This window comes from Leptodactylus fuscus, chromosome 3 (genome assembly GCF_031893055.1).
Source record: "Leptodactylus fuscus isolate aLepFus1 chromosome 3, aLepFus1.hap2, whole genome shotgun sequence".
In the NCBI taxonomy this organism is placed as follows: Eukaryota; Metazoa; Chordata; class Amphibia; order Anura; family Leptodactylidae; genus Leptodactylus; species Leptodactylus fuscus.
The window spans coordinates 240,815,920-240,888,008 of NC_134267.1; positions in this window are offsets into that span (position 1 = coordinate 240,815,920).

A 72,089-nucleotide genomic window follows, 5' to 3' on the forward strand; every position below is an offset into this window, starting at 1 on the left:
GCGGAGGCATCCTCCTGCTCATCTCCGCCGCCTACACTGGGCCTGGTTGCCGCCGCGAAGGTTCCTATAGCAGCCGCTAGCTCTCCCACGCCTCCCACACAGCTCAGTGTGTCCAGGCTGCTGGCTATGCTATGTAGCCTGCAATAGCACTGGCACGATTATGCAATACATAGCAATACATTACGATTGCAATGCATTGCATTGTTCAGGACACCCCCTGCTGGGGTGCAAGCTGCTGGATGTAGCCTGCAAACCTCATTAGCATTAAAATAAAAATAAAAAATAATACTGTGAAACAAACACATTACCTATCCCCGCCTCCGAAATCCCCCACTCTACTAACTGAACTAAACATTACGCCTGCATACACTCACACTATTAGGCAATGCATTGCATTATTCAGCGCACCCCCCTGCTCTCCTTCACACCCACTAAACGCCCATGTATTTGCTGAAAATACACGTCTACAAATACACGTGTACGGGTCCTTTCACACAGCGTAATGCGGCGCTCATTTGGTGCTTATTTTTACGCCGAGCACCGCGTTACGGGAGTGTTTGCACTGCAATATTTATGGTTTACGCCGCGTAAACCTGATCCTAAAATTTCACCCTCGACTCAATTTACACACTTCTATAATCACCGCAGACGAAGTCGCGGGTAGCAGCTAGTATATATATATATATATATATATATATATATATATATATATATACAGTTAGGGCCAGAAATATTTGGACAGTGACACAATTTTCGCGAGTTGGGCTCTGCATGCCACCACATTGGTTTTGAAATGAAACCTCTACAACAGAATTCAAGTGCAGATTGTAACGTTTAATTTGAAGGGTTGAACAAAAATATCTGATAGAAAATGTAGGAATTGTACACATTTCTTTACAAACACTCCACATTTTAGGAGCTCAAAAGTAATTGGACAAATAAACATGATCCAAACAAAATATTTTTATTTTCAATATTTTGTTGCGAATCCTTTGGAGGCAATCACTGCCTTAAGTCTGGAACCCATGGACATCACCAAACGCTGGGTTTCCTCCTTCTTAATGCTTTGCCAGGCCTTTACAGCCGCAGCCTTCAGGTCTTGCTTGTTTGTGGGTCTTTCCGCCTTAAGTCTGGATTTGAGCAAGTGAAATGCATGCTCAATTGGGTTAAGATCTGGTGATTGACTTGGCCATTGCAGAATGTTCCACTTTTTTGCACTCATGAACTCCTGGGTAGCTTTGGCTGTTTGCTTGGGGTCATTGTCCATCTGTACTATGAAGCGCCGTCCAATCAACTTGGCAGCATTTGGCTGAATCTGGGCTGAAAGTATATCCCGGTACACTTCAGAATTCATCCGGCTACTCTTGTCTGCTGTTATGTCATCAATAAACACAAGTGAGCCAGTGCCATTGAAAGCCATGCATGCCCATGCCATCACGTTGCCTCCACCATGTTTTACAGAGGATGTGGTGTGCCTTGGATCATGTGCCGTTCCCTTTCTTCTCCAAACTTTTTTCTCCCCATCATTCTGGTACAGGTTGATCTTTGTCTCATCTGTCCATAGAATTCTTTTCCAGAACTGAGCTGGCTTCTTGAGGTGTTTTTCAGCAAATTTAACTCTGGCCTGTCTATTTTCGGAATTGATGAATGGTTTGCATCTAGATGTGAACCCTTTGTATTTACTTTCATGGAGTCTTCTCTTTACTGTTGACTTAGAGACAGATACACCTACTTCACTGAGAGTGTTCTGGACTTCAGTTGATGTTGTGAACGGGTTCTTCTTGACCAAAGAAAGTATGCGGCGATCATCCACCACTGTTGTCATCCGTGGACGCCCAGGCCTTTTTGAGTTCCCAAGCTCACCAGTCAATTCCTTTTTTCTTAGAATGTACCCGACTGTTGATTTTGCTACTCCAAGCATGTCTGCTATCTCTCTGATGGATTTTTTCTTTTTTTTCAGCCTCAGGATGTTCTGCTTCACCTCAATTGAGAGTTCCTTTGACCGTATGTTGTCTGGTCACAGCAACAGCTTCCAAATGCAAAACCACACACCTGGAATCAACCCCAGACCTTTTAACTACTTCATTGATTACAGGTTTACGAGGGAGACGCCTTCAGAGTTAATTGCAGCCCTTAGAGTCCATTGTCCAATTACTTTTGGTCCCTTGAAAAAGAGGAGGCTATGCATTACAGAGCTATGATTCCTAAACCCTTTCTCCGATTTGGATGTGGAAACTCTCATATTGCAGCTGGGAGTGTGCACTTTCAGCCCATATTATATATATAATTGTATTTCTGAACATGTTTTAGTAAACAGCTAAAATAACAAAACTTGTGTCACTGTCCAAATATTTCTGGCCCTAACTGTATATATATATATATATATATATATATATATATATATAATATATATATACACACACATTTTCCAGTTGAGAGTTGGTTCTTCTATAATTAGGACAGTGCTATCTATGTTAGGCGCCATTATTACACAGAATGTTGGATGGTGAGTTACGACTTATGGATTGGTTTTCTCTTCTGTTTTTCGTTGTAGACGATATTTGTACATATATAACATGTATCTTCAGCTTGTGGTAATAAAGGCGTCAATAGGGTTAACTTTTCTAGGTGGAGACTCATTCAGATGTGTTTTTAAAATCTTGGGTGTTTTGTTTGTTCTTATGCCATGAGGAAGGGATGAGCAAGTCCCGAAACTCGTAGCTCCGCCATGACCTAGTCAAACCCACCAGTTACACTAACTTTTTTACCAGTATGGAAATAAAGGCTATATTTTATATTTATTCGTGACTGCCTATGGATTCTTCCTGTTGGCTGCTGGTTTTTATTTTTCTCTTCTCTTTGCTATACTTGCATCTATTTATTTATCTCATGCTAGGTTCCCACCTGTGTTTGAGTTTCCGTTTGGGGATCCACTGAATGGAGACCTAATTTGTTTATAAAAGTGGTTACCCGTGGAACCCCACAGACCCCATAGACTATAATGGGGTCAGCCAGGTTTCCGACCCAAAAAGGCTGAAAAATGCAGAGAAAAAAGCTTCTTATGGGACTTTTCTCTCTGTATTTTTAATGCGGAGTAGGGAACAGAATCCCCGGGTGAAGAGCGGGCGCAGGTGTGAACCGAACCTTACTTATCCATTTCATGCATCCTACGATTTTCTTGACCTTGGCAGCATCTCCCTGGCACCAGTCTCTACCGTCCACCATTATAATTGTAACCGTTCTATTACGGCAGGCGCCGTGTGATTAAAATAGCCGCCGGGTGTCTACTGGCTCTGAGAGTGGAAACATAAGAAAGTTATGGGGGAAGGGGAGGGAGACAAAAACCAAAAAAGGAAAATCAAAAAATAATATAATGTTATATATATCCAAAGAAAACCAATCAAATCCAAGTCTCAAGTGCTAAAAAGAATTTATTGAAATCTTAGCATTCGTCATAATGAGATTAATATTGAGAATTTTTTTTTTTTCATTTTCTTCTTTATTTCTACTTGACTCTTCCGTGCAGAGCTGCGTTACATCGATGCGATCGCCGGATTCAGTTATAGCAGATGTTGTCATTTTTGATAGTGGTGCATTTGATACAGTTGTTGCCATTGCAGCGAAACAAAGGGAACACCTGGTTAAGATCTTCCCAAGCTTTTATGACCATTTGCTTCCTTTGTTGTCCTTGATCGTACTTAAACACGGTTCTGAAGACGAAGGCTCTGTCTTGGAGGTTATTGGGAAGATTGGTAGTGGCTTTAATCTTGTCAATGATATTATAGGGCGACGTGGGGGACACACAGGTATTGAGACATGGGGAGTTAAGAGAAAAAAATATGACGCACTTAGCCTGGGGTTTAGCGCCCACCAGCCGGCTTATGGGGGAGTTGTTATTAGGGTGCAACAAGCGAAATTCTGAATGTTCGGTCAAGACGTTTTGGGAGGTACTTATGTTTTTGGGTCCAGCCGCCACCATTCTCGTTCCTTCATAGATCTCTTTCGCTTGCATTTTCCTAAGCAGTTCCGCCACATTTATGTCTCTCATGATGTCCTGTAGGTCCTTCTCTTCTAGAACTCTATTACATTCGTCATCACTCGTGAACTTAACAAGATAAGAGTATTGGTTATTATAATTCCTGAAAGACAAGAAGAGGAAAAATTAAGCTTAGAAGGTAATATTACCAATCCTTTACACCAAAACTGCTCAATCTTTTGCTACTTGGGACTCTATAACCAGAACTTGGTGTCACCCCGACCTCCTCCGTGTGTAGTACAAGAGTATGACACACCGACCGAAGGTGACTATGGAAAGAGTCTTAAATTCATACAAATGTGGGAAAGACTCAAAGACATCCCGGTGCATGTATGAAAGCGGAGGCAGGGGCGGCAATGATATTAACATGGGTCTAAGACACAGGACTACACCCAGGGTCATATTTACAGCTCAGGCTATACTAGTACTATGTCTGACTACACTCATTATAAGTCCACTTACACTCACCAATTATCATCATGATTTACTCATTTCCAACCTGAGTTAAATTTTGTATTATACTCCAGAGCTGCACTCACTATTCTGCTGGTGCAGTCACTGTGTACATACATTACATTACTTATCCTGTATTATACTCCAGAGCTGCGCTCACTATTCTGCTGGTGCAGTCACTGTGTACATACATTACATTACTTATCCTGTATTATACTCCAGAGCTGCGCTCACTATTCTGCTGGTGCAGTCACTGTGTACATACATTACATTACTTATCCTGTATTATACTCCAGAGCTGCGCTCACTATTCTGCTGGTGCAGTCACTGTGTACATACATTACATTACTTATCCTGTATTATACTCCAGAGCTGCGCTCACTATTCTGCTGGTGCAGTCACTGTGTACATACATTACATTACTTATCCTGTATTATACTCCAGAGCTGCGCTCACTATTCTGCTGGTGCAGTCACTGTGTACATACATTACATTACTTATCCTGTATTATACTCCAGAGCTGCGCTCACTATTCTGCTGGTGCAGTCACTGTGTACATACATTACATTACTTATCCTGTATTATACTCCAGAGCTGCGCTCACTATTCTGCTGGTGCAGTCACTGTGTACATACATTACATTACTTATCCTGTATTATACTCCAGAGCTGCGCTCACTATTCTGCTGGTGCAGTCACTGTGTACATACATTACATTACTTATCCTGTATTATACTCCAGAGCTGCGCTCACTATTCTGCTGGTGCAGTCACTGTGTACATACATTACATTACTTATCCTGTATTATACTCCAGAGCTGCGCTCACTATTCTGCTGGTGCAGTCACTGTGTACATACATTACATTACTTATCCTGTATTATACTCCAGAGCTGCGCTCACTATTCTGCTGGTGCAGTCACTGTGTACATACATTACATTACTTATCCTGTATTATACTCCAGAGCTGCGCTCACTATTCTGCTGGTGCAGTCACTGTGTACATACATTACATTACTTATCCTGTATTATACTCCAGAGCTGCGCTCACTATTCTGCTGGTGCAGTCACTGTGTACATACATTACATTACTTATCCTGTATTATACTCCAGAGCTGCGCTCACTATTCTGCTGGTACAGTCACTGTGTATATACATTACTTATCTGTGTATTATACTCCAGAGCTGCGCTCACTATTCTGCTGGTACAGTCACTGTGTATATACATTACATTACTTATCCTGTATTATACTCCAGAGCTGCGCTCACTATTCTGCTGGTACAGTCACTGTGTATATACATTACATTACTTATCCTGTATTATACTCCAGAGCTGCGCTCACTATTCTGCTGGTGCAGTCACTGTGTACATACATTACATTACTTATCCTGTATTATACTCCAGAGCTGCGCTCACTATTCTGCTGGTGCAGTCACTGTGTACATACATTACATTACTTATCCTGTATTATACTCCAGAGCTGCGCTCACTATTCTGCTGGTGCAGTCACTGTGTACATACATTACATTACTTATCCTGTATTATACTCCAGAGCTGCGCTCACTATTCTGCTGGTGCAGTCACTGTGTACATACATTACATTACTTATCCTGTATTATACTCCAGAGCTGCGCTCACTATTCTGCTGGTGCAGTCACTGTGTACATACATTACATTACTTATCCTGTATTATACTCCAGAGCTGCGCTCACTATTCTGCTGGTGCAGTCACTGTGTACATACATTACATTACTTATCCTGTATTATACTCCAGAGCTGCGCTCACTATTCTGCTGGTGCAGTCACTGTGTACATACATTACATTACTTATCCTGTATTATACTCCAGAGCTGCGCTCACTATTCTGCTGGTGCAGTCACTGTGTACATACATTACATTACTTATCCTGTATTATACTCCAGAGCTGCGCTCACTATTCTGCTGGTGCAGTCACTGTGTACATACATTACATTACTTATCCTGTATTATACTCCAGAGCTGCGCTCACTATTCTGCTGGTGCAGTCACTGTGTACATACATTACATTACTTATCCTGTATTATACTCCAGAGCTGCGCTCACTATTCTGCTGGTGCAGTCACTGTGTACATACATTACATTACTTATCCTGTATTATACTCCAGAGCTGCGCTCACTATTCTGCTGGTGCAGTCACTGTGTACATACATTACATTACTTATCCTGTATTATACTCCAGAGCTGCGCTCACTATTCTGCTGGTGCAGTCACTGTGTACATACATTACATTACTTATCCTGTATTATACTCCAGAGCTGCGCTCACTATTCTGCTGGTGCAGTCACTGTGTACATACATTACATTACTTATCCTGTATTATACTCCAGAGCTGCGCTCACTATTCTGCTGGTGCAGTCACTGTGTACATACATTACATTACTTATCCTGTATTATACTCCAGAGCTGCGCTCACTATTCTGCTGGTGCAGTCACTGTGTACATACATTACATTACTTATCCTGTATTATACTCCAGAGCTGCGCTCACTATTCTGCTGGTGCAGTCACTGTGTACATACATTACATTACTTATCCTGTATTATACTCCAGAGCTGCGCTCACTATTCTGCTGGTGCAGTCACTGTGTACATACATTACATTACTTATCCTGTATTATACTCCAGAGCTGCGCTCACTATTCTGCTGGTGCAGTCACTGTGTACATACATTACATTACTTATCCTGTATTATACTCCAGAGCTGCGCTCACTATTCTGCTGGTGCAGTCACTGTGTACATACATTACATTACTTATCCTGTATTATACTCCAGAGCTGCGCTCACTATTCTGCTGGTGCAGTCACTGTGTACATACATTACATTACTTATCCTGTATTATACTCCAGAGCTGCGCTCACTATTCTGCTGGTACAGTCACTGTGTATATACATTACTTATCTGTGTATTATACTCCAGAGCTGCGCTCACTATTCTGCTGGTACAGTCACTGTGTATATACATTACATTACTTATCCTGTATTATACTCCAGAGCTGCGCTCACTATTCTGCTGGTACAGTCACTGTGTATATACATTACATTACTTATCCTGTATTATACTCCAGAGCTGCGCTCACTATTCTGCTGGTACAGTCACTGTGTGCATACATTACTTATCCTGTATTATACTCCAGAGCTGCGCTCACTATTCTGCTGGTACAGTCACTGTGTACATACATTACATTACTTATCCTGTATTATACTCCAGAGCTGTGCTCACTATTGTGCTGGTGCAGTCACTGTGTATATACATTACATTACTTATCCTGTATTATACTCCAGAGCTGCGCTCACTATTCTGCTGGTACAGTCACTGTGTACATACATTACATTACTTATCCTGTATTATACTCCAGAGCTGTGCTCACTATTCTGCTGGTACAGTCACTGTGTATATACATTACTTATCTGTGTATTATACTCCAGAGCTGCGCTCACTATTGTGCTGGTGCAGTCACTGTGTATATACATTACATTACTTATCCTGTATTATACTCCAGAGCTGCGCTCACTATTCTGCTGGTGCAGTCACTGTGTACATACATTACATATCCTGTATTATACTCCAGAGCTGCGCTCACTATTCTGCTGGTGCAGTCACTGTGTACATACATTACATTACTTATCCTGTATTATACTCCAGAGCTGCGCTCACTATTCTTCTGGTGCAGTCACTGTGTACATACATTATATTTGTAGTAATTGATCAGTTCTTACTTGAAGATGTTTCTCTCAAAGTAGTCTGTGACTCTCCCGACTTGGTCTAGGTTTAGAGACGTCACTGTCAGTACACAGCTCCACAGACAGAGGGCGCTCAGTATTGCAGGTCTCATCCTTATCTGTAAGTATAAGACAAGGTTATTACTACAGTGCACACGACAAGGGTCTCAGTGTCCACTACAGGGAAAGATCCGGACTGTTATTAGGTGTATTTTTCCTCTGGAGTCTTCTCCTCATTCCTGTGACCATGTGTAGGATGGAGAATCTCACCACGTAATATCCTGTAAATAAATCATTTTATTCTTAAAGTGCCTTACTGTATAACATTGACTAAGCGAAAGTCATAAATTCATGAGGGAGCCCTAAAGGATTTTCCAGGGTTTGAAGATTATTGACTGGCTCGGATTCTCTTTACAGAAACAACTAGAACAGGAAAAATGGTGGAAGAGAACGTGAGAAAGAGAAGATGTCATAAAGGGATTGTAATATTCAGTATGGGCGGGTTCACACCTGCGCCTGGTCTCCGCTTTGCAGATTTCCGTCTTCTGCCCAAGAAACTGTACAGGAATCCGGCATTTAATTTTAAAACCCATTAATTTGAATATGTTTGCAAAATGTCCGCCCGTGATCGTCTTCTTCCTCTCCGCAGCAAAACCGTTTTTTTTTTTTTTTAACTGGACACAAACATGGACATGCAGGACTTTGTTTCCGGTTAAAAAAAAACCCGGTTTCACCGCAGAGACCAGAAGACGCTCACGGGCGGACACTGACTGCCAGGTGTCATCTCCTGTCCAGTTTCTCGAGCAGAAGACGGAAACTTACAAAGTGGAGACTGGGCGTTAAATATGCAAATCTATTCTCCAGGATGTAATTAGGAGAGCAGTGCCTCTGTATGATGCCCTCTAGGGGCAGCCCCCTTAACATCATGCATGACTCATTTAATGAGCCTAATAACATAATGCGGGGATTATTACCAAACTAGTATTTCTATTCCAAAAGGAACAGATTCCCAGCTGTGGACAGCGCTGTTTCGGTCTTTTGGACCTCCTCAGCATAGCGCAGGGATACCAGTTTGGCAGAGTGAGAGACTATAGACCAGGATCAGGGGATAATCATACACATTAGGGAGAGTGTGTGCCTACACAAGTTTTGGAATTGAAATACTAGTTTGCCAATAATCCCCGCATTATGTTATTAGGCTCATTAAATGAGTCACGCCTATTTACGCACACGCTCTCCCTAATGTCTAGCGGAGCAGGAATGACTTGTAAGTCTCCATACGACTATGTAGGCACATACTCTCCCTAATGTGTATGATTATTCCCTGACCCTCGTCTATAGTCTCTCACTATGCCAAACTAGTATCCCTGCGCTATGCTGAGGAGGTCCAATAGACCGAAACAGCACTGTCCATAGCTGGGAATCTGTTCCTTTTGGAATAGAAATACTAGTTTGGCAATAAATCCTGCACCATGTCAGTAGGCTTATTAACTGAGTCATGCATGACAGAAGATGGCTTGTAAGTCGCCTGTCTATCTCAAGACACTTTGCAGGTCACACGACTCAGATCACTCATTTCTATAGAAGTCTATGGATAGCGGAGGGAGAGGAAGGAACAGAAAGACAAGAGATACTGGAAATGAAACTGAATGGATGCCAACATGTAAACCCAAGCCTAATATAATAGATCTTCTAGAATAAGACTTAAAGAGCCATACTGCACCTGAGATGTCTGTCTGATGTAGAAGGTGAAGTTCTCCGCTCGGGTCTGACCTGAAGTCTTCTGCTCAGTGACTGCCCGATGCAGGATTTATACAGTATTTTGGGAAAGTCGTTCTTATCTAGTTGATCAGTTTCCTGTGTCACAATGTTAAAAACAACAATGTAACGTGTTGTGACAAAACCTCTAGATACAGATCTATACATGACCTGGGATATCTGCAGGTAGAATATATAAAGACTCATCAGATGGTGTGGCCGGAGACCTCCAGTGCAAAGTGATGGTCGCCAGGCTGGGGGAAGGGACACAACCTTTGGTTACAGAATTCTATAAGCATAGACATTTCTGCCACCCTGACTCATTGCCCCTGATGCACAGCACCTAGGAGAGTGGAAGAAGCAAAGGAATAGGAGACAACAGATCGATAGAGGTACTATCACGTTTGGTGGAGGAAGCCTGATGCTATGGGGTTGTGTCACAGCCAAAAGTTTTGGATACTTGACCAGGATCGTTGGTGGATGTCAATGCTGAGCCATATGTGAATGTCCTAGAAGATGAGTTACTTCATACACTTGAGTACTATGGGTATGAAGAAGACGACATAGTGTTCCCACAGGACAACAACCCAAAGCATATGTCAAGATTAGGGAAGAAGTGGTTCAATGACAATGAAGCAGAGGGTCTGGATTGGCCCCCACACTGAGACCCCACAAATGGAAACCTGAACGTAGGTGTGATCCTAGTGTAATTATGCATATGCTCAATAGTTGCAAGTTATACTTATGTATGGTGGTGTGTTTAGTGGAACCGTCCCAAGCCACCGAGGACCTACTGCAGACGTCTCCCAGACCTGTTACCCCCAAGAATGGTAAGACTGTACTGACTACTGTAGGGGTATGGAAGGTTGTGGTGGGGGAATGCTCAGAGGGGGAGCAGAGACTCCCAAAGTAATGTATCACAGAAATCCCCAACACTCCCCCAGGTCGTTTCACAGGTTTAGGAATTAATAGGATAATATTCTGTAAATAGACGACGATTCCAAAATACCAATGCGTCACGATGGGAATTATTTGTATAAAGTGATTTCAGGTTCAGATGAAAGGAGAATTTTAGGGATTGGTGACCATAAATCTGTATTATACATCGGGGTCTATTCACACTGCGATGTATTAGAATAAGAGGCTCAGGAAAGTGAAGAGACCCCGGAGTATAACAATAGCACTTCCCGAATATGGGGGTGACGCTGGTGACAATTCCTGCAGTGGATCTTGTGAGGTTCTCCAATCACTAATAAGAACTATAATGATACATTGTATATCTGCAGACTGTGAATGATGAGGTCACATGATCTATACTCCACCTGTGATGTCACGTATCAGGGTTGTCGTTGGCTCCTCGGTGCTGAGGCTCGGAGGTTCTGCTCGGCTCCGGGGCTGCGGGCTTATATCTCCATGACTGAGGAACGCCCCTTTCCTTATTGACTTACGTGCCATTTCCTTATTGGTTCCTCAATTAAAACAATCAGATAATTCAGTTCTGTAGAAAAGACAATTCTGAAGAAACCCTCCGGTATTCCAACTATGTCATTGTTTTTGTTTTTTCTCTCCATTGAGTCATTAGAGACTCCAAGGATCCTTCTGAATGCGCCATTTTTAGGACTGATCACTTCTTCTCTGCTGCTGATGTAGCTCTGTCATAGCGGGCCCCGGGGCATTAAACATACTGGGGGCAATATACTATGTAGATGGTGGGGGCCATTGTACTGTGCGGAGGCTGGGGACCATTATACTGTGTGGAGGAAGAGGCTCCATTATACTGTGTGAAGGAAGATGCTCCATTATACTGTGTGGAGGAAGATGCTCCATTATACTGTGTGGAGGACGAGGCGCCATTATACTGTGTGGAGGACGAGGCGCCATTATACTGTGTGGAGGCTGGGGACCATTATACTGTGTGGAGGAAGAGGCGTCATTATACTGTGTGGAGGAAGAGGCGCCATTATACTGTGTGGAGGAAGAGGCTCCATTATACTGTGTGGAGGAAGAGGCGCCATTATACTGTGTGGAGGAAGAGGCGCCATTATACTGTGTGGGGGAAGAGGCGCCATTATACTGTGTGGAGGAAGAGGCTCCATTATACTGTGTGGAGGACGAGGCGCCATTATACTGTGTGGAGGACGAGGCGCCATTATACTGTGTGGAGGAAGAGGCGCCATTATACTGTGTGGAGGAAGAGGCGCCATTATACTGTGTGGAGGCTGGGGGCCATTATACTGTGTGGAGGAAGAGGCGCCATTATACTGTGTGGAGGAAGAGGCGCCATTATACTGTGTGGAGGAAGAGGCGCCATTATACTGTGTGGAGGAAGAGGCGCCATTATACTGTGTGGGGGAAGAGGCGCCATTATACTGTGTGGAGGAAGAGGCGCCATTATACTGTGTGAAGGACGAGGCGCCATTATACTGTGTGGAGGACGAGGCGCCATTATACTGTGTGGAGGAAGAGGCGCCATTATACTGTGTGGAGGAAGAGGCGCCATTATACTGTGTGGAGGAAGAGGCGCCATTATACTGTGTGGAGGAAGAGGCGCCATTATACTGTGTGGAGGAAGGGAGGCCATTATACTGTGTGGAGGCTGGGGGCCATTATACTGTGTGGAGGAAAAGGCGCCATTATACTGTGTGGAGGAAGAGGCGCCATTATACTGTGTGGAGGAAGAGGCGCCATTATACTGTGTGGAGGAAGAGGCGCCATTATACTGTGTGGAGGAAGGGGTGCAACTATACTGTGTGGAGGAAGGGGCACCATTATACTGTGTGGAGGCTGGGGGCCATTATACTGTGTGGAGGCTGGGGGCCATTATACTGTGTGGAGGAAGAGGAGCCATTATACTGTGTGGAGGAAGAGGCGCCATTATACTGTGTGGAGGAAGGGAGGCCATTATACTGTGTGGAGGAAGAGGCGCCACTATACTGTGTGGAGGAAGGGGCGCCATTATACTGTGTGGAGGAAGAGGCGCCATTATACTGTGTGGAGGCTGGGGGCCATTATACTGTGTGGAGGAAGAGGCGCCATTATACTGTGTGGAGGAAAAGGCGCCATTATACTGTGTGGAGGCTGGGGGCCATTATACTGTGTGGAGGAAGAGGCGCCATTATACTGTGTGGAGGAAGAGGCGCCATTATACTGTGTGGAGGAAGAGGCGCCACTATACTGTGTGGAGGAAGAGGCGCCATGGTGTGGAGGAAGAGGTGCCATTATTCTGTGTGGGGGAAGAGGCGCCATTATACTGTGCGGAGGCTGGGGACCATTATACTGTGTGGAGGAAGATGCTCCACTATACTGTGTGGAGGAAGATGCTCCACTATACTGTGTGGAGGAAGAGGCGCCATTATACTGTGTGGAGGAAGAGGCGCCATTATACTGTGTGGAGGAAGAGGTGCCATTATACTGTGTGGAGGAAGAGGCGCCATTATACTGTGTGGAGGAAGAGGCGCCATTATACTGTGTGGAGGAAGAGGCGCCATTATACTGTGTGGAGGCTGAGGACCATTGTACTGCATAAAGTCTGGGGGGCTAATAAATTGTTGGAGGGCTGGAGGAAAAATAATCTGTGGAGCCTGTGGCCAATATACTGTGTAGGTGTTGGGATGAACCATTATATTATGTGGGGGCCACAAGGGGGCGTTATACTGTGCATGAGGGATTTAAAAGGGACATAGTACCATGTTGGGGGTATTATAGTGTGTAGCGACACTAAGAGACTATACTGTGCATGTTTGCTCGTTTGACAGACAAATATATGTGAATATAATATATATATATATATATATATATATATATATATATATATATATATATATATATATATATATATATATATATGAAGAGCTCAACAGAAAAATGGCCTAAGTCCAAAAATCAATATTGTGAGAAAAACGAAATTTAAAGTTTTAGCCTAATGCAAACGGGCATTATTGTGGAATATATCTATCCAATGTAATCAGCTAATGAACACCGTTAATCCTAATCATAAATTGTATTAATTATTAAAAAAATTGCAGCTTCATGTATAAATATATATATATATATATATATTATTTATTTAATATAATTAATTACTACTATTATTTATTATTATTAATAATTATTACTATTATTTATTATTATTATTAATTATTAGTTTAAATTATTGATAGTTTCTAAAATGAAATTTTATTATTTATAGCACTAATGCTGTGGCTCTGAAGGAATACAACTACTTCTATTCTAGATCAGAGGTGGAGACTTGTTTTTGCTTCTTTTGTTTCTTTTGCACAGGCAATGAAGCAAAGAAGCACTGCGCATTACCCAACGCATAAAACGAGGTACAAAGAAGCTTTCTAGGTAATAATTTGAAATATGACAAAATGTGGACTTAGGCCATTTTTCCGTTGAGCTCTTCATATATATATATATATATATATATATATATATATATATATATATATATATATATATATTCACATGATGCTATAGAATTAACCCTTCAGTAATAACCCACCTCCTCAAAAATAGAATTATGGTGATCAAAAGGTATTTACTGGAAAAAGCAAAAAAGTAAATCCATTTAAATTCACACAACATGTTTCTTACATGGTTTTTAACGTACAGACGGGGCCTGAGACAGCATCATATCATGTGGGGTAATGTGGGAGCGGGGGTAGAGGAGGATTCTAATTACGGTACGGAAGGGTTTACATTAGTAATTGTGATCGGCCTGTCTGAACAGATGCGTCTTTAGTTTGCGTTTGAAACTGTAGAAGTTGGGAGTTAATCTGATTGTCTGGGGTAGAGCATTCCAGAGAAGTGGTGCAGCTCGGGAGAAGTCTTGTATACGAGGGGGGGAGGTTCTGATAATAGAGGATGTAAGTGTTAGGTCATTGAGTGAGTGGAGAGCACGGGTTGGGCGGTAGACAGAGATGAGGGAGGAAATGTATGGAGGTGCGGCATTATGGAGAGCCTTGTGGGGGAGGGGGAGAAGGTTATATTGTATTCTGTAATGAATAGGCAGCCAGTGTAGTGACCGGCACAGACCAGAGGCATCGCTGTAGTGACCGGCACAGACCAGAGGCATCGCTGTAGCGTCTAGCCTGATAGATGAGCCTGGCCGCTGCATTCAGAATAGATTGTAGAGGGGAGAGTTTAGTGAGGGGAAGACCGATTAGTAAGGAGTTACAGTAGTCAAGGCGAGAATGAATCAGAGAGACAGTAAGTGTCTTTAGTGTATCTCTGGTAAGGAAAGGGTGTATTCTGGAGATGTTTTTGAGGTGGAGGTGACATGAACGTGCAAGTGATTCGATATGAGGGGTGAAGGAAAGGTCTGCGTCACACATGAGCCCGAGGCAGCGGGCCTGCTACCTAGGAGTTATAGTAAGGCCTGAGACTGCAATGGATATATCAGGGACAGATCTATTAGATGGTGGAAACAGTAGTAGTTCAGTCTTAGAGAGATTTAGTTTCAGATAGAGCGAGGACATGATATTAGAGACAGCAGAGAGACAGCCACTGGTGTTCTGTATGAGTGCAGGGGTGATGTCACGGGAAGATGTGTATAAGATGTATGAAAATGTAAGACATTGCACAACCTTGAAGTCTTATCTATTCTATGGTATATAAGCTGGACAGAATTACAATAAATTGGGGCACTTATACCCCCTTGTGGCCCCCACATAATATAATTTTTGATCCCAACACCTACACAGTATGTTGTCCTTCAGCCTCCACAGATTATTTTCCATCCAGCCCTCGCACAGTGTATTGCCCCCCCCCATCCCCCAGCCCATATGCAGTATATTGCCCCCAGTATGTTTAATGCCCCGGGGCCCGCTATGATTGAGCAACATCAGCAGCAGAGAAGAAGCGATCAGTCCTAAAAATGGCGCATTCACAAGGATCCTCGGGGCCTCTAGTGACTCAATGGAGAGAAAAAACAAAACAAACAATGGCATAGTTGGAATACCGGGGGGTTTCTTCAGAATTGTCTTTTCTACCGAACTGAATTATCTGATTGTTTTCATTTAAGGAACCAATAAGGAAATGGCGCCTAAGTCACTAAGAAAGATATGCATCAGTCAATAAGGAAAGGGCGTTCCTCAGTCATAGAGGTATAAGCCCGCAGCCCCGGAGCCGAGCAGAACCTCCGAGCCTCAGCACCGACAACCCTGATCCGTGACATCACAGGTGGAGTATAGATCATGTGACCTCATCATTCACAGTCTGCAGATATACAATGTATCATTATAATTATTAGTAGTGATTGGAGAACCTCACAAGATCCACTGCAGGAATTGTCACCAGGGTCACCCCCATATTCGGGAAGTGCTATTGTTATACTCCGGGGTCTCTATAGAAAACCGGGAGACTTCCCTGAGCCTCTTATTCTAATACATTGCAGTGTGAATAGACACCGACGTATAATACAGATTTATGGTGGCCAATCCCTAAAATTCTGCTTTTAGCTGAACCTGAAATTTTTTGAAACCTTGTATCAAACCCGAGTCACCGATCTGTAATAATAATAATTAATACTAATAATATGACTGTATGTGCAGCGCAGTCTGAGCTCTCACCACTAGGGTTGAGCCAATCCTGAGATTTCAAGATCGATTTTAAAATCTGATTTCCGATCATTTTCCAGCCGATCCCGATCGCACAACCCCTACTCACCATAGTCATATATCCAAAGATTATAGATGTTATAGAATTAGTTATAATGCCAATAATTAATAATCACTTTATACAAATAATTCCCATTGAGACACATTTGATATTTTGCAATCGTCGTCTATTTACAGAATATTATCCGAATAATAACTAAACTTGTGAAGGAACCGGGAGAGTGATGGAGAATTCTGTGATACATTACCTGGAAATCTCTACAAGAACCTCACAGTGTACACAAGATAGCGAAATAATCCAACTCAGTCACTGTGTTATCTGTGGTGTTACATAGGACTGCCGGTGACATCTACTACATTACCTGTATATAGAGAGTTATCACTGTGTTATCTGTGGTGTTACATAGGACTGCCGGTGACATCTACTACATTACCTGTATATAGAGAGTAATCACTGTGTTATCTGTGGTGTTACATAGGACTGCCGGTGACATCTACTACATTACCTGTATATAGAGAGTTATCACTGTGTTATCTGTGGTGTTACATAGGACTGCCGGTGACATCTACTACATTACCTGTACTCAGAGAGTTATCACTGTGTTATCTGTGGTGTTACATAGGACTGCCGGTGACATCTACTACATTACCTGTATATAGAGAGTTATCACTGTGTTATCTGTGGTGTTACATAGGACTGCCGGTGACATCTACTACATTACCTGTATATAGAGAGTTATCACTGTGGTATCTGTGGTGTTACATAGGACTGCCGGTGACATCTACTACATTACCTGTATATAGAGAGTTATCACTGTGTTATCTGTGGTGTTACATAGGACTGCCGGTGACATCTACTACATTACCTGTATATAGAGAGTTATCACTGTGTTATCTGTGGTGTTACATAGGACTGCCGGTGACATCTACTACATTACCTGTACTCAGAGAGTTATCACTGTGTTATCTGTACTGTTACTTAGGACTGCCGGTGACATCAACTACATTACCTGTATATAGAGAGTTATCACTGTGTTATCTGTGGTGTTACATAGGACTGCCGGTGACATCTACTACATTACCTGTATATAGAGAGTTATCACTGTGGTATCTGTGGTGTTACATAGGACTGCCGGTGACATCTACTACATTACCTGTATATAGAGAGTTATCACTGTGGTATCTGTGGTGTTACATAGGACTGCCGGTGACATCTACTACATTACCTGTACTCAGAGAGTTATCACTGTGTTATCTGTGGTGTTACATAGGACTGCCGGTGACATCTACTACATTACCTGTACTCAGAGAGTTATCACTGTATTATCTGTGGTGTTACATAGGACTGCCGGTGACATCTACTACATTACCTGTATATAGAGAGTTATTACTGTGTTATCTGTGGTGTTACATAGGACTGCCGGTGACATCTACTACATTACCTGTATATAGAGAGTTATCACTGTGCTATCTGTGGTGTTACATAGGACTGCCGGTGACATCTACTACATTACCTGTATATAGAGAGTTATCACTGTGTTATCTGTGGTGTTACATAGGACTGCCGGTGACATCTACTACATTACCTGTATATAGAGAGTTATCACTGTGTTATCTGTAGTGTTACATAGGACTGCCGGTGACATCTACTACATTACCTGTACTCAGAGAGTTATCACTGTGTTATCTGTGGTGTTACATAGGACTGCCGGTGACATCTACTACATTACCTGTACTCAGAGAGTTATCACTGTATTATCTGTGGTGTTACATAGGACTGCCGGTGACATCTACTACATTACCTGTATATAGAGAGTTATCACTGTGCTATCTGTGGTGTTACATAGGACTGCCGGTGACATCTACTACATTGCCTGTATATAGAGAGTTATCACTGTGTTATCTGTGGTGTTACATAGGACTGCCGGTGACATCTACTACATTACCTGTACTCAGAGAGTTATCACTGTATTATCTGTGGTGTTACATAGGACTGCCGGTGACATCTACTACATTACCTGTATATAGAGAGTTATCACTGTGTTATCTGTGGTGTTACATAGGACTGCCAGTGACATCTACTACATTACCTGTATATAGAGAGTTATTACTGTGTTATCTGTGGTGTTACATAGGACTGCCGGTGACATCTACTACATTACCTGTATATAGAGAGTTATCACTGTGTTATCTGTGGTGTTACATAGGACTGCCGGTGACATCTACTACATTACCTGTATATAGAGAGTTATCACTGTGTTATCTGTGGTGTTACATAGGACTGCCGGTGACATCTACTACATTACCTGTATATAGAGAGTTATCACTGTGTTATCTGTGGTGTTACATAGGACTGCCGGTGACATCTACTACATTACCTGTATATAGAGAGTTATCACTGTGTTATCTGTGGTGTTACATAGGACTGCCGGTGACATCTACTACATTACCTGTATATAGAGAGTTATTACTGTGTTATCTGTGGTGTTACATAGGACTGCCGGTGACATCTACTACATTACCTGTATATAGAGAGTTATCACTGTGTTATCTGTGCTTTTACATAGGACTGCATTGAACGTAAAGAGTTATAAAGAATAACAAACAGTATTGTATACATGCTGAATATCGATTGTTGGATGGCGGCTCAGGTTCCCCCATTGGTAAGCTGTTGATGAAATCGCCACTTGCTGGCTGCGCCATATTTTATTCTATGAACTCCCCATGTATATCCAAAGCGATCAATCCTGATGACACATATAATATATTTGAGCAAATTAACGCAGTTGGTAGAATACCGGATGACAGGGCATTTGCTTTTGGATAAGTGTACTATGTAGATGAAGGAAAAGCAAGTGAAGCTTGGGCTTCTTGGAGATGTTCAGTGGCTACTTCCCTTTGTTTCAGTGCACGGGAAACAACTGTCTTCAATGCTTTCAGAATGGAGTTCAGTAAGACCAGTGTTATAAGGCTGAGGCTTCTTCACCTCGGAGGTCCTCCCATTACATTGATACGAGGTGAGAAGAGAAATTACTTACACAAGAGTTAAAACTTTTTTGGGATCAAACTACACTTGAACATTATGTCAGCAAAAAAATGATTCCTCGTGGTTTAACCGGTTAAGGACCAGGCCCAAAAGTATGTTAAAGACCAGGCCTCTTTTTTTCAAAACTGACATGTGTCACTTTAAATGGCAATAACTTTGAGACGCTTTAACTTACACAAATGAATTTGAGATTGTTTTCTTGTAACACATTATACTTCATGTTAGTGGTAAACACTAATCAATATTTTTGCATTTATTTATAAAAAAACTAGGAAATTTGATGGAGATTTGAAAAAAATTGCAATTTTCAAAATGTGAAATTATCTGCTTTTCAGGCAGATAGTCATACCATCCAAATACATGAATAAATATTATCTCCCATATCTCTGCTTTATATTGGCATCATATTTTGATTGTCTTTTAATTTATTTTGGATGTTACAAGGCTTACAAGTGTAACAGCAATTTTCCAGATTTACAAGAAAATTCTCCAAACCAATTTTTTAGGGACCACTTCAGTTCTGAAAGTAATTATAAAGGCCTGTATAATAGAAACCCCCATAAATCACCCCATTTTCAAAACTGCACCCCTCAAATTATTCATAACAGCATTTGGGATGTTTGTTAACCCTTTAAGCATTTCATAAGAATAAAAATAATATGGCAGTGAAATTTAGACATTTCATTTTTTTTCACTAATACATTCATTTAGACCCAAAATTAACACATTCACAAAGGGTTAAAGGAGAAAATGCATCTGACAGTTTATTGTGCAATTTCTCCCGTGCACAGAAATACCCCACATGTGGGTGTAAACTGATTTTTGGGCACACGGCAGTGCATGGAAGGGAGGGAGCGACACTGGGTGTTTGAACAGCAGATTTTGCTGGAATAATTTTCAGCGCCATGCCTTATTTGCAGAGACCCTAGAGTACCAAAACAATGGAAACCCCCCCAAAAGTGACCCCATTTTAGAATCCACACCCCTCACAGAATTCATCAAGGGGTATAGTCAGCATTTAGACCCTACAGTTGTTTCACAGATTTTACTAACATTGGGATGTGTAAATGAAAAATTACTAAAATGTCACTTTATCTCCAAAGTTTTCATTTTCACAAGGGGTTAAAGGAGTAAAAGCCCCCCCACAGTTTGTTAAACAATTTCTCCTGAACACGGCAATACCCCATATGTGGCCATATTCTGCTGTATGGGAACATGGCGGGGCTCAGAATGGAAGGAGCGCTATTTTGCTTTTGGATGGCAGATTTTGCTGGAATTATTTTTAGGTGCCATGTCTCATTAGCAGAGCCCCTAGAGAACCAATACAGTAGAAACCCCCTAAAAGTGACCCCATTTGGGAAACTACACCCCCCACAGAACATATTAAAGGGTAGAGTGAGCATTTTGACCCTACAGCTGTTTCACAGATTTTATTAACATTGGGCCATGAAAATGAAAAATTACTTTTTTTCCAACAAACTGTCAATTTAGCCCCAAATTTTTAATTTTCACAAGAGGATAAAGGAGAAAAAGCTCCCTAAAGTTCGTTACACAAATTCTCCTGAACACAGAAATGCCCCATATGTGGTCATAATCTGCTGTATGGGAACATGGCGGGGCTCAGAATGGAAAGAGGGCTATTTGGCTTTTGAAGGACAGATTTTGCTGGAATATTTTTCAGGTCCCATGTTGCATTTGCAGAGCCCCTAAAGTACCAATACAGTGGAAACCCCCTATAAGTGACCCCATTTTGGAAACTACACCCCTCATAGAATTTGTCTAGGGGTAGAGTGAGTATTTTGGCCTCACAGGTGTTTCACAGATTTTATTAACATTGGGACGTGAAAATGAAAAATTACTTTTTTTCCCAATAAATCGTCCATTTAGCGCCATAGTTTTAATTTTGCAAATAGTTTAAGAATTAAAAGCCCCCCACAGTTTGTTACACAATTTCTTCTGAACACGGCAATACCCCATATGTGGCCATAATCTGCTGTATGGGTACATGGTGGGGCTCAGAATGGAAAGAGCGCTATTTGGATTTTGGAGGGCAGATGTTGCTGGAATAGTTTTCAGGGGCCATGTCGCATTTGCAGAGCCCCTAAAGTATCAATACAATGGAAACCCCTCAAAAGTGACCCCATTTTAGAAACTACACCTGTCAAGGAATGTATCAAGAGTAGAGATGAGCGAACAGTGTTCTATTGAACACATGTTCGATCGGATATCAGGGTGTTCGCCATGTTCGAATCGAATCGAACACCACGTGGTAAAGTGCGCCAAAATTCTATTCCCCTCCCACCTTCCCTGGCGCCTTTTTTGCACCAATAACAGCGCAGGGGAGGTGGGACAGGAACTACGACACCGGGGGCATTGAAAAAAATTGGAAAAAGTCATTGGCTGCCGAAATCAGGTGACCTCCATTTTAGACGAATAGTGGATTTCAAATCCGGGTCATATGAGAATGTGAACTTTGTGACTATGAGACAGGGATAGCTGTACAGGCAGGGATAGCTAGGGATAACCTTTATTTAGGGGGGAATGTTATTAAAAATAACTTTTTGGGGCTCTATCGGGTGTGTAATTGTGATTTTTGTGAGATAAACTTTTTCCCATAGGGATGCATTGGCCAGCGCTGATTGGCCGAATTCCGTACTCTGGCCAATCAGTGCTGGCCAATGCATTCTATTAGCTTGATGAAGCAGAGTGTGCACAAGGGTTCAAGCGCACTCTCGGCTCTGATGTAGCAGAGCCGAGGCTGCACAAGGGTTCAAGCGCACCCTCGGCTCTGCTACATCAGAGCCGAGGGTGCGCTTGAACCCTTGTGCACACTCTGCTTCATCAAGCTAATAGAATGCATTGGCCAGCGCTGATTGCCCAATGCATTCTATTAGCCCGATGAAGTAGAGCTGAATGTGTGTGCTAAGCACACACATTCAGCACTGCTTCATCACGCCAATACAATGCATTAGCCAGTGCTGATTGGCCAGAGTACGGAATTCGGCCAATCAGCGTTGGCTCTGCTGGAGGAGGCGGAGTCTAAGGTCGGACCTGAATGGAGACTGGTGTGGAGCGATCTTAGACTCCGCCTCCTCCAGCAGAGCCAGCGCTGATTGGCCGAATTCCGTACTCTGGCCAATCAGCACTGGCTAATGCATTGTATTGGCGTGATGAAGCAGTGCTGAATGTGTGTGCTTAGCTCACACATTCAGCTCTACTTCATCGGGCTAATAGAATGCATTGGCCAATCAGCGCTGGCCAATGCATTCTATTAGCGTGAACTGAGTTTGCACAGGGGTTCTAGTGCACCCTCGGCTCTGCTACATCAGATTGCTACATCTGATGTAGCAGTGCCGAGTGTGCATCAGATGTGTAGTTGAGCAAAACTGACTCAGCACTGCTAAGTCTCTGCATTCGCATAGGAATGCATTGGCCAGCCTTCGGCCAATCAGCGCTGGCTCTGCCGGAGGAGGCGGAGTCTAAGGTCGGACCTGAATGGAGACTGGTGTGGAGCGATCTTAGACTCCGCCTCCTCCAGCAGAGCCAGCACTGATTGGTCGAGTTCCGTACTCTGGCCAATCAGCACTGGCCAATGCATTTCTATGGGGAAAAGTTAGCTTGCGAAAATCGCAAACTGACAGGGATTTCCATGAAATAAAGTGACTTTTATGCCCCCAGACATGCTTCCCCTGCTGTCCCAGTGTCATTCCAGGGTGTTGGTATCATTTCCTGGGGTGTCATAGTGGACTTGGTGACCCTCCAGACACGAATTTGGGTTTCCCCCTTAACGAGTTTATGTTCCCCATAGACTATAATGGGGTTCGAAACCCATTCGAACACACGAACAGTGAGCGGCTGTTCGAATCGAATTTCGAACCTCGAACATTTTAGTGTTCGCTCATCTCTAATCAAGAGGTATTATCATTTTGAGCCTAAAATGCTTCCCAAAAAATTAATGTACAAAATGAAAATTGAAATTTTTAAAAATATGCCATTTCGGTGCCCAATACGTTGCACCCACTTTGTGTTGTCAGAGACCTGCACTCCTAAAACTATTAAGGGGCCATCCCGGGGGTCAAAAAATTATATATGTGGGTGTAAACTGCTGCTTGGGCACACAGCAGGGCTCAGAAGGGAAGGACCACTGTGCGTTTTAGCTTTTGGGGTACAGATTTAGAGGGACTTTCTGGGTGCCATGTTGTTTTTGCAGAGCCCTGGAGGTGCCAGTAAACTGGAATTCACCAAGAAGTGACCCCATTTTGTAGGGGCAATTTTAGGGTCTCTGCAAATGTGACATGGTGTCCAAAAACGAAGAATCTAAATCTGCACTCCAAAAGCACATATTGCTCCTTCACATCTGCGCCCTGCTGGGTACCCAAATAGCAGTGTATGCCCACATGTATGACACTGGTGTACCCCGGATAACGGACTTAATACCAATATGTGGGTAGAATCGGCTGTTTGGGCACAGCCGGGGACAGAAGGGAAGGAGCGCTATTTTGGTTTTTGGAGCACAGTTTGGTTTTTGGACGTCATGCCACTTTTGCAAAGCCCCTGAATTGCCAATAAAGTGGAATCCGCAGACATGTCACCCTATTTTGGACACTACCCCACTGATGGGATTTATCAAGTGGTGTAGCGAGAATTTTTAACCCTTGAGTGTTGCATTTATTTAGTTTCCAGAAATGAAATCGCAACTGATAGAGAAGTTAAAAATGAAAATTTTACAGATTTGCCATTTCAGCGTGCAACATGTTGTGCCCGACTTATGTCAGCAGAGACACTCCAAAAACTGTTAAACGGGTATCCCAGGCACAACAGCTTTTAGAGCGTTCATCTCTGATACAAGGCGGACACAACATATTACGCACTGAAAGGACGTATTCCTGGAAAAATGGTCATTTTCACCTCTCACAATCCGCTTCGTATTCATTTATGGATAATAAGTTATAGCAACACTTGGGGGTTAAAATGCTCTCTGTACCCCTGGAGAAATCCTTCAGGGGTGTAGTTTCCAAAATAACGTCTCATATCAGGGGATTCCACTTTACTAGCGTTTCAGCTCTACAAAAGTGTCATGGCATCCAAAAACCAAACCGTCTGTGCTCCAAAAACCAAATGACCCTTCTTCCCTTCTGTGTCCGGCTGTGCCCTAATATCAGTTTATACCCACATATGACATTACGTGCATTATCCGGGGTACACCAGTGTCATACATGTGTCATACATGTGTCATAAACTGCAGTTTGGACGTACAGCAGGGCGCAGAAGGGAAGGAGCGCTATGCGGCTTTTGGAGCACAGATTCAGATGTTTGGTATCTGGACGCCATGTCATGTTTGTAGAGCCTGTAGGGTACCAGAAAAGTGGATTCCATGGGGTACCAGGAGTGACCCCATTTTGAAAACTGCACCCCTCAAAGAATTTATCAGGGGGTGTAGTGAGTATTAGTATCCCGGACGTGACTGCACAGCGGATGGCGAAGAGGGAATGTATAAGCTCTGCGGAGGACATTGCAAACACCAAATTCCCTACTATGTCCCAGTAGCTCCTATGATTGGGGGAGTCACTCTGGGGGTCACTTCTGGTGTCTGTTCCCTCATAAGCTGTAAATCTGGGGTGTCCCCTGATATTCGCTCACACAGCTTATATATTCCCTTCCTGACGCCGCCAGTTGTGTTCTAATAATTTGGCGATTTTTGAGGGTTTTTGTCTTCACATTGTGAGATGCTATATTTTCTTTATTTTTCTGGTGACGCGGCCATATAAGGGCTTATTCTTTGCGGGATGAGATGCATTTCGTAATGACACCATTTTTGGGTGTCTACATCTTTATGAATACATTTTATTAACCCTTTTTTGCTGGATTTAAAAAAAAAAAAATCAATCCTGGCATTGAGTTTTACTTTTTTAATTTTGCGCCATGCAGCGTACAGTATAAGTAACATGTTCCCTTTATTCTGCGGGTCGGTACGGTTACGGCGATACCTCATTTATATTATTTTTTTATGTGTTACTAGTTCTGCAGAGGAAAAACACATTTGGGGACATAAATCAATGTTTTTTGCATCGCATCTTCTAAGAGGCGTAACATTTTTATTTTTCGGTTGACAGTGTTGGTTGAGGGCTTATTTTTTGCGGGACAACCTGTGCTTTTTATTGGTACTGTTGTCAGATGCATATGACTTTTTGATCACTTTTTATAGCATATTTTGTATGGTGAGATGGCGAAAAATCATTACTTCCGGCGAGTTTTTTCCGTTTTTTTTCCCGACGTTCACCGTGTACATTAAATATTATTTCAGTTTTATTGTACAGGTTGTTACGGACGCGGCGATACCAAATATGCATTGCTTTTTTTAATTTTTAGTGCTTTTTTTTATATAATTCATTTTGTATAGAAAAAAGGGATTTTTGGACTTTAGAACTTTATTACTTTTTTCATACACTTTATTTATTTTTTTTTAACTTTTTTTACTTTTTCATGTGTCCCTTTAGGACACTTGAATCAGTTGATGCTTTGATGAAAGCATCAGCTGATTCAGCACAGTAGCAGACAGGACACGAGCAGGACATGAGCCTGCTCGTGTCCTGTAAGCTGCAGAGGAAGTGAGACACATCGCTCACTTCCTCCATCGCCTGGCAGGATCACCAGGTATGTGGGGGCTCCGGTAGTCTGGGGTCACTGGCCAGACCCCAGACTACCTGTTACTGACATCGGCACCCCTCGATCTCGCCGCGGGGGGTGCCGATCACTTTCAAATATCGGCGGATCCCTTTCGATCGCGCCGTGATGTTTGACGGCGCGATCGAAAGGGTTAACACGTCCAGTCGGACTCAGTTCCGACTGGACGTTATGGAGGAAGGGGTTAGGTGTTAGTAACACCTAACCCCTGTCCCCCCCGCACCCCTCCCCCCGCCAGAAAGGTACCTAAAGGCCGGACGTATTTCGGCATTAGTCCAGCCTTTAGGTACCAGCACATGAAGCCGTAAATTTACGTACGGCGGTCCTCATGTGGTTAAGGCTCAATAAATTTCGATATTTTTCTGGAATCGTAGAAGAAAATATTGAATATAATCAGATTGCTCTAGAAAACTGACGGAGTTTATTGTACAATATGAGAAACAAACATTACGATCAGTTACAAATGAAATCCAGATTCTGGAATCTAAACTGGACACAATGAAATCTCCAGATTATTACCAGGAAATAAGTATAAAAAAAAAAAGCAAAGTAAGTGAGAAATATTGGAAAAGCAAATCAGGACTCCAAAAAAAAAGTAAAAAATTCTTGTGACTCTCGATATTACAGCACAGACTTCATGTATAGAGAAGCATGGGATAAATCTACAACCCCCCAGACCAATTCTTAAAAAGCACAAACCCCCAAATCTATGACTGATTAATCTCTATTATACATTGGGGCCTCCAGGTGAGCTCTGGGAAGATGAGCAAAACCACGTTACTTCTCCTGAGTTCCTTGCAGTCTTCTTCGGGCCACTTCTGGCTTCTGGTTGACATCATGGTGCTGAATCTAAGGGACCTGAAGAAGACTCCATGGGACCGCAGGAAGTAGCAGTGACTATAAATGTTTGTTACTAGAGATGAGCGAGTCGTATTCGATCAAATACTACGGTATTCAAAGTGTTTGTACTTGATCAAATACTACTAGCTATTCACAGTAAATATTTGATTCAGAAATAGCGTTGATTGGCCGAATGCTATACAGTGTATAGCATTCGGCCAATCAACGCTGGCTCTGCAGCAGGCTCGTCCTTGCTAGTCGGGAGAGCTTGCAGCTTGCTGTTATGAGGGAGCTTACTTTTTCTCATAGGATTGAATTGACCAGCGTTGATTGGCCAGTGTACAGCATTCAGCCAATCAACGATGGTTCTGCCAATGGCTCATCTGCGAGGAGGCGGAGTCTAAGATCGGACCACAATGGAGACTGCTGTGGTCCAACCTAAGTCTCCGCCTCCTCACAGACGAGCCTCCGGCAGAACCAGTGTTGATTGGCCGAATGCTGTACACTGGCCAATCAACACTGGTCAATGCATTTCTATGACAAAAAAGTAAGCTCCTTCGTAACAGCAAGCTACCAGCTCTCCCGACTAGCAAAGACGAGCCTGCTGCAGAACCAGCGTTGATTTGCTGCAGGCTCATCCTTGCTAGTCAGGAGCGGTTACGAGGGAGCTTACTTTTTATCAGCGCAACTTCAAGCGCTGTGCAGTTAAAGTGCATGGACCCCATAGACTATAATGCACAGCGCTCCTCCTAAACACTCTCCTCCTGCTACTCGTGGACTTGGTGACTCTCCTTTAGTCGAATAGTGGTTTCCCCTGAAACGAGCATTTTTTCCCATAGACTGTAATGGGATTAAATATTCAATCGAGTAATCGGATATTGAGGATCTACTCGAAACGAATCTGTTCTCTCATCCCTATTTGTTACCTTTACTCACCTCCCCTGGACCTCCCCAGAGTATTATAGAGTTTCATAATCAAAGACCCTAAAAATTTCAGGTTCGGCTGAAATATTTGAAAAATTGGTTTTGAACCAGGTTTGATCCGAATCGGTTTGTTCATATCTAGTCCTGGGTGTTGTTATCTGGCTTAACCCTCCCCAACTGCAATGGTTGGGATCTCCTGTAATTACTTTACTTACAGTCTTTGTTCTTTCTTTTTCTTTTGCCCATTTTGGCAAAGATTTTATGAAAGTGGGGTCAGGATGATAAAAAAGACTCTGATGGTTGCAACCCCAACTCGGCTTAGACTAGACCTTTACCCCAATAAAAAGCTTCTACACAGCAGTTCCTTGAAGAGCAGATAATTTTTTGGACAGGGTTGAAGTTGCAGTTCTGCAGCACAATGGTTGGGTTCAAGTCACAAGGAACTTGATACTCCAGACTACGATGCTTTACCAGCTTTCAGGAGAAGCCCAGGTTACACTATAGTCATCTCACATTGACAGGCAACAGTATGTTAGGAACCTAGGGCAATAGATAATGGATAGTAAGTCCTGGGCAACCAGACTCCTCTGTACACCGCAGCCAAACAGCACTGAACGTCCAACGCTCTCCAAATCAACGCAGAACCAGGCTCCAGAGGTCTTTGCCAGAGCTCCTGATGGTGGAGATGGACTGGTAAATTCTGGGACCCATAACCTCTACCTAGAGAGCATCATACACACAGGGCATACTAAGTTACAGTGGTACCAGTAAACCCGAAAACAGATGAAGCTGAGTGCAGTAACGGATGATCGCCAGGAGATGGTGGAAGCACCGCAGGGTAGTTGTAAAGGTCAGGTCGGTATTCAGGAGGTCATACAGTATCCAGGGATAGTCAGGACGTAGTCGAACAAGCTGGGTCATACACTGGAGCACACGAGGTACCAAGTCACAGGTCGAGGAGAGGTAGTCTTCAGGCAAGCCAGGGTCATACACTGGAGGTCACGAGGTATCAAAATCGCAGGTCAGGAAGAGGTAGTCTAGGAGGCAAGCAGGGTCATACATGGAGGCCAGATAACAGGAACACAATAGGAGGCAGGGAAAGGCAGGACAGGCAAGGATAGGAGCGCAGGGTGAGCTGATCCCCAAGAGAACTGAATAATCAGCGGCGGACCAGAGCCAGAATGAGGACTAAATAGCCTCCAGACCACCGCTGACCCCCTGACCCCAGAAGTGCCAGTTCAAAACTATGCCGGAGATTATGTTCCTCCCCCTCCAGGGACTGTAAGCACTGGACATAGTGCAGAAAGCAGAATGGGCTGGCAGCCTCCGTGCATCGCAACAGAGATTCCGTCCGGGGATCTAACACAGTATTTATCACATTAAAGAGGCTAACTCTGATCGACCCCCAAAACGTGCTGCCAAACAATCATTGTGGGACAATATAAAGGGGGGGGGGGGGGGACATCGCTGCTGCTGCTGATACTATACTGTGTATTAGAGGACTAGTGATATGCATGAGGTGATCTCAAAATAGTGTAAAAGTGGAATCACTCAGGGCTTAATATTATGTGTCGAAGACATTTGGGCCAGAAACCTACCGCTCTACATAGGGAATGGTGGGGACTACTGAGGGGTCAGTGAACCCTGCAAATGTCTAAAACCACCTTTCACAAGCAATAACCAATGTATTAGATTTCCCACCGGATCATTTAAGGTAGATGACATGTCCTGGATAAGAGTATGGTGATGCTATAAGACGTATGGATGATAACATGGTGACCCGAGTATCCACTGGTCCAGCATTTTACCACTTGTGCCAAAACCCTGGATCAGCTTATACTCACCAAAAATGGAGATCAGATATTGGATTTTAAAAACAATCCTATTCACTATACAGCATGGAATCTAACAATGGAACGCTTTAATTGTTAGAATCCACGCTGTGTAGTGAATCACTAAGTAGCCAGAGGATTTTTTTTTAATCCTCTGGCTACTTAGTCCCCCCTGGTGTCCACTTACCTGCAGAAATGGCTGCTCCGGTGTTCTTCTTCGCCTCGCTGCCGCTCCAAGCTGCTCTTCTCGCCTCGCTGCCCCCTGCCTCCCAGATTAGGAGAGTGCGGGCGGGTTAGGAGGGTGTGGGCGGGTACTGGAAGGGGAGATGTCACGTCTCCCTGCCCTGTACCCGCCCACACTCTCCTAAGCCACAAGCCCCGCCTTCCTAGCTCTTTAAACACTAACCCGGGAGGCAGCGGCAGCGAGGCGAAGAAGAAGGAGAGCACCGGGCACCGGACCAGCCATCTCTGCTGGTAAGTAGCTACTAGAGATGTTAGTTTAGCAGGGAGTTAAGGCTGTGTGCCGGCTGCTTCCATTCATTCCTATGGAACCGCAGCGGAGCCTTCACACTGAGTATACACTCCACTCAGAATGAGCGGAGCGTATACTCAGTGTGAAGGCTAAGCAAAGCATTGTGGGAAATAGTACCAATCTCTATCCCACCTAAAAAGATCGTGTTCAGAATTCCAACCCTATCCAGGATGTAATTAGGAGAACAGTGCCTCTGTATGCTGCCATCTAGGGGCAGCCCCCTTAACATCATGAATGACTCAGTTAATAAACCTACTGACTTGATGCGGGGTTTATTGCCAAACTAGTATTTCTATTCCAAAAGGAACAGATTCCCAGCTATGGACAGCGCTGTTTCGATCTTTTGGACCTCCTCAGCATACCGCAGAGATACTAGCAGAGCAGGAATGACTTGTAAGTCTCCGTATGCCTATGTAGGCACACACTCTCGCTAATGTGTATGATTATCCCCTGACCCTCATCTATAGTCTCTCACTCTGCCAAACTAGTATCCCTGCGCTATGCTGAGGAGGTCCAAAAGACTGAAACAGCACTGTTCATAGCTGGGAATCTGTTCCTTTTGGAAAAGAAATACTAGTTTGGTAATAAACTTTTTGTTGTAGATTTTGCTGCAGTTTTTGAGCCAAAGCCAGGAGTGGATTGATTAGAAGGGAGAAGTGTAAGAACTTCCTAGATATTGTCCATTCCTTTTGTAACCGTTTTTGGCTCTGGCTTGAAAAACTTCAGCAAAATCTACATCAAAAAAGCTGTGTTTCCGCAATGTGGGGCCTCAGCCTTGCAGTGCTGGAATCCTGGGTTTGAATCCCACCAGAAACACAGCACTTGTCTGCTCCTATCTGACAGTACAGAGACTTAATAGTGTATCAGGCACCATAACCAACAGCAATGATTACTCAGGAATGGTGGGAGCTAGAGAAAGAATTCCAACTGTGCTGGAATCAGTGCAGTAGCATCCGTTCGGCCACAGGAAAATGGCAGCTCAGCATTGACATTGATGCGATTGTGGAACTAGTGGTACGGCCATTCCTACAAAGTCCACGAGACGTTTTTCAACACAACCGCACCATTTTCTCTTATCAGATCTTATGTGGAGGAGAGGCACTCTCTCAGCCGGTCAGAATCTACCATGCGCCATTCAGTTACCATATAAACCATGAATATGGTGAAATGCAAATAAGATGAGAGAGATTTGCACTCAACTCATTATATTTATTAAGCTTATTTATTAGTTTATTTTCCCAAAAAGTTGTAAATATTGAGCAAAGCCGTCACCTAGGAGCCGCCCACCCTTCATGAAGCGTCAGGATGAGGCGCGCTGTGACCTATCATTGTATTCGCAAAACGGAAGAAAAAGGCAAATCCCTACTGATACCCCACAGTCACAGGACGGCGGTAACAGGTCATGTGATGGCCGATTTCTTAAAGACCTCAAACAGCTGCATTACCTTCACGAGGGGCCACTCACATGACCGATTTTTCTATTATCCTTTTAAGCAGACCATCAAAAAATATTCCTATTTTTACCCGTTTTCAAAGATCACTCAAAACGAGCACCCCAGGGCACGAAACGGCTGTTATCATGGTCTTGTGAATATAGGGTTAATCTGCAATGGGTAAATTGAACTGTTATGGATTTTTTGCACATCTTTATTGCAAACTAAAAAGCATAAACTTAAAGAGGTTCTCTAGGGACGGCCGGGGTGTGTGTAAAAAACCAAATGTCATACTGGCCAATTTCCATCTGATGGAAGTGGAGAGACTTAGGTTAGGTTCACACCTGCGCCCTGTTTTCGCTCAGGGATTCTACTTGAAAATGCAGACTTGCAAAAAAGACTTTTCTCTCTGCAATTTTCAGGCACAAATCGGGTGGAAACGCGACGGAACCATAAGGCTGAGTTCACATCGGGGATTTTGGACCAGGAATTTGACGCCTTAGGCCTCTGTCACACAGAACATGGGACTGAGTATTTTGGTCCTGAATCTGACGCGGGAAGCCACATCAGAATTGGACCAAAATGCACCGTGACCATCGCGGCTTCCCGCTCCAGAGTAGGACCAAATGAAAGGGCCTAGTCCAGAGGGTGCTGCCACGAGGCGGACGTCGGGGCTGGCTCAGCCGTGGAATCCACCTGAAGAAAGGGCAGCTCGCTTCTTTGTACCGTGAGCCGGCACATACCGCTCATGGTAAAAAGTAAGCTAGCAGTCTACATAGACCTCTAATGTGAGGGGGTGGATTTGGCGTCAGAATCCGTCCCCTGTTGTCCCGCGTGAACGAGGCCCAAACTACGGGTAGCCGCGACTGGATGCCAGATTAGGCCCAAACAAATGGGCTTAGTCGGGAGGAGGGAGTGTCTTCAGACGGCTCCCGGAAAAAAGAACTGACCAGCTCCTATTGATTTCATTGGTCAGGATTTTGAGGTGGATTCTGCCACAAAATCCCGACCAAAATATCCCGTTTGAACTTAGCCTTATAGTCTATGGGGTCTGCAGGTAACTACTTATTAAGCAGATTGGGTTTTCATTTTTCAGGTGCCCAAGTGGATCTGAAGAACGGAAACCTGGACACAAGTGTGAAGCTAGCGTCATATAACCAATGAGCCAAATCAGTGGACTCAGCAGTCACTGGGAAGGAATTGATGGAGTATGTGAGTAACGTCACAATTAGGGTTGAGCGATCGTGTTCAGAAAAGATTGGATTCCGATCGGTGATCGAGAAAATTTCACGATCGCCACCGGAATTCCGAACACGATCTTTTTAGGTGGGATCGAGATCGGTGATTTTTCCCACAATGCTTTGCTTAGCCTTCACACTGAGTATATGATGTACAGTATATTCAGTGTGAAGGCTCCGCTGCAGTTCCATAGGAATGAATGGAAGCAGCCGGCACACAGCCTTAACCCCCTGCGCGCCGGCTGCCTCCATTCATTCGAATGGAAGGCTAAACTAAACATCTCTAGCAGCTACTTACCTCTAGAGATGGCTGCTTCAGTGACCTCCTTCTTCTTCGCCTCGCTGCCGCCGCCTCCCAGGTTAGTGTTTAAAGCGCTAGGTAGGCGGGGCTTGTGGCTTAGAGTGTGGGCGGGTACAGGGCGGGGAGACGTGACGTCTCCCCTCCCAGTACCCGCCCACACTCTCCTAACCTGCCCACACTCTCCTAACCTGGCAGGGAGGGGGCAGCGAAGGAAGAAAAGCAGCGTGGAGCAGCAGCGAGGCGAAGAATGAAGGCACGGGGCACCAGACCAGCCATCTCTGGAGGTAAGTGGACACCAGGGGGGTAGGATTGCTTTTAAAATCCGATCTCCGATTAATAAAAAAATCCCATTGACTTGCATTGGGATCGGAATTGGGATCGATATCGGGTTCGAATGAAAAATGATCGGAAAACGCATTTTAAAATCGATCCTGAAAAGTCAAGATCGGCTCAACCCTAGTCACCATCCCTCACCTGCCTCAGTGGTTATGTGAGCCTTTCCAGAAGCTGAGAGGCTCCTATGACTGCTGAGGCCACTAACTGGCTGGTGACATCACTCAGATACCCCACCAAGGACTAGTGTCTTACCAGTGACCATTGAGCCCAATCGGCAGCAACAATCATACGAGCCTTTTCACTTCCATCCCAGTAAGCGCCAGCTCTGGAGGGAAATGCGGCGTGACTGTGCTCGAGGAGTATGACATTTCTTGTTTTGCACCCAGCCAGCCGTGAGTTTCTTCTAATTCCTGGAGAACCTGTTAAATCTGGACTAGTCCTTAAAGCACTTCTCGTCTTGGTCCCCATTATTGAAGCACTGGATGCAGTTATTCCCACTACAGCGGAGCAGAGTCATTTTTGCATTCAGCGCTTCCCAGTTTTTCCAAACATCGGCCTCTGGTTTTTTCTTATCCTTTTCAAACACTTTGGTGTAAGCGAAGGCTCGGTTCTTGGATTTGGGAAGCTTGACTTTGTTGAGTTTGTCGATGATGTTGTACTTCCCCTTGGGATCGGTGCAGGTCTGTACACAGGGGGAGTTCAGGGAGAAGAATACAACACACCCGGCTGGGGGGTCCATCTTTAGTAAGTTGCTGATGGGGGACTCTTTAGAATTAGGAAGGGGGTTTAGCAGGCGAGATTCAGAGTGTATGTCAAATTTCTTAACTTTTACATAGGTTGCAGCCACCGTGCGACTGCCCTGGTAGATTTCTTTATCTTTGTTAAATATTGTATCACGAATGTTGGCAGATTTGTCATCTTCCATCGCATTCTTGATATCCTGGGTTTTTAAGCCTTTGTTACATTCGCCTTCAGTAAATTTGACAAAGTAGGCGTACTGGTCACCTGAACCCCTGCAAGACACAAAAGGAAGATTTTCCATACAATCCGGAAGAAGAAAAATTACATAAAGCAGTGGTCTAAGTCACGTCATCTTACTATCTATGTATAAAGCAGAAGGAGTCACATAATAACTCATTATATTGATAGTTTGCTCCAATTCTGCTGGTGCAGTCACTGTGTGCATACATTACATTACTTATCCTGTATTATACTCCAGAGCTGCGCTCACTATTCTGCTGGTACAGTCACTGTGTACATACATTACATAACTTATCCTCTATTATACTCCAGAGCTGCGCTCACTCTTCTGCTGGTGCAGTCACTGTGTGCATACATTACATAACTTATCCTCTATTATACTCCAGAGCTGCACTCACTATTCTGCTGGTGCAGTCACTGTGTACATACATTACATTACTTATCCTGTATTATACTCCAGAGCTACACTCACTATTCTGTGGGTGCAGTCACTGTGTACATACATTACATTACTTATCCTGTATTACACTCCAGAGCTGCGCTCACTATTCTGCTGGTACAGTCACTGTGTACATACATTACATTACTTATCCTGTATTATACTCCAGAGCTGCGCTCACTATTCTGCTGGTGCAGTCACTGTGTACATACATTACATTACTTATCCTGTATTATACTCCAGAGCTGCACTCACTATTCTGCTGGTACAGTCACTGTGTACATACATTACATTACTTATCCTGTATTTTACTCCAGAGCTGCGCTCACTATTCTGCTGGTACAGTCACTGTGTACATACATTACATTACTTATCCTGTATTATACTCCAGAGCTGCATTCACTATTCTGCTGGTACAGTCACTGTGTACATACATTACATTACTTATCCTGTATTATACTCCAGAGCTGCGCTCACTATTCTGCTGGTACAGTCACTGTGTACATACATTACATTACTTATGCTGTATTATACTCCAGAGCTACACTCACTATTCTGCTGGTACAGTCACTGTGTACATACATTACATTACTTATCCTGTATTTTACTCCAGAGCTGCGCTCAGTATTCTGCTGGTACAGTCAGTGTGTACATACATTACATTACTTATCCTGTATTATATTCCAGAGCTGCGCTCACTATTCTGCTGGTACAATCACTGTGTACATACATTACATTACTTATCCTGTATTATACTCCAGAGCTGCGCTCACTATTCTGCTGGTACAGTCACTGTGTACATACATTACATTACTTATCCTGTATTTTACTCCAGAGCTGCGCTCACTATTCTGCTGGTACAATCACTGTGTACATTACATTACATTACTTATCCTGTATTATACTCCAGAGCTGCGCTCACTATTCTGCTGGTACAATCACTGTGTACATACATTACATTACTTATCCTGTATTATACTGCAGAGCTGCGCTCACTATTCTGCTGGTACAGTCACTGTGTATATACATTACATTACTTATCCTGTATTTTACTCCAGAGCTGCGCTCACTATTCTGCTGGTACAATCACTGTGTACATACATTACATTACTTATCCTGTATTATACTCCAGAGCTGTGCTCACTATTCTGCTGGTGCAGTCACTGTGTACATACATTACATTACTTATCCTGTATTATACTCCAGAGCTGCGCTCACTATTCTGCTGATACAGTCACTGTGTACATACATTACATTACTTATCCTGTATTACACTCCAGAGCTGCGCTCACTATTCTGCTGGTGCAGTCACTGTGTACATACATTACATTACTTATGCTGTATTATACTCCAGAGCTACACTCACTATTCTGCTGGTACAATCACTGTGTACATACATTATATTTGTAGTAACTGATGATTTCTTACTTGAAGATATTTTTTTCAAAGTAACTTGTGACTCTCCCGACGTGCTCTTGGTTTAGAGACGTCACTGTCAGTACACAGCTCCACAGACAGAGGGCGCTCAGTATTGCAGGTCTCATCCTTATCTGTAAGTATAAGACAAGGTTATTACTACAGTGCACACGACAAGGGTCTCAGTGTCCACTACAGGGAAAGATTTGGACTGTTATTAGGTGCGATTTTCCTCTGCAGACTGATAACATGTAAATTACTGATGGTTTATAGTCACCGGCCTGGAAATCGCAACACAATGAGAATCCACCAGCCGGGTCAAAGTAGAGAACTGCATTCATAATATGTAGCCAGAAGAGTATATATATATATATATATATATATATATATATATATATATATATATATATATACTGTAGCACCAACAGATTCTGCAGCACTCTACATATCAGAGGTTACATGGACAGACAACATAAGATATTACAATGTAACAAAGAATTATCAAATGTAATAAGAGTGAGGGACCTGATCGCAAGAGCTTACAATCTATGAGGAGTTGGAGACAGCAGAGAGACAGTCACTGGTGTTCTGTATGAGTGCAGGGGTGATGTCCCGGGAAGATGTGTATAATTGGGTGTCATCAGCATAAAGATGGTACCTGAAGCCAAATCTGGCGATGGTTTGTCCAATGGGGGCTGTGTAGAGAGAAAAGAGCAGGGGGCCTAGGACCGAGCCCTGAGGAACCCCAACAGCAAGGGAAAGAGGGGAGGAAACAGAGCCCGCGAATGATACACTGAAAGTGCGGTCTGAGAGATAAGAGGAGAACCAGGAGAGCGCAGTGTCATTGAGGCCGACTGAGCGGAGCATAGGGAGGAGGAGATGATGGTCAACAGTGTCACAAGCTGCCGAGAGGTCCAGAAGAATAAGAAGAGAGAAGTCACCATTGGATTTAGCCATTAGGAGATCATTGGAGATCCCTTTAATTCGGAGCAGTTGTAGGATATTGGGTAATGTGGTTCATTTCTAAATGCTAAGAAGAAGAAGAAGACACAACAGAAACTGTTCTATAGGATAATGGACGTCTGCCAATATGAAGTAATGGAAACAGGGCTCATGGGGGCAACTAGCCAATGGGCCACTATGAGGTGTGTAAGGGGTCTAAGCGAAATGTATTATTGAATGCTGTTAGTGGGAGCCACAAACTTAACAGCCATTACTCACCTCTACCTGGGCCTCCATTTATTCGTATACAGGTCACCGGGCTGTTTGTGTCCTTAGTGGTCGCCTCTCGGCAATCACATACTATGAATAAGTCACCTATGAGGCCTGTGATTGGCTGAAGCAGTCCTGACGCACAACTGGGACAGAAATGGGGTCCCAGGGAGAGGTGAGTACTGCATTGCTGTGGTCCCTTTGCAGCAATGTTAAAAGCAATGAAATGGACAACCCCTTTAATGCAAATCATATGTCTGAACAACAAGACAATGGCCAACCCTCACACGTACTTAAGTGTAGGACTTGGACATTTTGGGTCAATGTGGTCAAAGCTCTAACTTGAACCAAACAGGGACAATGTGAGACGTGTAGTTTACAGACAAGGATCTCCCGATGTGTCTAAGGACAAGAAAATCCATAAACAGTCACGTAAAAGACCGAGCGCAAATAATAGGAAAGGTCTGATAGATTTTTGCTCCTGTAACTGTTGTGTTGTGGATGGTGGAGGGGGCACTTACTTCTAATGGAGGGCGTGAGGGCTCGGGTAAATGAAATAAAAATCTGTGTCATGTGACCCTTGTAGACCAATACCAGTGCACACCTGGAAGGGGGTAAATACTTCTTATATCGCTGTTCTGGGAATGATCACCATCAAGTCAAAGCCTAAAGTTCCATACTGCACCTGAGATGTCTATCTGATGTAGGAGGTGAAGTTCTCTGCTCGGGACAGACGTGACGTTCTGCGCTCAGTGCTGCCCGATGCAGGATTTATACAGTATTTTTGGAAGTCGGCCACATCCAGTTGCACAAAGTGAACGGTTTCCTGTGTCACAATGTTAAAAACAACAATGTAACGTGTTGTGACAAATCCTCTAGATACAGATCTATACAAGACCTGGGATATCTGCAGGTACAATATATATATACAAACTCATCAGATGACGTGGCCGGAGACCACTGTATGTGACAACAAGGAGACCTCCAGTGCAAAGTGATAGTCACCAGGCTGGGGGAAGGGGCACAACCTTGGGCTACAAAATTCTATAAGTATAGACCTCCCTGCGGCCCTGAATCTCCATGTTATACAGACTGCACAGATATAGCGACACAATTGTGAATATATTGTAGCATGATCTGCTGATATAAATGACAGATCACACTACAGTGTGAATATCACAAACGTATCTACAATAAAGCACTAGAGATGGGCGAATTGGCAAGTAATGAGTTGAGTTTGCCCAAATATTCTAAATTGTTCGTTTTTTTTTTTTTTTAAGAAACTGATCAAATGGAGATTCCTCTCGGACAGACTAGAATAGCTATTGCATTCTCTACAGTCACCAGAGTATAGGGGATCTACATTCCAGAGGAGGTGCCAAACCGTCACCCCACACACACATATTCACCTTCCGTTACCTCTCTTGGCCCTCCTTGCGGCGCCTGACACTCTTTTGTGACATCATTGACTGAGAGTCACTGTTGAGGCCTGAGGTTGGGTCACCAGCAGTCGCATGGTCATATGATCACTAGAGAACCAATCACAGGCTTCATCGCTGACCCTGGGCTGATGATGCCACAGAAGAGTGCCATACCTTATTAAGAGAGTGCCAGAGTTAAGGTAGCAGAAGGTGAATATGAAAGATTTTATTTTTTATTTTTTTCGTCACCTCCCCTGGGCCTCCACCTATTATACTTTGGGGTCTGAAGAGGCCTCAGAACCCACTGAAATTAACAGGAAAAAAAGCCTCCCATTGATTTAAATGGGTTCCACGTGAAAAACAGAAGGGAAGCTTTTTTGCTAAAGCATTGAAATGCATAGCAAAAAAAACAGCAATTCTATTGCAGGATACACAGAGTAGTCTGCAATAGAATCCATTTCATGACAGGCTGGGCTTGACAGGCTTCACAAGGCTTACTATCATGGCAATGGGATCATGAACCCAGAACTTGCTCCGGGTGCCAGTAATCTCCGGGAAAACGTGGCATCCACGCCCTGCCGAGAAAATGGCGCCTAGGTCTATGGTGGCTGCTTGGCTCCCAAGCAGCCGCCATTTGTAAACACCCGACATCCGCCGGCGGATGTGAGGAAGGGATTCTGTCAGGATACGGAGTCGCCGCGGTCTCCTTGCTGCGCGGCGTCTCCCTGGGAGACGTGTTAGGAGTTCTATTGGGTGTGCTTAGGTCATTAAGGGTTAATCTTTTCCTTGCCTTCAGTCTCCATGCCGTTAGCCATCAGGTGTGTTCTCTGCTGCTATTTAAACCCCACCCAGGCATGGATCCTTGCCAGCCATTCACTTTGTGTTTCCTGGTCCCCCTGCTCAGTCTGATTCCCTGTCTGTTTGTATTCGGTCTGTTTTCTTGGTTAATCTGCCCGGCTTGTATTTTTGACTATCCCTTGTCTTTTGATTTGGTACCTTTTATTATATCTCCTGGCTTGACCTCTTGCTCGTCTGACCTCGCCTTCTCTTCTGTGTCTTGCTGGGACTTGTGGTCCTCCCTGGTTCCATGCTGTTTAGTCTTTTGTTTTGCATTGCAGTTACACTGTGCTTTCTGTTTAGGTGTGACCCCCATGACTCCAGTCCCTAGGACTTTCAGGGCCTCCTCTCCCCTTATCCTAGCCGCCGGATAGAAGGTTAGGAGTCGTGGTAGGCGCACTTCAATTAGGAAGTGCATTGGTCTGCCTCATCTCAGATACTACAGCATAGTTATAGCTGCAGGGCCTGCGACCCCTTTTGTCATTAGTTGCACAGTGTTGCTTTCCCAGCTGTGTCACTTTGCACTGCCTGACCCTGACTCCAATCCTTACAGATTCGTTGCTTTAGAAGTTTTTCTGAGCTCTTTTGTTACCATTAGTATTATCCGTCCCTTTGATTTGTCATCAGATTTCAAAATTGTGCCGCTCTTAATCTCAACATTAAAGGGGCTGAGTAATGATCCCTAATCCTCAGTAGCCTCATAGCTGACAAATGCTTAGTTTTAGCATGATTTAGGGTTTTTTCAGGTTATTTCTCCCTGTCACCTACCACCTGGTCATATTAAGACTAGAGATGAGCGAACACTAAAATGTTCGAGGTTCGAAATTCGATTCGAACAGCCGCTCAATGTTCGTGTGTTCGAACGGGTTTCGAACCCCATTATAGTCTATGGGGAACAGATACTCGTTAAGGGGGAAACCCAAATCCGTGTCTGGAGGGTCACCAAGTCCACTATGACACCCCAGGAAATGATGCCAACACCTCTGGAATGACACTGGGACAGCAGGGGAAGCATGTCTGGGGGCATCTAACACACCAAAGACCCTCTATTACCCCAACATCACAGCCTAACAACTACACACTTTACACACTCAATACCACCTCTCTGACAGTAGGAAAACACCTTGAAACATGTGTATTTGGCACTTGCAGTGAGGAGAGCTTGTCACCAGCAGTGAATTTGGCCCTTGTAGTAAGTTGAGGTTGGCACCAACATTTGTTTTGAAAATCAGGGTGGATTGAGCCTCTAACCAGCAGAGTTTGGGCAAATTCATGGTGGAGGGAGCCTCTAAAAACCCCAGTTTGGACCAATTCATGGTGGAGGGAGACTCTAAAAACCCCAGTTTGGACCAATTCATGGTGGAGGGAGACTCTAAAAACCCCAGTTTGGACCAATTCATGGTGGAGGGAGCCTCTAAAAACCCCAGTTTGGACCAATTCATGGTGGAGGGAGCCTCTAACCAGCCCAGTTTGGACCAATTAATGGTGGAGGGAGCCTCTAAACAGCCAAGTTTTGGGAAATTCATGGTGGAGGGAGCCTCTAACCAGCCCAGTTTGGACCAATTCATGGTGGAGGGAGCCTCTAACCAGCCCAGTTTGGACCAATTCATGGTGGAGGGAGCCTCTAAACAGCCCAGTTTGGGCAAATTCATGGTGGAGGGAGCCTCTAAAAAACCCAGTTTGGACCAATTCATGGTGGAGGGAGCCTCTAATTAGCCCAGTTTGGACCAATTAATGGTGGAGGGAGCCTCTAACCAGCCCAGTTTGGACCAATTAATGGTGGAGGGAGCCTCTAACCACCCCAGTTTGGGCAAATTCATGGTGGAGGGAGCCTCTAACCAGCCCAGTTTGGACCAATTAATGGTGGAGGGAGCCTCTAAACAGCCAAGTTTTGGGAAATTCATGGTGGAGGGAGCCTCTAACCAGCCCAGTTTGGACCAATTCATGGTGGAGGGAGCCTCTAAACAGCCCAGTTTGGGCAAATTCATGGTGGAGGGAGCCTCTAAACAGCCCAGTTTGGGCAAATTCATGGTGGAGGGAGCCTCTAACCAGCCCAGTTTGGACCAATTAATGGTGGAGGGAGCCTCTAAACAGCCAAGTTTTGGGAAATTCAAGGTGGAGGGAGCCTCTAACCAGCCCAGTTTGGACCAATTAATGGTGGAGGGAGCCTCTAAACAGCCAAGTTTTGGGAAATTCAAGGTGGAGGGAGCCTCTAACCAGCCCAGTTTGGACCAATTAATGGTGGAGGGAGCCTCTAACCACCCCAGTTTGGACCAATTCATGGTGGAGGGAGCCTCTAACCACCCCAGTTTGGACCAATTCATGGTGGAGGGAGCCTCTAAACAGCCCAGTTTGGGCAAATTCATGGTGGAGGGAGCCTCTAACCAGCCCAGTTTGGACCAATTAATGGTGGAGGGAGCCTCTAAACAGCCCAGTTTGGGCAAATTCATGGTGGAGGGAGCCTCTAACCAGCCCAGTTTGGACCAATTAATGGTGGAGGGAGCCTCTAAACAGCCAAGTTTTGGGAAATTCATGGTGGAGGGAGCCTCTAACCAGCCCAGTTTGGACCAATTAATGGTGGAGGGAGCCTCTAACCACCCCAGTTTGGGCAAATTCATGGTGGAGGGAGCCTCTAACCAGCCCAGTTTGGACCAATTAATGGTGGAGGGAGCCTCTAAACAGCCCAGTTTGGGCAAATTCATGGTGGAGGGAGCCTCTAAACAGCCAAGTTTTGGGAAATTCATGGTGGAGGGAGCCTCTAACCAGCCCAGTTTGGACCAATTCATGGTGGAGGGAGCCTCTAAACAGCCCAGTTTGGGCAAATTCATGGTGGAGGGAGCCTCTAAAAAACCCAGTTTGGACCAATTCATGGTGGAGGGAGCCTCTAATTAGCCCAGTTTGGACCAATTAATTGTGGAGGGAGCCTCTAACCAGCCCAGTTTGGACCAATTAATGGTGGAGGGAGCCTCTAACCACCCCAGTTTGGGCAAATTCATGGTGGAGGGAGCCTCTAACCACCCCAGTTTGGACCAATTCATGGTGGAGGGAGCCTCTAACCAGCCCAGTTTGGACCAATTCATGGTGGAGGGAGCCTCTAAACAGCCCAGTTTGGGCAAATTCATGGTGGAGGGAGCCTCTAAAAAACCCAGTTTGGACCAATTCATGGTGGAGGGAGCCTCTAATTAGCCCAGTTTGGACCAATTAATTGTGGAGGGAGCCTCTAACCAGCCCAGTTTGGACCAATTAATGGTGGAGGGAGCCTCTAAAAAACCCAGTTTGGACCAATTCATGGTGGAGGGAGCCTCTAAACAGCCCAGTTTGGGCAAATTCATGGTGGAGGGAGCCTCTAACCAGCCCAGTTTGGACCAATTAATGGTGGAGGGAGCCTCTAAACAGCCAAGTTTTGGGAAATTCATGGTGGAGGGAGCCTCTAACCAGCCCAGTTTGGACCAATTAATGGTGGAGGGAGCCTCTAACCAGCCCAGTTTGGACCAATTAATGGTGGAGGGAGCCTCTAACCAGCCCAGTTTGGACCAATTAATGGTGGAGGGAGCCTCTAAACAGCCAAGTTTTGGGAAATTCATGGTGGAGGGAGCCTCTAACCAGCCCAGTTTGGACCAATTCATGGTGGAGGGAGCCTCTAAACAGCCCAGTTTGGGCAAATTCATGGTGGAGGGAGCCTCTAAAAAACCCAGTTTGGACCAATTCATGGTGGAGGGAGCCTCTAATTAGCCCAGTTTGGACCAATTAATTGTGGAGGGAGCCTCTAACCAGCCCAGTTTGGACCAATTAATGGTGGAGGGAGCCTCTAACCACCCCAGTTTGGGCAAATTCATGGTGGAGGGAGCCTCTAACCAGCCCAGTTTGGACCAATTCATGGTGGAGGGAGCCTCTAACCAGCCCAGTTTGGACCAATTCATGGTGGAGGGAGCCTCTAAACAGCCCAGTTTGGGCAAATTCATGGTGGAGGGAGCCTCTAAAAAACCCAGTTTGGACCAATTCATGGTGGAGGGAGCCTCTAATTAGCCCAGTTTGGACCAATTAATTGTGGAGGGAGCCTCTAACCAGCCCAGTTTGGACCAATTAATGGTGGAGGGAGCCTCTAACCACCCCAGTTTGGGCAAATTCATGGTGGAGGGAGCCTCTAACCAGCCCAGTTTGGACCAATTAATGGTGGAGGGAGCCTCTAACCAGCCCAGTTTGGACCAATTAATGGTGGAGGGAGCCTCTAACCACCCCAGTTTGGACCAATTCATGGTGGAGGGAGCCTCTAACCACCCCAGTTTGGACCAATTCATGGTGGAGGGAGCCTCTAAACAGCCCAGTTTGGGCAAATTCATGGTGGAGGGAGCCTCTAACCAGCCCAGTTTGGACCAATTAATGGTGGAGGGAGCCTCTAAACAGCCCAGTTTGGGCAAATTCATGGTGGAGGGAGCCTCTAACCAGCCCAGTTTGGACCAATTAATGGTGGAGGGAGCCTCTAACCACCCCAGTTTGGACCAATTCATGGTGGAGGGAGCCTCTAACCACCCCAGTTTGGACCAATTCATGGTGGAGGGAGCCTCTAAACAGCCCAGTTTGGGCAAATTCATGGTGGAGGGAGCCTCTAACCAGCCCAGTTTGGACCAATTAATGGTGGAGGGAGCCTCTAAACAGCCCAGTTTGGGCAAATTCATGGTGGAGGGAGCCTCTAACCAGCCCAGTTTGGACCAATTAATGGTGGAGGGAGCCTCTAAACAGCCAAGTTTTGGGAAATTCATGGTGGAGGGAGCCTCTAACCAGCCCAGTTTGGACCAATTAATGGTGGAGGGAGCCTCTAACCACCCCAGTTTGGGCAAATTCATGGTGGAGGGAGCCTCTAACCAGCCCAGTTTGGACCAATTAATGGTGGAGGGAGCCTCTAAACAGCCCAGTTTGGGCAAATTCATGGTGGAGGGAGCCTCTAAACAGCCAAGTTTTGGGAAATTCATGGTGGAGGGAGCCTCTAACCAGCCCAGTTTGGACCAATTCATGGTGGAGGGAGCCTCTAAACAGCCCAGTTTGGGCAAATTCATGGTGGAGGGAGCCTCTAAAAAACCCAGTTTGGACCAATTCATGGTGGAGGGAGCCTCTAAACAGCCCAGTTTGGGCAAATTCATGGTGGAGGGAGCCTCTAACCAGCAGAGTTGGGGGAAATCAGGGTGGAGGGAGCCTAGTATTAGCAGAATTGTGCAACGCTTATGGTGGATGAGTATGAGGATGCGGAGGAATTGGAGAGGTTGAGTACAGACATGGAGTTTCATGTTGGGGTGCTTTACACAGGTGGGCACAAAAATGACGGCTCTACCCAGTGGTGGTTCATTTTTATCAAAGTGAGCCGGTCGGCACTCTCAGCTGACAGACGGGTGCGCTTGTCAGTGATGATGCCACCGGCTGCACTGAACACCCTCTCAGATAGGACGCTGGCGGCAGGACAGGACAGCACCTCCAAGGCATATAGGGCAAGTTCAAGCCACAGGTCCAACTTCGACACCCAATACGTGTAGGGCGCAGAGGGGTCGGAGAGGACAGGGCTGTGGTCGGAAAGGTATTCCCGCAACATGCGCCTATACTTCTCACGCCTGGTGACACTAGGACCCTCCGTGGCGGCACTTTGGCGAGGGGGTGCCATCAAGGTGTCCCAGACCTTAGACAGTGTGCCCCTCGTTTGTGTGGACCGGTGAGAACTTGGTTGCCTACTGGAGGAACTGCCCTCCCTGCCGCCAACGTCACATGCTGGAAACATCTCCATCATATTCTGCACCAATTGCCTGTGGCAAGCATTGATGCGATTGGCCCTCCCCTCTACCGGAATAAAAGACGAGATGTTGTTTTTATACCGGGGGTCAAGGATAGCAAAGATCCAGTACTGGTTGTCCTCCATGATTTTGACAATACGCTTGTCGGTTGTAAAGCACCCCAACATGAACTCAGCCATGTCTGCCACAGTGTTAGTTGGCATGACTCCTCTGGCCCCACCGGAAAGTTCAATCTCCATTTCCTCCTCATCCTCCATGTCTACCCATCCGCGCTGCAACAATGGGACGATTCGAAGTTGCCCGGAAGCCTCCTGTATCACCATCACATCATCGGACAACTCTTCTTCCTCCTCCTCCTCCTCCTCCTCCTCCATTAAACGCAGTGAAGCGGACAGATGTGTGGACCTACTCTCCAGCTGTGACGGATCGGATGCTATCCCTAACTCCTCTGTGTGATCTGAGTTATCCCTGATGTCAATCAGGGATTCTCTCAGAACACACAAGAGCGGGATTGTAAGGCTCACCATCGCATCCTCAGAGCTCACCCTCCTTGTGGACTCCTCAAAGACCCGTAGGATGTCACAAAGGTCTCTCATCCATGGCCACTCATGGATGTGAAACTGAGGCAGCTGACTTTGTGGCACCCTAGGGTTTTGTAGCTGGTATTCCATCAAAGGTCTCTGCTGCTCAACCACTCTATTCAACATCTGAAACGTTGAGTTCCAGCGTGTGGGGACGTCGCACAAAAGCCGGTGTTGTGGCACATGCAGGCGTTGCTGGAGAGATTTTAAGCTAGCAGCGGCTACTGTCGACTTGCGAAAGTGGGCGCACATGCGCCGCACTTTCACCAGTAGCTCTGGAACATTGGGGTAGCTCTTTAGGAAACGTTGCACCACTAGGTTGAAGACGTGGGCCAGGCATGGAACATGTTGGAGTCCGGCAAGCTCCAGAGCTGCTACCAGGTTCCGGCCGTTATCACAAACGACCATGCCTGGGCCCAGGTGCAGCGGCTCAAACCATATTGCCGTCTCATCGAGGAGGGCATCCCTCACCTCGGAGGCAGTGTGCTGTCTGTCCCCCAAGCTGATCAGCTTCAGCACAGCCTGCTGACGTCTACCAACGCCAGTGCTGCAACGTTTCCAACTCGTAGCTGGGGTCAATCTAACAGCGGAGGAGGAGGCGGTGGCGGAGGAGGAGGCGGTGGCGGAGGAGGAGGCGGTAGAGGAGGAGGAGGAGGAGGGGGGTGTTCTTCTCGTGTCCCTGCCAGGAATGTTAGGCGGGGAGACGAGGTACACCGGGCCAGTTTGGGAAGCAGTCCCAGCCTCAACTACATTCACCCAGTGTGCCGTCAGTGAAATGTAGCGTCCCTGTCCGCATGCACTTGTCCACGCGTCGGTGGTCAAGTGGACCTTTGTGCAAAGCGCGGAACTAAGGGCCCGCCTGATGTTGAGTGACACGTGCTGGTGCAAGGCGGGGACGGCACACCGGGAGAAGTAGTGACGGCTAGGGACGGCATAGCGAGGTGCCGCAGTTGCCATCAGGTCCAGGAAGGCGGGAGTTTCAACAAGCCGGAACGCCAACATCTCCTGGGCCAGCAGTTTAGCGATGTTGGCGTTCAAGGCTTGCGCGTGTGGGTGGTTAGCAGTGTATTTCTGCCGCCGCTCCAATGTCTGAGAGATGGTGGGTTGTTGTAAAGAAACGCCTGATGGTGCCTTTGATGGTGCAGGAGAAGGAGATAAGACAGGACCAGGGGAGGATGAGGTAGAAGTCAACAAAGTGGCGGAGGCAGATGAAGTGGTGTCCTGGCTCGTCCTCTGGAGTGCATCGCCAGCACAGTCAGCAGTGGCAGTGGCAGAGGCAGAGGCAGAGGCAGTGGCAGTGGCGTGAACGGCAGTCGGCCTTTGTCCTGCCGTTGCTGCCTGCCACTGATTCCAGTGCTTGGATTCCAAATGACGGCGCATTGAAGTGGTGGACAGGTTGCTCTTCTCAGAGCCCCTAATCAATTTCGAGAGGCAAATTGTGCAGACAACACTATATCTGTCCTCGGCGCATTCCTTGAAAAAACTCCACACCTTCGAGAAACGTGCCCTCGAGGTGGGAGTTTTTCGGGGCTGGGTACGAACTGGAACATCTTGGGAGATTCCGGGTGTGGCCTGGCTTCGCCTAAGCTGCTGACCTCTGCCTCTGCCTCTAGCTACCCTTTTTGGTGCTGCACCTGCCTCAACATCCACACTACTTTCCCCGCTTGACATCCCCCCTGTCCAGGTCGGGTCAGTGTCCTCATCATCCACCACTTCCTCTTCCAACTCCTGTCTCATCTCCTCCTCCCGCACAATGCGCCGGTCAACTGGATGCCCTGACGGCAACTGCGTCACATCATCGTCGATGAGGGTGGGTTGCTGGTCATCCACCACCAAATCGAACGGAGATGGAGGAGACTCTAGTGTTTGAGCATCTGGATACAGATGCTCCTCTGTTAGGTTCGTGGAATCGTGACGTGGAGAGGCAGGTTGAGGGACAATGAAAGGAGCGGAGAACAGCTCTGGGGAGCAGGGACAGTTTGGGTTATTGTTCTGTAAAGCTTCGGAATTTTGGGAGGAAGGAAGACAAGACTGTTGGGTAATAGGAGGAGAGGAGGCAGAGTCTGACTGGCTGCTGGACAATGTGCTGTAAGCGTTCTCTGACAGCCATTGCAAGACCTGTTCCTGGTTCTCGGGCCTACTAAGGTTTGTACCCTGCAGTTTAGTTAATGTGGCAAGCAACCCTGGCACTGTGGAGTGGCGCAATGCTTGCTGCCCCACAGGAGTAGGCACGGGACGCCCTGTGGCTTCACTGCTACCTTGCTCCCCAGAACCATTCCCCCGACCTCGCCCACGGCCTCGTCCACGTCCCTTTCCGGGAGCCTTGCGCATTTTGAATTCCTAGTTAGAAATTGGCACTGTATACCAGTAGTAAAAATTGTGGGTGCACGTAACCCCAATATATTCTTTGAATTCCCAGTCAGACACTGGCACTATATGGCAGTAGCAAGAAATGAGGGTATTTGTATTCCCAATATACTCTTTGAATTCCCAGTCAGACAATGGCACTGTATACCAGTAGTAAAAATTGTGGGTGCACGTAACCCCAATATATTCTTTGAATTCCCAGTCAGACACTGGCACTATATGGCAGTAGCAAGAAATGAGGGTATTTGTATTCCCAATATACTCTTTGAATTCCCAGTCAGACAATGGCACTGTATACCAGTAGTAAAAATTGTGGGTGCACGTAACCCCAATATATTCTTTGAATTCCCAGTCAGAAACTGGCACTATATGGCAGTAGCAAGAAATGAGGGTATTTGTATTCCCAATATACTCTTTGAATTCCCAGTCAGACAATGGCACTGTATACCAGTAGTAAAAATTGTGGGTGCACGTAACCCCAATATATTCTTTGAATTCCCAGTCAGACACTGGCACTATATGGCAGTAGCAAGAAATGAGGGTATTTGTATTCCCAATATACTCTTTGAATTCCCAGTCAGACAATGGCACTGTATACCAGTAGTAAAAATTGTGGGTGCACGTAACCCCAATATATTCTTTGAATTACCAGTCAGAAACTGGCACTATATGGCAGTAGCAAGAAATGAGGGTATTTATAACCCCAATATATTCTTTGAATTCCCAGTCAGACAATGGCACTGTATACCAGTAGTAAAAATTGTGGGTGCACGTAACCCCAATATATTCTTTGAATTACCAGTCAGAAACTGGCACTATATGGCAGTAGCAAGAAATGAGGGTATTTATAACCCCAATATATTCTTTGAATTCCCAGTCAGACAATGGCACTGTATACCAGTAGTAAAAATTGTGGGTGCACGTAACCCCAATATATTCTTTGAATTCCCAGTCAGAAACTGGCACTATATGGCAGTAGCAAGAAATGAGGGTATTTATAACCCCAATATATTCTTTGAATTCCCAGTCAGACAATGGCACTGTATACCAGTAGTAAAAATTGTGGGTGCACGTAACCCCAATATATTCTTTGAATTCCCAGTCAGAAACTGGCACTATATGGCAGTAGCAAGAAATGAGGGTATTTGTATTCCCAATATACTCTTTGAATTCCCAGTCAGACAATGGCACTGTATACCAGTAGTAAAAATTGTGGGTGCACGTAACCCCAATATATTCTTTGAATTCCCAGTCAGAAACTGGCACTATATGGCAGTAGCAAGAAATGAGGGTATTTGTATTCCCAATATACTCTTTGAATTCCCAGTCAGACAATGGCACTGTATACCAGTAGTAAAAATTGTGGGTGCACGTAACCCCAATATATTCTTTGAATTCCCAGTCAGACACTGGCACTATATGGCAGTAGCAAGAAATGAGGGTATTTGTATTCCCAATATACTCTTTGAATTCCCAGTCAGACAATGGCACTGTATACCAGTAGTAAAAATTGTGGGTGCACGTAACCCCAATATATTCTTTGAATTCCCAGTCAGAAACTGGCACTATATGGCAGTAGCAAGAAATGAGGGTATTTGTATTCCCAATATACTCTTTGAATTCCCAGTCAGACAATGGCACTGTATACCAGTAGTAAAAATTGTGGGTGCACGTAACCCCAATATATTCTTTGAATTCCCAGTCAGACACTGGCACTATATGGCAGTAGCAAGAAATGAGGGTATTTGTATTCCCAATATACTCTTTGAATTCCCAGTCAGACAATGGCACTGTATACCAGTAGTAAAAATTGTGGGTGCACGTAACCCCAATATATTCTTTGAATTCCCAGTCAGAAACTGGCACTATATGGCAGTAGCAAGAAATGAGGGTATTTGTATTCCCAATATACTCTTTGAATTCCCAGTCAGACAATGGCACTGTATACCAGTAGTAAAAATTGTGGGTGCACGTAACCCCAATATATTCTTTGAATTCCCAGTCAGACACTGGCACTATATGGCAGTAGCAAGAAATGAGGGTATTTGTATTCCCAATATACTCTTTGAATTCCCAGTCAGACAATGGCACTGTATACCAGTAGTAAAAATTGTGGGTGCACGTAACCCCAATATATTCTTTGAATTCCCAGTCAGAAACTGGCACTATATGGCAGTAGCAAGAAATGAGGGTATTTGTATTCCCAATATACTCTTTGAATTCCCAGTCAGACAATGGCACTGTATACCAGTAGTAAAAATTGTGGGTGCACGTAACCCCAATATATTCTTTGAATTCCCAGTCAGACACTGGCACTATATGGCAGTAGAAAGAAATGAGGGTATTTGTATTCCCAATATACTCTTTGAATTCCCAGTCAGACAATGGCACTGTATACCAGTAGTAAAAATTGTGGGTGCACGTAACCCCAATATATTCTTTGAATTACCAGTCAGAAACTGGCACTATATGGCAGTAGCAAGAAATGAGGGTATTTATAACCCCAATATATTCTTTGAATTCCCAGTCAGACAATGGCACTGTATACCAGTAGTAAAAATTGTGGGTGCACGTAACCCCAATATATTCTTTGAATTACCAGTCAGAAACTGGCACTATATGGCAGTAGCAAGAAATGAGGGTATTTATAACCCCAATATATTCTTTGAATTCCCAGTCAGACAATGGCACTGTATACCAGTAGTAAAAATTGTGGGTGCACGTAACCCCAATATATTCTTTGAATTCCCAGTCAGAAACTGGCACTATATGGCAGTAGCAAGAAATGAGGGTATTTATAACCCCAATATATTCTTTGAATTCCCAGTCAGACAATGGCACTGTATACCAGTAGTAAAAATTGTGGGTGCACGTAACCCCAATATATTCTTTGAATTCCCAGTCAGAAACTGGCACTATATGGCAGTAGCAAGAAATGAGGGTATTTGTATTCCCAATATACTCTTTGAATTCCCAGTCAGACAATGGCACTGTATACCAGTAGTAAAAATTGTGGGTGCACGTAACCCCAATATATTCTTTGAATTCCCAGTCAGACACTGGCACTATATGGCAGTAGCAAGAAATGAGGGTATTTGTATTCCCAATATACTCTTTGAATTCCCAGTCAGACAATGGCACTGTATACCAGTAGTAAAAATTGTGGGTGCACGTAACCCCAATATATTCTTTGAATTCCCAGTCAGACACTGGCACTATATGGCAGTAGCAAGAAATGAGGGTATTTGTATTCCCAATATATTCTTTGAATTCCCAGTCAGACAATGGCACTGTATACCAGTAGTAAAAATTGTGGGTGCACGTAACCCCAATATATTCTTTGAATTACCAGTCAGAAACTGGCACTATATGGCAGTAGCAAGAAATGAGGGTATTTGTATTCCCAATATATTCTTTGAATTCCCAGTCAGACAATGGCACTGTATACCAGTAGTAAAAATTGTGGGTGTATATAGCCCCAATTCTATTGCTAGGGGACTTGCAGGGTATTTCTGGGGTGAAGGTGGGGGGGCACACCGTTGGAACGGGTATCGGGGTATATATCGGGTATACGGGAATACACTGACAGTGTATTCCATTCAGGATCCTGGGAAAGCTGGGTTGCGGCGATTGAGCCCGTCAGTGCCACGTTACACTGACAAGCTTCTCCCTGGAATTTAGCTCTTATAAGAGCTGTTGGTTGTCTTCTCCTTCCTATCCTAGCCTGTCCCTGCCTACCCAGAATCTAAGCCCTAGCTAGCTGGACGGAAACCTCCGTCCTCGGTGAATTGCAAGCTCAGAATGACGCGAAGCTGGGCGTCGCTGTTCTTTTAAATTAGAGGTCACATGTTTTCGGCAGCCAATGGGTTTTGCCTACTTTTTTCAACGTCACCGGTGTCGTAGTTCCTGTCCCACCTACCCAGCGCTGTTATTGGAGCAAAAAAGGCGCCAGGGAAGGTGGGAGGGGAATCGAGTAATGGCGCACTTTACCACGCGGTGTTCGATTCGATTCGAACATGCCGAACAGCCTAATATCCGATCGAACATGAGTTCGATAGAACACTGTTCGCTCATCTCTAATTAAGACCTGACACCATTCTTTTGTTCTTCTTATCCACTTCCCACCATTAGGGAACTTGTTCTTGCAGAGGGAATCAGTGCTAAGACTTGGCTAATGTGAGGGATAGAATGGGTATAGACATAAGAATTAATTAAGAAAAGGGGGGAATTGTTAGAGTTAGGCTTTAACTTTTGACAAGTTATCTGAGTAGTAAACATCATGGTCAGACAGTTAGGAGGCGGATTAAGAAATATGTGTCTGTTAATTTCTTAATTTAACGTCTATAAAAACAACGGCAGGATACTGCGACATACCGGGATGGGATATTTGTGAAGCAACCTGTCTTTCTAAAATTATATGCTGGGAATATAACTGTTTATTTTCCACTTTGCAAAGATGACAAATAACCTCACACCTTGTGCATCCATTTATGGTTTGTTTTTATATAGCGTCATATGACGTATGTATTCCGCATTCTGAGTTAATAAAGATTTGGTTCAGAGAGCCGACTCTCGAAGCCATTTTGAAACCCAACCTGTGTGTGTTTCTCTTTGCTTTCCGGCTGTGATACTGAGAAGACTCTAGAATTCAGTTGGGGTCATACAGGCATGTGGAGGCCACGCACAACTAAGCCTCATTTTGATGTTTTAAGGACATTACATCAAAGTTGGATCAGCCTGTAGTGTGTTTTTCCACTTTGATTGTGGGAGGGGACTCCAAATCCAGACCTCCATTGGTTAATACATTTGATTTTTGTGTGATTATGTTGTCATCACATTCAACTTTGTACAGATCAAAGTATTCAATGAGAATATTTCACCTACCAAATGTCACCTACCAAACTAGAGCTCAGCCATGGACACATTGTAGTATTCCCTCTGTATTATATTATCACCTAACGATGTCTCCGAATTTACTCAAAGGAAATAATTAAAATAAATTGAGTAAATGAAATTTTGTTTCTAAGTGCAGGTAACATTAATCTCCAGAGGGTCATGGTTGTTTTTATCACTAGGTAAAATGATATAAACCCCAGACACAATAAGACGGGGACAGAAGACCCAGAATTATTGTTGTATTGATTTATTGTACTCTTATTTAGTTTTTTAAGTCTACATACAGATTTGCGTAGATTGTATCTTCATCTTTTGTTTCAGCTTCTTTATATTCTATATCACATTTTGTAATATGGAACAGACTAAAATTAAATTCTGATACATTTAGACAGATGTACACGTGGGGTCAGGGCCTTGGTTAAACTCGGTGGACTTGCGTTTGTTTTAACTATCTATGTTACTATTATAATGTCTAGAAACTATTGGGTGAGATATTGTCTTGTGTTCCGCTCCTTGCACATCTTAGTAATAAATTTATGTATTTGCTCCTGTGACACTGAAGGTTTTGCAGTATAACAGGCTATGTCTCAGTTCTAAATGAGCGTCATTAATAAATGTAACACCTCATATAAAGCTTCATACAAGGAAATCTATTTTATGTTACTAAATAGAACTTGAATCTGAAGTGAGACAAATGCAACATGCTAACATATTAAAAGGGTTGTCCAGGGGATGGCCTGGACAGGTGTAACATAACAAAATATACAAATATTTGATTTTTAATTCTTATAACCCACAGGTAAGAGAGCATGTCTATGATTATACACATGTATTAGGATATTATAATCTGTCTGTTATGTAACTAGTGAGTGGTTTTAGTTGGTGTTATGCCCTGACATAAGGATATTCTAGTTGCCTCGTAGATGCTTTTGCAACTTCCTATTTTTTCTGCATATACATTTTTTGGTTTGGACGTCTGCCAGACAGCATTACGTGCAGATTGTTATGTCATCCGGCCACTATTGTTGTGCTGTGAGCAGATGGCTGCCTGCCGATGATCTAGTTGGGCCAAAGTATTCCTTACTGGCCATTAGTCAGGTAGGTCATGCAGTAGAGAGTGGGGATCTCCTTGCAAAGTCCAAAAATAACCCCGGTAGACTGATCAGTGAATGGAACAGGTATGTCCAATAGACCCCTGACAATAATCCTTAGGCGAGTGATGGCACCTGGATGAAGGCAGTTTGGTGACTCGGTGGCCCAGATGGCTGTGGATTATCTCAGAGATGGCTGGAGTTCTCAAACTGCCAGATGCCACATTTCTACCAAATTTGTAGATAAATGACAAATATTAATGGGGTTTTCCAGGCAAAAAAAAAACACAAAACAACTTAATTAAAAAAAGATCTGTTATTAACCCATTCATAGAACTAAGTGCACCCAAATACCTTTCACAGTGTGTTGACTGATTTCTGGTTTTCTCTGGGAACCCTTGGTGTCCTCTGCATTTGTTTATATGGGTAGCTTCCTGCTGTATTAGACTACAACTACCATGATGCATTGCAGTTCACTCAGATCCCCCTCTCACTTCATCCCTCACAGCCCCCATTTACCTACCTAGCCCGCTGACTACAAGCCCTATATAACTCCCCAACCCTCTCCCCACCTCATCACATTTACTTGTCTTGTCATCCTGGAGATGAGTTTTGGATGCCGCTGTTCCCTCTTCTGCCCGCACCTATGATCCAGAATTAGCACCTGCGCAATAGAACGCTGACAGAAGCCACACCTGCGCAGTAGAACCCTGCTTCTTTTTGCTTCTGCAAGTATTCTATTGGCTCCGGCTCACTTGTGAAGGAAGTGATGGCCAGTGAGGAAGTGAGGGTTGGTGAGTATGAAGGGGACGGGGGGGGGGGGGGGTAAAGGAATACAGGTGGTCTCCCGTCTCCAGAAACAGATAATGTCCCTGGAGCGGTCACATGGCCAAATATACATTTTTTTTAAAGGGTGTAAATTGGAAGTTAGGCGGGGGAAGTCGGGGACAACCCCTTTAAATATATTTATAGAGAATATTCTTTATGTTGCTTCACAGGCCTATGATCCAGAAAAGACACCTAGAACATGGAGCTCGAAAACCAGACTTCCATTAAAGATTTCATCCTGGTTGGGTTTTCGGAGAACTTTCAGACTTGTACGTTCCTTTTTCTTGTGTTCTTTCTCATTTATGTCTTGACCGTGTTGGGGAACAGTTTCCTGATCTTCACAGTGATCGCCAGCCCCCAGTTACACACCCCTATGTATTATTTCTTAGTTAACCTGTCTTTTCTGGATTTGTGTTACTCATCGTGTAATCTTCCAAAAATGCTGTCCGATTTATTCCTACAGGAGAGAAGAATTTCAGTCCTCGGCTGCTTGACGCAGATGAACACCGGACTTTTCCTGGGAGGGATTGAGTGTATATTACTGGCGGTGATGGCCTATGACCGCTATATCGCCATATGCCTCCCCTTATATTACACCGTTATAATGAAATGGACGTTGTGTAAATCTCTTACAATCGCAATGTGGGTGGTCAGTTTCATCTTGTCCGTCGTTCCAACTCTTTTAAGGCCTCTTGTCTTTTGCAAAAAAAGAATTATAGATCATTTTGCTTGTGAGATTCTGGCCCTTCTCGACCTTGCCTGTGGAGACCTCTCGTTTTATAAGATAGCTATATTTATAATCAGCTTGTTCACAATGTTCTTCCCTCTTGTTTTCATTGTGACCTCTTATATTTGTATTATTATTTCCATATTAAAAATCCATTCGGTTGATAGTAGATATAAAGCCTTCTCCACCTGCGCTTCCCACCTCATTGTGGTCTTCATGTTCTTCGGGACAAGTATGACCATGTACACGGGGCAGACGAGAAGTTCTTCCTTTACAGCTAAATATGTGTCTCTGATCTACGGGGTTATTTCCCCCATTCTAAACCCTTTAATCTATAGCTTAAGGAACAATGAAGTTAAAGAAGCCTCCAGAAAGTTATTGCTGAAGTATTCTGTATCATGTATGGTGTCATGAAGACACCAAAGACACCGACAGAGTGATATGTTTGCCTCTTAACCCCTTCCCGCCGATGGCATTTTTTGATTCTCGTTTTTCGTTTTTGACTCCCCTCCTTCTAAACCCCATAACTTTTTTATTTCTCCGCTCCCAGAGCCATATGAGATCTTAATTTTTGCGGGATAAATTTTTCTTCTTGATGCCACCATTAATTATTCTTTAGAATGTACTGGGAAGCAGGAAAAAAATTCAGAATGGGGTGGATTTGAAGAAAAAATGCATTTCTGCGACTTTCTTACGGGCTTTGGTTTTACGGCGTTCACTGTGCAGCCACGATGACCTGTCCCCTGTATTATGTGTTTCGGTACGGTTCCAGGGATACCAAATTTATATGGTTTTATTTACATTTTGACCCCTAAAAAAATTTCCAAAACTGTGTTAAAAGTTTTTTTTTCTAAAAGTCGCCATATTCCGACGGCCGTAACTTTTTTATACATAGGTGTACGGGGATGCATAGGGCGTCTTTTTTTTGCGGGGCCAGGTGTACTTTTTAGTTCTATCATTTTCGGGAAATGTTATTGCTTTGATCACTTTTTATTCAAATTTTTATCAGAATCAAAACAGTGAAAAAAAGGCGGTTTGGCACTTTTGACTATTTTTCCCGCTACGGCGTTTACCGAACAGGAAAAATATTTGTATAGCTTTGTAGAGCGGGCGATTTCGGACGAGGGGAGACCTAACATGTATGTGTTTTACAGTTTTTAACTACTTTTATATGTGTTCTAGGGAAAGGGGGGTGATTTGAACTTTTAATACTTTTTATATTTTTTTTATATTTTTTTTTACTTTTTTTTATTTTTATTTTTTGCATTTATTAGACCCCCTAGGGGTGTTGAACCCAAGGGGGTCTGATCACTAATGCAATGCATTACAATGCTAATGCATTGCAATGCATTGCAAAAAATCATCCTTTCTTTTGCAGGCTGCATAGACCAGCCTGCAAAAGAGAGAATTTGCAGACAAGCCTGGGAGCCTGTACAAGGCTCCTGGCTGTCATGGCAACGGGACGTCGGCCCTGGAGCATGCTCCAGGAGCCGGCGATCCCGGGCAAAATGGCGGCGCCCATGCGCCGCCGGGAAAGTGGGGCCTCCGGCGCCTTAGACCGCGGCGCCGGAGGGGTTAATGCCTCCGATCGGTCCGGGGACCGATCGGAGGCATTAGAGCCGGTTGTCTACTGCTTAAAGCAGTTACAGACCCGACATGCGCCGTACTATTACGGCGCATGTCGGGAAGGGGTTAAGGAAGATCTCCATAAATTGAAGTTCTTACCATCTGTTAATAGTTTCTGTTCCATTGATTCCAGCACAGTTGGAATTTTCTCTCTAGCCTCCACCATTCCTGAGCAACAAGCACATATATTTTGACTAGCCTCTGCCCACGACTTCGTCTGCAGGTTGTTGGCGTCGATGATCTGCCTATATTCAACAAGTTGCTGGCGTTGATGGTTCACCTGCTCCGGCATTTCAGCAGCTCTTAAGCTGTCCTGCTGCTGAACTTGTTCCTCGTACCGTGCCTGTAATTGTTCCGGCATCTCAGCAGCTCGCTGGGACACCATATAATGAGCGTGTTGTTGGCATTTATGATCTGCCTGCTCCGGTGTTTCGGCAGTTGTTAAGCTGGCCTGCCACTGAACTCATTCCTTGTGTTGTGCCCGTGATTGTTCCGGCATCTTAGGAGCTCGCTGGGACACCATATAATGAGCGTGTTGTTGGCGCCAATGATCCCCCTCATCTCTGCTTGAGGAGAACTCTGTGACTTCTGGCTCCTTAGTAGGTCTCGTTGTTTGCGATAAATTAGATTCTCTTTTTCCCGGCATGTTTAAAAGTAGCAAACTGCCAATTTGGATTAAAGGGCTTTGCCCACGTCAGTTTGTCAGCACTGCCTGGAGCAGATCAGATAATATGCAAATGCATGTACACGATGGACTGAGGGTTAGCTGAGTGTTTACATAGAGAGATAATAGACCTAGCTGAGATAAGCTGCTGCAAGAGCAGTGTAATATAGTATGTGAACATAAATTCATAACAGTTCTGAAACCATATATTTACCAGGATAAAAAGTAGCCTATGTTTCAATTGAGGTTACAAACTATCTATGTGCCAAATTTAATTCAAGTCCGTTAAGCCGTTTTTGTGTGATTGAGTAACAAAGATCCAAACACACAAACTTTCACATTTATAATTAGTAGGATGCCTGATGTGTTATTTATGCTCTGTAATGTCAAGTGGGCGGTGTCAAGCAGGGGGTGTGATTCAGATCTCCAGAGTCATCCTGTTTCAGAGCTCAAAATCACGCCCCCTTGTCTGTTCCTGCCTGACACCGCACTCCTGAGAGTACAGAGCCTAAATAGCATATCGGGCATCAAATCTAACAGCATGGATTGCTCAGGAGTGGTGGGGGCTAGAGAATACATTTCATCAGCACCAGAATCAGTGGATCATCCCCTGTTAAATGATGCAATGAACCAGGATATTTGGGGGTGGTGAAAGGTTCTTAAAGGGAATGTGTCAATTTTTATATTTGTGCTGATTAGAAGTATTTATTAAACATGTTTATCTTCAATAAGATATTTTCTGGGTATAATAACTGATATTTCTATATTTTATGTGATCACTGGGGACAGACATATTTTATAGGGCTATTTCTCCAGATTGCCATAAAGCAGACATTGTGTCGTAGCTTCTATTTGTGGGAGTCTTCGCTGTATACACTATGTTGACTATTATGGGGGTTGTCCAGTTTTTGTGGGGACTGTGCCTAGATAATTTGTTAGGATCTTAGTCTAGCTATTATCTGGGGATTGTGTCTGGCTATTATGTGGGGGACTGTGCCCAGATATTATCTTAGGGTCTGTATCTAGCTATTACGTGAGAGAGGTCCTGAGCAGGTATGTAGGGACTGTACCTAACAATTAATGGGGATGTCTGTGCTGAGCTATTTTGTAGGGACTTTGCCTAGCTGTTATGTGGGGGCCTGTGCTGTTCTATTATGTGGGGGTCTGTGCCTAGCTGTTATGTGGGGGTCTGCACCTAGCTATTATGTGGGGGTCTGCGCCTAGCTATTATGTGGGGGGTCTGTGCCTAGCTATTATGTGGGGGGTCTGTGCCTAGATACTATGCGGGGGTCTGTGCCTAGCTATTATGTGGGGGTCTGTGCCTAGCTATTATGTGGGGTCTGTGCCTAGCTATTATGTGGGGGTCTGTGCTTAGCTATTACGTGGGGGGGCTGTGTCTAGCTAATATGCGGGGGTCTGTGCCTAGCTATTATGTGGGGGTTTGTGTCTAGCTATTATGTGGGGGTCTGTGTCTAGCTATTATGCAGGGGTCTGTGCCTAGCTATTATGGGGGATGTATCTAGTTAATATGGTGGGACCTCGTTTTTATGCATTTAAAATAAAAAGTTGAGGGGATATTAACTAATGTATAGAAAATGCCATCCCATTCTACTGTGTATGTTTAAAGGTCTATTCCAAGTCTATGGAGAAGGCATGGTGTGACTAGCGCCCTCAGAACATATAAGATAAGATAAGATATTCCTTTAATAGTCCTACAATGGGGAAATGTCAGTGATACAGTTTCATAGATGGTACAGTAGTATATAACAAGAGAGAAAACACATAGAAGCTCATGGCAGATAGAGAAATCCTAGGAATCATAGCAACTAAAAAAGAAAGAAACACAGACACACTGCAGGATCATTTAGTTCTCTGTGCGGATTGATGTTAATAATACAGCCGAATGTGGTTGGAGGACACGAGGAGGAGGTCACAGCATGTGGATATAACAAGCAGAAATTTTTGCAGAGGTGGGGGATATATGCAGCTATCATGATAACATGTGGCAGTTCTTGGTAGGTAGTGAGATCTCCTGCTCACAGCTGATAGTTCGGTATCTTGTATCAGCACTATTGTCCATTAACCAAAAAAATGCCCCAAATGTCCTTCATCACAAGCCATCCTCCTCCTCCTTTCTTCTTACCACTGTGTTCTACTGCCCCAAAGAAGTCAGAAACCATCCAGGTATACATGGTGCAGCTCTCTTGCCAAGCTTCCATAACTCCTGGGGTAGGTGGGTGATGGTTCCCAGGCTGTAGCAGAGTCCCACGTGTCCACAGTAATAGAAAGAAATACCAGTCAGCTGTAGCATCTTCACGCATCAGCAATAGATGCCAAAAAATCATCTCCTTGAAGAAGAAGTCCACACTTCCATGTAGGTTTCTCCTCAATGCCGCATGGTATCCACGCTGTCCTGGGGGGATGGTAACAGGCACATGTGTACACAGCTGAACCAGGTCTTGTCATTGTCCATGCTTAACAATAGAAACAAAAGGAACAAAATACTCCACAGGGTCTTCCATTCGAATTATAGTTGCTAATTCATAGTGCTAGTTTGCTTGGTTACAGGATTCTTGAAGATACAGAGAAAAAGAGTGAGAAAGGAAAGATAAAGATAAAGATAAATGTTGCTCCAAGCTTGGAGCACTGTATCAGGCAGCCAGCCACTCAGGAAGGGGGGGCGCCAAAAACCTGGACCTGGACCTGTTGCTATGTTCTTCAGCATTCTGTGATTTCCATTAGCTTCTTAGTGTCCATTATGATAGATTTGCCAGATGGTCTATGTGCTGAAATCCACTTTCTTCCCCTTTCTCTTCTTCTTCCACTATTGCTGGGTTATATCTGTATACTGCTTCTCACTGTATACACATGAGAATACTCTGGGATGATAGGAAGCCTGAGGCGGTGGGGGAGGGGGTGATCACTTCAGTTATAATACTGGCATATTATATTTAATCAATGTTCATGGATTTCCATCCTCCTTATATGAATACGTTCCTGGAGTAATTACAACAGGGTGGGAGTGATGGTATTGCGCCAAAGTCTAGGGATGAATGAACTGGCTGCCATGAGGAAATTCCACAGGAGGTATCTTTTTGACAGAAGAGGATTTTCCTTGGAGGACTGATAGGAAATCCATTTGAGGGAAAGGTACCATCAAGAGGCCACTCACCCTTGTATAAAGATGAAACATATTGTCCCAAAAGAGCTTGATCACCCCACATTCCTACCAAATATGCTGATAAGTCTACTTATTGGATCCACAGTGCCTGTACCACACCGGTATGTCGGGATAAAAGCTATGGAGGAGATCTGGACAGCGTTATCAATGGGCCAACATCTTGAAGTTCTTCTCTTGAGTACTATATGGCATAGGTAATTTGGGGGTAAACAAACATCTTTCCTAGTCGACAGGGGAGAGATTAGTCTGTGGGTTACATTCCCATAGCCAGGCATAGCAAGGGCTGCCCAACAACGACTCTCGGAGAAGAAGACTGTTAAGCAGGGAGAGGGCTCCATCTGTGTAAGTACACCTTCCATCTCTGTATGGCTAGAAGCAAGTAATGAAGCCAAGGAAAACTTAGGAATAAATGCAGAGTTGGTAATATACTAAGGGGGCATTCACACTACCGTCGGTGTCCGACATGTAGTGTCCGCTCCTAGTGTCCGCTCAAAATCTGTCACGGACACTAGGAGCGGACACTAGCTGTATCCGTGACACCTGTCATTCACTTGAATGGGCATCGGGTGCGTTCTTTTGCACTCCGTGCCCGTCCTTTCCTGTCCGCAAGTGAAGATGTCCGACTTTTCAAGCGGACAGAAAAACCCTGCATGCATCTGTCCCCAGTCCTGCAGATAGATAGGTTACTGTCACCAGAACCAGTATATCACCCCAGTCCTGCAGATAGATAGGTTACTGTCACCAGAACCAGTATATCACCCCAGTCCTGCAGATAGATAGGTTACTGTCACCAGAACCAGCATATCACCCCAGGCCTGCAGATAGATAGGTTAGTATCACCAGAACCAGCATATCACCCCAGCCCTGCAGATAGATAGGTTACTGTCACCAGAACCAGCATATCACCCCAGGCCTGCAGATAGATAGGTTACTGTCACCAGAACCAGCATATCACCCCCAGCCCTGCAGATAGATAGGTTACTGTCACCAGAACCAGCATATCACCCCAGCCCTGCAGATAGATAGGTTAGTGTCACCAGAACCAGCATACCACCCCATCCCTGCAGATAGATAGGTTAGTGTCACCAGAACCAGCATACCACCCCATCCCTGCAGATAGATAGGTTACTGTCCCCAGAACCAGCATATCACCCCCAGCCCTGCAGATAGATAGGTTACTGTCACCAGAACCAGTATATCACCCCAGCCCTGCAGATAGATAGGTTACTGTCACCAGACCCAGCATATCACCCCAGCCCTGGGATTTAGTGACACCGTTACTGTGTCAATATGTAAAATTCTATAAAACTGTGACTAGGTGACATAGAGTTAAAAAAAGAAAGCACGTCGAGGGTGTTTTTCCATTTCTGTGCTGTATCACCTGGAGACCTCCATTACACAGAGGAAATCATCTCCTGTAGTTTCTATTTTTTTTTTCAGGTATAATATGTTATAAAAGATGATGAGAGAAAATTAGAGAACAGAAGAAGTCACACGTGTGATCAGGACACTGTATTTATCCAGAGATTTCCTCTCTAGTCTTCTGTAGATGGATTTCCAGGTCTGTTCTCTCGCCTGTTGTGACGTTCCATCGGTCAGGTCAGCTCTGCCAAAGGCTGTCAGGGTATGAGGGGAGTTGTAGCTTCAGCTTCGTTGAGCACCTTATTGTATCTGACAGCTGTTACTTTTTATGTATGTAATACTTATGTATCCATTGACTATACTTTTCTCCTTTTGGCCAGGACCCCCATATTGTGATCACACAGCATTTTGGTCACGACAGAAACACTGCAGCAAAAAACATTGTGTGTTAAGGTACCTGCAAAGTGGATGGAATCCTGGCTAATCCCATCCATACATTGCACAAAGATATCTGCAGCTGAGATGGTGTGGTTTCCGAAACCGTTGCATTTTAGTAAATTGTCTTAAAACCATTGCCTTATATGTAGTAAATACAGCACCAACACTCGAAAAACACAGTGAATACCCCAATTATGGGTCACCTTCTCATTCAAAGAGTTTTCTGTATTTTCATGACTATGACAATTGTAGATCACACTGACGGCATCAAAACTCAGAAGTAACACATGTGGGATTATAGACTTACCAAACAGTGTGACACAACTGACAATCTGTCTTATATTCTCGGTTCCTTTTGCTTTGATTACTGCTTTGCACACTCTTGGCATTCTCTTGATGAGCTTCAGGAGGTAGTCACCTGAAATGGTCTTGCAACAGTCTTGAAGGAGTTCCCAGAGATGCTTAGCACTTGTTGGCCCTTTTGCCTTCACTCTGCGGTCCAGCACACCCCAAACTATCTGGATTGGGTTCAGGTCTGGTGACTGTGGAGGCCAGGTCATCTGGTGTAGCCCCCCCATCACTCTCCTTCTTGGTCACATAGCCCTTATACAGCCTGGAGGTGTTTGGGGTCATTGTCCTGTTGAAAAATAAATAATGGTCCAACTAAATGCAAATCAGATGGAATAGCATGCCGCTGCTAGATGCTGTGGTAGCCATGCTGGTTCAGTATGCCTTCAATTTTGAATAGATCCCCAACAGTGTCCTCAGTCAAGCCCCCCCACCATCACCCCCCCCCCTTCCTCCATGATTCACGGTGGAAGCCAGGCATGTAGAGTCCATCCGTTGACCAAAGACACAGTGGTTGGAACCAAAGATCTCAAATTTGGACTCATCAGACCTTGGCACAGATTTCCACTGGTCTAATGTCCATTACTTGTGGTCTCTTCTGCTTGTTGCCGGTCCTTAGCAGTTGTTTTCTAGCAGCTATTTTACCATGATGGCCGGCTGCTGCACAAAGTCTCCTCTTACCAGATGTTGTAGAGACGTGTCTGCTGCTAGAACTCTGTGTGGCATTGACCTGCTCTCTAATCTGAGCTGCTGTTAACCTGCGATTTCTGAGGCTGGTGACTTGGATGAACTTCTCCTCCGCAGCAGAGGTGACTCTTGGTCTTCCTTTCCTGGGGTGGTCCTCATCCTCCGCAGCAGAGGTGACTCTTGGTCTTCCTTTCCTGGGGCGCTCCTCATCCTCCGCAGCAGAGGTGACTCTTGGTCTTCCTTTCCTGGGGCGGTCCTTATCCTCCGCAGCAGAGGTGACTCTTGGTCTTCCTTTCCTGGGGCGGTCCTCATGTCAGCCAATTTGTTTGTAGCGCTTGATGGTTTTTGCAGCTGCACTTGGGGACACTTTCAAAGTTTTCCCAATTTTTCAGACTGACTGACCTTCATTTCATAAAGTAATGATGGCCATCAGCTTGTCCTCATAAATCCTTCTCTCTTTCCTTGATTTAAAATCCCACATGTGTGAATTCATAGTTTTGATGCCTTCAGTGCAAATCTGCAATTGTCATAGAAAACTCTTTGAATGAGAAGGTGCAGCCAAACTTTAGGTCTGCACTGTATATGGTGATCACTATTTTTGTATCTCTTATAGGTCGGTTATTACAATTGCAAAACCATAACATGAAATCTTCCAATTTCACCCTCATCACACATTTCACCCTTGACGGCTTCTCACAGGACTTGCAGACTTGTATTTTACTGTTCCTTCTGTTTTTTGTCATTTATATATTATCCATCCTGGTGAACAGTTTCCTGATCTTCACCGTTGTGGCCAGTCCTAAGTTACACACTCCGATGTATTATTTCCTCTGTCACTTGTCTTTCCTGGACTTGTGCGTCTCATCGTGCTGTGTGCCAAAATTGCTGGTTGATCTGTTTTCTAAGAAGAAAAGAATTTCGCTGGTCGGTTGTCTCATGCAAATGTTCTCTGCTGGTTTTCTAGGAGCTACAGAATGTCTCCTGCTGGCGGTGATGGCCTATGACCGGTATGTCGCCATATGCTCCCCCTTATATTACACCGTCATTATGAGTTGGAGGGTCTGTAGATACATCACTGTCTTTATGTGGTCGGGAAGTTTCATCTTATTCACTCTTCTTGCTATTGCGAGTCCTCTTCAATTCTGCAAAGAGAACCATCTGAACCATTTCATTTGTGAGGTTTTGGTGGTCCTAGAGGTGGCCTGCGGTGACATCTCCGTCTATAGGGTTTTTATATTTTTTATTGGTACATTTACTATAATATTATCTCCGGCTTTCATTGTGGTCTCTTATAGTTGTATCATTACTTCCATAGTACAAATCCATTCAGCTGGAGGTCGATCTAAAGCCTTCTCCACCTGCGCCTCCCACCTCACCGTGGTGCTGATGTATTTTGGGACTTGTATGATAATGTACATGGGACAGGCAATCATTTCTACATCTAACCTGAGATATATTTCTTTAATTTATGCCGTCTTCACCCCTGTCATAAATCCTTTGATCTACAGTTTAAGGAATAATGAAGTTAAAGAAGCCTTTTGTAAAATTTTGACCAACTTTGACCGTGTTCTACGACACATAAAACGTTAGATTTTAACCAACAAGTTCCAAGATTCTTGGAAAGGATTTTTTTAAAATATAATACAACCCAAGAGTTGAAAACATAAAAAACATGAACGTAAAGCAATGCATATACTGTCAAATAGACTAGGAATGTATACACGGCACAAAAACCTGAGCGTGGAAATGAGGGGGTGGGGGAGGAGGGGGAAGGAATCAGAGACCATTCAAAATACAGTATGCGTCCCAAGATGACCTTATAGCCTGGAACGCCTCAACAGTATGGTTAAGTGTGGCTGTCAAGTTCTCCATACTACGGACATCCTTAACTCGGGCTACAAGATCAGAGCCAGAGGGAGGAGAGGCACTCTTCCATCGGAGAGCGATGAGAGTTTTGGCTGCAGTACAGAGATAAAGAAACAATTTAGAGGTCTGTTTACCCAGATGAGCAGGGGGGAGATTGAGGAGATAGATGAGGGGGTCTAAAGGGACACCTTGAATAAATAGAGCGTCTGTAAGGGACTTGACCTCCAGCCAGAATGGACAGATCCCTGGACAGTCCCAAAAAATATGATACAGGTTGCCCACTCCTCCACTCCTGCCCGGCAACGCCAACACTGGGAAGAGATGTTAGGGTTAAGGGAGTGGAGCAAGGCAGGGGTATGGTACCAGTGCATAAGTAGCTTGTACTGAGTCTCCTGGAACGTAACACAGGTGGAGGATTTAGCTGCACGGGACCAGATAATTTGCCATTGGTTCAGGGAGATCTGCCTGTTCAAGGCCCCAGACCACCTCTCCATATATTTATGCGATATGGGGCCCTGCCGTCCAGAGGAGGAGAGGATACCATAAATACTAGAGATAAGCCCTGCAGTAGAGGTGCCCGCACGACATAGTTTTTCAAAGACAGTCGGTGGGGACACCTTCAGAGAGCCGAACTGGGTAAAAACAAAATGGACAATCTGCTGGTAAAGCAACCATTCAGTGGCGGGTAGATGCAGTTCTGACACATCAAATCAAATCAAAAAAGCTTTATTGGTGCGTCCAAATAGATATTTGGCATTGCCAAAGCTAGTAAAGTGTGTGTGGGGGGGGGGAGTTGGACTCGGGTGGGTGAGTGGTGGGGGTGGGTGGTTTGGGGTATAACAGTCTATGGAGTCTCATCTTCCTCTTCGTTGGTGACCGTTATATGGAGAGGTGGGGTGGGGCGGGGCGGTTGGTTTGGGGTATAACAGTCCGTGGAGTCTCATCTTCCTCTTCGTTGGTGACTGCTATATGGGGAGGTGGGGTGGGGTGGGGGTGGGGAGGGTGTATTGGGATAAATATAACAGTCCGTGGAGTCTCATCTTCCTCTTCGTTGGTGACTGCTATATGGGGGGGTGGGGTGGGGCGGGTGTATTGGGATAAATATAACAGTCCGTGGAGTCTCACCTTCCTCTTATTTGGTGACAGCTGGACACGTATTGGGCAGCGATCTCCACAGTGGCCTCTTCTTCTCCCAGTAGGATGTAGAGTTTCCTCTTCTCATCTGCAGATATGAAGTCTGGGATGTGGGCAGAGAGTCTTTGGTAGTAGACGGCCCTCACAGCTGAGTATTTGGTGCAGTGTAGCAGGAAGTGGGTCTCGTCTTCTAGGGCCCCCTGGTCACAGTGCTGGCACAGTCTGTTCTCCCGTGGCTTGTACGTCTGCCTGTATCGCCCCGTCTCTATCTCTAGGTTGTGGGCGCTCAGTCTGTACCGGCTCAGGGTCTGTCTGTGCTTGGGGTGGCGTATTCTCTCCAGGTAGGTGGCCATGGTGTAGTCCCTTTGTAGGGATTGGTACACGGTGAGTTTCTTGGAGTTATTTATTTCGTTTCTCCATTCTTCAATGTACCGCTCTCTGCCTCTGTGGTCGCCTTTATTTCGGCCTTGGTTATCGTCTGTTGGTGTTTTTGGTTTGGTGGTTGGCTGTTGTTTGGTTGGTGAGTGTCTGGTTTGCTCAGGTGGCTTAGCCATGCTTGGTGGTGGTAGGAGTCAGGCTTGCTCCCCTGGATGTGTGCCTGGAAAGCTATCACCCTCTTCTGTATGGTGAGCCATAGGGGGAGTCTGCCTAGCTCTGCCCTGCAGGCCATGTTGGTGGTGTTGCGATGGACATGGAGCAGGTATTTGCAGAACTCCAGGTGGAAGTTCTCTGTTGGGCTGGAATCCCACTTTGACTGGTCTGGGTAGGTGGCTAGGCCCCAAACCTCACTGCCATAGAGAAGGATCGGGGAGATGACGGCGTCAAATATCTTCATCCAGACCCTCACCGGTGGTTTGAGGTGGTACAGTTGTCTTCTGATGGCGTAGAAGGTTCTGCAGGCTTTTGCCTGCAGAAAGGGCCTAAGCACCAACGTCAGCGGGTCTATTAAGTCAGGGACACGGAAAAGGCCAAGCCTACTCCATGGTCGCACCAAAGCTGACATAAGTCCCTCCGGTAAGAGGGGGTTGTACAAAAAGTAAATCATGGACAAACACTGGGAGGCCAGGGGAAAGATTTTAGAGCAGGTGATCCAAATGGCCCTTGTGAAGCGTATAGGACCCAAAAGGGGAATGGACGGAAGGGGAGAGGAACAGGACCACAGAAACGCTTTGGGATGCATCGGAGACAACCAGAGTTTCTCTATCTCAACCCATTTGGTATAGGCCTGCAGGGCTGTCCAAAATGGTAGGCAGCGCAAGTGAGCAGCCCAATAATAATGCAATGTGTGGTACCGCCAATCCCCCCTCCTCCCTACCAGACAGCATCACCGAATGGGGTATGCGGTGACGCTTGCCATTCCAAATAAACTTAAAGATGGATTTTTGAAGGGAGCGCAATTCAGAGTGAGGGACTGCGACCGGAAGAGTTTCAAAAAAGTAGAGGTTCGGGAGGAGGGACATTTTGACCGCATTAATACAACCTATAAGCGAAATATGGAGAGGACGCCATTTATCCAAGAGGGCTCTCAGTTCATTAAATAGGCTAGGGTAATTAACTGAATAGAGGGTGGAGTAGGAAGGGGAGAGCTGGATCCCAAGATATCGGAGAGAACGTTCCCGCCATTGAAAGTCAAAGTTGGAACGAAACAGTTGTAAATCAGCAGTAGGAATATTAAGGGGGAGGGATTCAGTCTTGGTGGGGTTAACTTTATAACCGGAGAAATCTCCATAAATCTTAAGGACCTGGAGAAGGTTGGGGAGAGAGATATGGGGATATGTAAGGGTCAGGAGAACATTATCGGCAAACAAACTAATTTTAAAGGATTTATCTCTAACCAAAACACCCGAAATATCAGGATTCAACCGAATCTGGGCCGCCAAGGGCTCAATGCATGAGGCAAAAATAAGAGGTGATAAAGGACCATTATGAATGGAAAACAGAGCAGAGACTGAGTTAGGGAGCTTCACCACTGCCGAGGGGCGAGAATAGAGCGGTGAGAGAGGCCCCAGACAGACCAAAGCTACCCAGGGCGGCTTTCATAAACGACCAGTCGAGGCGGTCAAACGCCTTTTCCGCATCAAGGCTCAGTAGGACAGTATGGGTGGCAGTGCGATTGGCTATATCAATTAAATCCACAGTCCTTCTGGTGTTGTCCCCCCCTGACGACGGGATAAAACCCACCTGATCCTTATGGATCAAGGATGGGAGCCAAGCGCTCAGTCTGTTAGCTAAGATTTTAGTATAGAGCTTCAGGTCTTCAACAGTGCTATAGGGCGGTAGTTAGAACAGTCTTGGTCCTTGCGGGGTTTAGGAACTAAAGTAATGTGAGAGTGGAGCATCGACTGGGGAAAAGGGGCACCTTCTAGAAAGGAATTAAAGAGGCGACATAAATGAGGAAGCAAATCGACCTGGAACGTTTTATAATAAAGATATGTAAAGCCGTCTGGGCCTGGGGCCTTACCGTTGGGGAGTTCTTTAAGGGTGGAACTAATCTCATCAGTCGTAATAGGAGCATTCAACACAGTAACTGCAGAAGGAGAAAGCTTAGGGAGGGAGCAAACTTCCAGATATGAGTGCAATGCAGCCACCTGTTGTAATGGGTCCGGCATTGGAGCGGGGGGAGATATTATACAGTTTCGTGTAGTAGTCCTTGAACAAGGAAGCTATAGAGTCAGGATGATAATGGAGGACTCCCTGTGGATCTCGTACAGCATGTGGGGCAGAGGAAGTTTGGTGGTCATGCAAGGTCTTGGCCAGAAGAGTGTGGGCTTTATTGCCTCTCTCAAAGTAGCGCTGACGGCTATACAGGAGAAGGCGTTGGGTAGCTCGAGTCGCCAAATCTCTCAAATCCGCCCTAGCCACTACAAGGCGACGAAGGATGAAGACAGAAGGGGCACGATTTAAACTATCAGAAAGGGACTGAATCCGGGAAACCAAAGCCCTCTCCTGGGCCATCTTGTCCTTTTAAAATCTGGTAGCCAGGGCAATACAATGGCCTCTCATGACCACCTTATGGGCCTCCCACAGAGTGGAATCTGAGGAAACCGAACTTGCATTATCAGTAAAATAGTTCTCCTCCCCTGCGCAGTTATTGGTGCAAAAAACTCGCCAGGGAAGGTGGGAGGGGACACAAATTTTTACTACGTATGCCGCGTGGTATTCGATTGGAAACGAATACCTCGAACTGCTTGATATTCGATCGAATGGTGTTCGCTCACCTCTACTTATCAATCTAAGGGATGTACCAGAATCTGGTCTGGCTGGAAGAACGTTGTGAGAACTTTTTGGAGCTGGACATGCTCTTCTACTTTACCTGTGGACTGGACCTTCCTTGTTTATTGAGTGTGAGTGTCCCTGGTTACTTGTGGTCTTACTAGTTCCCTTGTATTATTACAGAGGACTATGGACCTCCTCCACCAACTCCAACACTTTCCATTCTATAGAAGACTCTTCCTTTCTCTGGCACGGTCGGAGTTTTCTCTCTTGCCCCCAAGCAATAATTTCTGCTTGTCCTCAGTATGCTTTGTACTACTTGGACTCTACTCTGTCAGGTGGGGGGTTCCCAACTGAAGCTGATCATCTGGAACCACCCACCTGACAGTAGAGAGCCTTGTTATAGTGGGTGCTGAATATGGCAACATCAATCGCTCAGGAATGGTGAGGGCTAGAGGAAAAAACCCAAATGTGCCGAAATCTGTTCCTGTTCAAGGATGCAAAGACTTGGAGCTAATGGAGGGGATGAGATTGCAGGTATTGGGTTTAGTAAGGCCTTTGTTTATGCTTAGGCTTTTATATAAGGTTCTTTGTTACATTGATTCAATAACCTTTATGGTGGGAAGGAGACATTTTTAGATTCATTTTCTAATTTTTTTTCTTTTTTTTTTTTTTGCTAATTTCCCCTCTAACTCAGGATTTTTCTTTCCCAAAGGACAATGGAGAAGTCCGGGAGGAAACATTGTAGCCACTGCATAAAGCCTTTATTAGAATAGAGTTGCCACAATTCCAGAATTTGGACTCGGATACAATACTAAGGGTCATATTACAAATCTCAATGCCAAAGTAATACTTTGCTAAATTCAACAATTGGGATCTAGTGTCGAACTGGGATGTTTAGAGCCCACCAGTGGAATTGTTTCTAGGGGCCACCGCTAGGACCCCTGCAGATCAGCTGTACTGATACAGTGCAGCTACAAGTAATAATGCCAAGCTGCTCACCCATCATACGTTGTGTACCACTGACTGCACTACCTAAACCCTCCTCTATACTATGTATGGCAAGCAAGTAGCATGGCTCCTGGAATTGTTAATAGTAACATGGCCCATATAACTATAGTATCTGGTGATGGAGCAGCATCCGGCGTGGGAACAATACTGGGAGCTGCATGTTCTGGTAAACTTCTGATCTGCAGGGTCCAAACAGTC